This window comes from Petromyzon marinus, chromosome 59 (assembly GCF_048934315.1).
Source record: "Petromyzon marinus isolate PM22_M1 ecotype Great Lakes invasive population chromosome 59, UKy_Petmar_22M1.pri1.0, whole genome shotgun sequence".
In the NCBI taxonomy this organism is placed as follows: domain Eukaryota; kingdom Metazoa; phylum Chordata; class Hyperoartia; order Petromyzontiformes; family Petromyzontidae; genus Petromyzon; species Petromyzon marinus.
Window position 1 is genome coordinate 21,257,238 of NC_133725.1, and position 71,856 is coordinate 21,329,093.

The window sequence follows — 71,856 nt, forward strand, 5'->3', positions numbered from 1 at the left end:
GATCCACGATGAGGCACTTCTTGGGGATGTTTGAGTTCGCCCAATTGTTTATCCACTCATTCGTACCGGTTGTGTGGACAGAATCCGGAGGGATTTAAGAAAAATCCACATTGATTAAAATGGCCACGATAAATCGAACCGGCGACTTATATATTGTGTACCAACCATTACATCATGGCAACATCCTGTGATGTCACGTTTATAAGGGTGGGGGGAAATAACAACCAGGGTACTAGGTGTTAGTGTGTTTGAGGACGCAAGTTTCAAATACAATTATTTGTTATCTTGTCCTCTTCCCCCCAACTGGGGTTAAAACAATCAACAATTGAGGAAACGGTTGGTGGGGATGTGTGCAGAGATCGCCAGTAATCCCAGGTGGACTCCCGCTCGCTGCACAAACGCCTCCTGTGGAATCCATCCAGCAGTTTGTCGACGGAAACGATGATGGTAGGCGACCATGGTTTTTGGAGATCGTAGCCGGGGCCGGAGCGGCAACAGTGATGAAGGAAGGGGGGGGAGCGAGTGGCGGGGGCAGAATGGAAGGGGAGATGAGCGGTATCATTGGTGACGCGCGAACGCGCCCCAAACCGTTTGCGATCAGTCATGTCCATGGGAGGGACAGTGCTCGCGTCCACTTCCATGAAGGTGTCCTGCAGACACCTGAGAGTGGGCGCACACATGCACAAGAGAGAAGCCAATGTAACAATCCAGTTTGTCAACCAGGTATCTAGGCCCAGCCTGGATGCCCACGGCAGTCTCAGTGGGCGACGCCTGCCCCAAGTGGGCCACGCAGGCCCCTTAAACTGTGCCACTTGGCCCACTTTCCTATGGGAGCTGCTCGCTTTGATGTTGGCCGACCTTGGAAACGGTCGTGATGTCACGGAGTCAATGCAAAAGAGAGGCAATCGTCAAGTTAGTGCTGATTAAGGTCAAGTTTATAGCAATAAATGTAAAAAACAGATTCCAGCTGGGTATATGTGTAAGTCATCTCAACCACGTTAATAATAATTGAAAAAGAAATATTGTCGCTTTCATCTGGCTGTGGGCAAAAGGGAGGGTGGGAAGTTGTCAGAGTAATGAAAGGATTTGTGGCCATAGAGCCACAAGGCCCTCAATGTTTGAAGAATATTTGTTGCTCGTTATTGCAACGAAGCATAAAAGCGTATTGCGGAAAGTGTCGCGCATGTGTCTGTAGCGCGGTGCCCCCACATGTTCTCATTCACCTCAGCGACCATATCACAGTTCATGGTATTTGAGTGGTTCGTTTTTTTCTATTGCATAATCTTGCTGGTATCCATGAATGAACAAGACGAATCTATGAACGCATATTTGTGCCTTTAGGGATAATAATGGTTTGAGTGTCTTTCCATATGAACAGCGTTGCATAATAATCAATCGTCCTACTGTTAACGTGACAAGAATCTGCATTAAGGGTCGCATATGATCAATGACCGAATGCCGTGTTGTGTAACAATTTAAATACGAATTACATATTATAAGGTTAAGGTTTTGATAGAATAGTTTGCATGTTTTAATCTCTCTCTCAACAACAACAACATTGCGTAACGCGTCGGGAATTAACCACAGGTGCCGTTATCGAAGTGAAACAACGCAATCGTGATGTGTACCATGTTAATGCTGTGTTGAAATTCTGAAGTTGAGAGTTCTCATATTATCCAAAAATTTAAGTTTATCTAGAAAATAAAATTGATTAAAGCAGAAGAGTTGTGTGTGATTCTTTCTGTGATTCTGCATAGAATTGTTCTGTGAATGAGATCTGAATCTCGGTTACCTATCATAAGCACACTAATCACTAATCCAGCACATAATCAATAAGCGTTAAATCGAAGATAATTGTATCCTTATTGAAAATACGGAATTAAATAACAAGTCGAGTCTACTCTCTCTCATTCACGCTCACAATACCTGCACAACTGCATACGATTAATTGCGTTGTTCCAATTAATAACCAACCTTTCTCACCGAAGCTGGATCTAATTATCATAACGACCTGCATCATAACCACGCCCACTCGCATAAATTAATTTCGATTATCTCTCGAATTAGCATAGTTTATGCACATAATTACACCAATTAATTCAGATAAATTATTTAAATTTCAAATTTAATCAAATTTTCATTATTTTCATCAAATTTTCATAACCTACATATACAACAACCTTCGAGCACCCATATCTCACAGAGCGGGCCCTAACCTATAACAGCTGGCAGTTCACCAGCATTGCTTCAAGTGAGCTGGAGCGTGCTGATGAATATAAAAAACGGACCAGAGCTTGGTTTATGTACAACCAATACTGCTGAAATGGTGCACTCCCAGAAGGAAAGCCGTGTGGCTAATGGGATGTGTACAAATACTTGTATTTTTTAAGTGGAAAGACAGATATGTGAAGGAGGGGAATCATCGTTTGCGTGTTAATTTTGTTACTCATATCCACGATGTAAGCCAGTTATTATATTGAAACTTCGCAGAGCTTTCATGAGTAAGAAAGTTGTACCAACAATAATTATTATCGGTTCTATTGCGATCGAGGGCTGCACGTTTCAACGGGCACACATGTGTCATGCTGCGATGGAGACGGTGCTCCCGGTTTTTTAAGACCGGGAGGAAGTCAGGGCTTCACCTTTCTGGCAAATTGCCCGATGATGCTGGATGTAATTACCAGCGAAACGTCGTACTCAAAAATTGTAAATGTTGTGGATTCACTCTTCAACACACCGGTGGGCTGAAGGAGTGATCTATTTCTCTTTTGTCAATGTGACACATTTTTTACTGATTGGCCGTGTCGGGTAGTGGAGGGTTACGACACATTTATGAGTAATGCGATCTAACCCAAAAACGTTTATTATGAATAATATTGGTCGTGAAAGCCTACGGCCTTTCTGGCCGTGATTTTTATTTCAGCAGCATTGGTTCAACACGAGCAAACGTCAGAATGGTTTTCAGCTCTGCAAAGCTCATGATGACTTTTTGTGAAGTATTCCACAGTTTTGCATAGAACTAGGACCTGTAACTAACAGAGAGCATCCTTGCCTGCAAATATCTGGCAGTTCACCAGCGTCGGTTTGAGACACTGAATGCTCAAACGAACGCAAATGTGGTAATGATTATTTTGTGTTATCTCCATATATAAAAGTTGTAAATATGTGTCTGTTCAAAATGTTTAGCGTACTTCCCGACATGCAACACACTTGAAATTTACCATGTGGGTACTTTCCAGACTCTACACCATGCAAAAGTTATGAAAATACACTTTTTGTGTGTGGGGGGGGGGAGCTCAATAATGCATTTATTTTTTGTACGGCAAGTGAGCTGTGACGTCAAATCTGTCACGTGACCCGCACATGTGGAAGCGTAACGCATTGTCGTGTAGTGGTTAGCGCGCTGCGCTACGAATCCGGCAACCCGAGTTCGATTCCCGCTCACGGCCACTACCAGTGACGATTATTTTAACCGGTCCTGGGCCTCCCCTACGTCGACTCAGCCTCAAAACGAGTAACTCCTGTGGTGTGTAAACATCGCCACTGGGGAGACAAAGGCGGCCGGGCGTGGTGGATCCAAGTCCCAGGAGAAGCTGGGTAGTACAGCTAGTGTATTATATGCGCGAGTACTAAAGCTGGAACGATTCGATTACCAAGTTGATTATAACCGATTCCTTGTGTATGGTCAATTACTCAGACCCCTTTAAAAATGACAGCCATCCCCACATCTTACTTCCTGTGACGCGGCTGATGTGATCAAGTCCCTCCCATCAGGTGGGACAACCACAGCAAGAAAAAACTGCTGAAGTAGGCGAGAGATCTGCCGTGGCACGAGGTTATATAGGCCTCGGCAGTAGAGGGGAGAGAGAAGGGGGGGGGGAAGGAGGCGGGGCAGAAAGTGGACCCCGCAGCAGCACCCGGGTCACTGGAGTAAAGTGGGCCACCACTCATTGATCCGTACATTTAACTCGAGGAGTCGATTCGATTCCGTGCCCCGTTGGGTCCTCCCCCCTTTTGTGCTTTTGGGTGTGCTGGGTTTCAACATAATTCCCGATCCATTGTGAATCTTCGCTTCCCCCCTTTCAGCACTCCGATCTACATCCGACAGGAGATGATAAACCGCAGGGAGGGGGAGTAAAACCTAATCGCCAGGTAATTGGAAAAGTCGCCCATTGTCTCGCGGATTTGCATGATTGTACGATGGATGGGGCAGAGGAACGTGCTACAGGGACACGCCCTGAGGAATGCAGGCATCGGCCTTTGGATGAAAAACTATTTTTCAGTAATTCAGTGGGCAGTGCTCTCACTGGCAGCTCATTCTCAATTAATGTGGGTGATTCACCACGTGTTTGTGCCACATTTTGTATCTGAGTTCAGTCCTTTTTGTTTCCTTTCCTGTTTCTCTACTCCCTCCTGGTATAGCCGGGTGGGGGTATCGAAGGGGGAATGGGCAGATTGTGTTTAACCTTGAATTTGTCGTGGCATGGGGTGCTGGTATGATTCCGCTCTTGGCTTCCACACCCTGAAATTCCAATAATTACCTGTCTTTGTGCGCTGTGGTTGCCTCGGATTGGTGTGCCACTCTCTCGCTGGATTGTTACCTTGCCATCTCTGCGTGTAATTATGTTGGTAGTTCGTGGGTGCTTGCTCCTCTCTGAAAAAAAATTCCGCAGACTACCTACTGGATCTCCTCTCTGTTTCAAAGAACAAATTTGACCTCAGGTCTTCGCTCATTTACCAGCTTCACATTCCCTATTGCCGTACAAAAACTGGAGGAAGGGCCTTTGCTATTGATGCCCCCAGGGTCTGGAATGCTATTGCCAATAAACTGCAACTTGAATCACTACCTATGATATCTTCACTCAAAACTGCTCTAGAGGAGTTGTACAACCCTAGCTGCCACTGCTATTCAGTGGCCTAAAATATGGCTCTAGATTTTGGTGTTATAATTTATTTATGTAGTTTATTCTTAAAAATTCGGTCACAGTCCCTATGATCACTGTTACATTGGATTTATGGCTTTTATTTTGGTGATTTCGAAAAGTTTTTTTTTGTTTTGGCCATGTTTTTGTTTATTGTAGCACGGAGTTAGACTGATGGCTTTAATCTTAGTTGTCTTGTGGTTGTTGTTGTTATTTGACTTGCATCCCACTGGGATTTTTGCACACAGCGTTGGTGTACGGTGCTATTTCAGGAATATTTTGATATTTTTTTCCTGTATTTTCTGTTTGCACAGTCACATACTCACTTTAAGATGTTTTCTTGTTCATGTTTTTTGTTTGTTGCGGTTGCACCCGATTCAAGAGCCGAATGGCTCACAGGGCTATACCAAATAAATGAACTATGAACTAACTAACTCTGTGTTGTGGGGCTTGGTGTGAGGTGCTGTAGCTGCTCACGTGATTTTTACTTCCCTCTAGATGGCGGGGTGCATTATCTCTCTCCCTGTGTTTTGTCCGAATTATGGCTCCTAATTCTATATAGCCATGCCGTGTGAACCCTATTCTGTATGTGGTGTAAGGAGGCCGTCTCTGGGTCCAAAACCATACCCACAATTTCTGTAATCTCTGGACTCAAGGATTAAAAAAACAATCTTGAACATTTTGTCACCTTCGTGGTATTGATCAACATCACCTGCGTAATACACTCCTCGTTTACGCACTGGGTCATAAATTTGGCAGCATTAAACCCCTCAGTGTTGAATATTCTCCAAACTTCGTAATCACTGTTAGGCTGAGTTGTTTGAAATAATTCCTAACCTTGTATGGTAGCGACTTTACCCATGGTATAGAATATTCATGTAACCTTCTTTTCAGCACTTGTTTTCTCGTCCAACTTCCTCAGACCTCTGATCATTGCCTCCACTTCGACTGTTGTGATATGAGTGTATGTTTCTGTTCCTATTGTGTGGATCAAAATAGGGGATTCTGACGAGAGCTTTCTCCGTCAATTTAAGAGTCTTACTACTGAATGAGTATTCGGAAAGTTGGTCGTTGTGAGAGGAGTCAGTGTCAGATGAGCTATCACTCAAACTTTGCTGCTGCTTAACATAACTTCTGTAATGTATTTTGCGCCTGTGTTGTGGGTATGAACGTAGAGCGAGACTTCTCCTGGAGGCAATGCGTTTATTACAATAAACGATAACAACACCAATAGCCGTAACACGACTGGTGTCTGTTAAAAACACTGCTGCAGTCAATCACAGTTGGTTTTGAGTGATTACATTGGGGTGGGGGGGGAGGGATGGCAAGTGATGGGTGATGGGAGGAGACAAGGGACGCAACGTGACCGTCCATGTACGAGGATAAGAGTTGCCATCTGTGACGTACACAACCTGGGGACACATCATGGGAAGAAGGATCTCTCAAAACCCGAAGAGGGGAGAACTACATGGAAACGCATTGTCTTGAGCAATGAATTAGCACAAGGGGACGAACAGGGGTTGGAGTCATGTTCTTCGTATGGTCGACGTTTATGTAGAGCAACAACTATATTGGATTGAGGTGGTTGAGCCAGATCATTGTGTAAGAAGTAGAGTTGGTGCATCGCTGTGATGATGCCTCCGAATTTGTGAATTGGACATTGAGTTTTCATATATTCCATAGTCTATTCAGGCTTGGAGTTAGGGATAGGGCTACAGATTTGCTGCAGAAATATTTTTCAGAGCGTCAGTGTTTGGCACTACATGTAGGGCAGTTTCACATATTAGGCAAACATCACAATTTCAGCATCATCTTAATTTTATATATTTATATGGGATATAATATAGAAGGTAATTATTGCTTTAGAAATTACATTATTCACACAGATGATTTCTATCTGAATCTCTTGGTTGAAATACTTTGCCCAAGGTAAGATAACTGTGCGATTATGGTAATGAGTATCCACGTCCGTCTGAGACTGTGGAACTGCCCTCCAGCACTGCCGCTCACATCAGGGGACGTAGGAACGACTATGGTTGCTGGCTTCACCGTGGCCAACTAGTTTATTGATGGGCATCTCCTCCTTGCCATCCTCCTAAATTTCCACCACCATCACCACCTCCACAACCTTGTGCTTGTCGCCCCCAACTCAAACTCAGTGCAAACCCCTTGGAGGGCTGGCATTACCCAAGGGACACAGAACTCTGCCTCACATTTGGTTTCTAGAAGCTCCGCAACAGCCACACTGTGGATGTAGACAGCCCTTAGCATTATAAATGTGAGCCACTCGCGTGTCCCAAACACTCAAAAGAATTGAGACGAGGCGATAGTATTAGATACAAATATTTATTATTAAAACGCGATGCCTTGTAAAGAAGGGGAGGTGCTGGTGGGGGTGGGTGGTGCTGGAAGTGTGGGGGGCTGTGAGATGCTCAGAGGGTGTTCGAGGCCTGGGGGGGCAGGTCTTGGGAGGCTTCTTGAATGCCGGGCTCCAGTGAGCAGCCAGAGATGTCCTCTTCCTCCTCAACCGTGACAAGCTGTGGACATACTGACCCATTAGACACTACACACAACTCAGTACTTCTACCAGCTCAACTGGGATTACACACAACAATCAGCACCCCCTACTGGCAGACAAATGCCAATTGCACACCAGGTGCTGAGTCACCTTGTGCCCACAGGACATCTGTCATTGGGGGTGCCCTTTCACACGTGTTGAGATGAGATGTGATGTAAAGCGCTCTGAGATGCCCCGGTGTACAGAAAGGTGCTAAATCATTCTCATCGTTATCACTGTGTCCAGCAATAATGAAATTGTCTATAGATAGATAATCTGTATTTGTAAACGGGGACCATGACGGCTTAACGTGATGGTTAGACCAGCTCATCATTATCATAATACACTGAATCGTGTGTGCATGAATCTATTATTTACGTTAAACGCAAATTATATACGTGTGTGTGTGTGTGCGATGCGCGAGTGCTGTGCACTCACCTCCACCTCGCTCTGCAGATGCTGCTGCTCCGAGTGTGCACTCTGCTCGTTGTCGCGGTAGGGCGCCAGCTCAGCGTGCAGCTCCGCCACTACACGTTGATACCAGTGAATCTCTGCCTGCAGAGATTCCAATTGCCAATTCCTGTCAATGAGCTGCGTGGGCCACGGGCAAATGGCGGCAGAGGGACACAGGAAAGCATTTTAACGACTGCGTGAGGTTATTGCAGAACATACAGGTATAATAACACACACAACCAGGATCTTTATTTATAATTGAGTAATGTAATGACCTACGAAGCTCTTTTACACAGATGTCCATAGACCACCTTTGACCAAATAAACCGAAATGCATCCAATCATCTCAGATCTTGGAAGAAAAGCATGGTTGAACTTCAAATGCTTGGATGGGCAACCACCATCAATACAAACCAAGATAACACCTATAAAAGCATGATGAAGACCGCTTGTGTTGCAATCGAAACGTCGTGGGTTTTTTTATATTATTAAAAAAAGTACGTGACTTTACCGAAAGAATCAAGAATATGAATTCCTGCAGTCACGAAAGTTTTATGTTAAACATTTTTTAGGAATTAATTAACTCAAAATCTGGATTAAAATAATAGATTAAGATCGCTTCCCAACCAAAAAGAGGGAGGGGATGGAGATGCATGTAGCAGAGGGGAGCAGATGGTCTAGTAGTCGTAGGTACTTCTACTAGAGGTGGGATGGTGGATTGTAACGTGGTACAGTCCTTAAACAGAGAATGCTCAGTAACCTAGTGCGCATCCATTCTGTACAACCATCAGTGTGAAAAATAAGTGTATACATACAGTCCTCGACTTAGGAACACCATACTTACGGAGACCCGACTTACGGATACCCGACTTCCGAATCTGTTTCTATGAAATGTATTAATTTTTGGTTACCATTGACTTTAAAACGCGAACTTGCACTTCCAAACTGAACCACAGAACTATTTTGTTCAGTGCTGCGATCCTCCACAAGATGTCATGAGTCAGCCTCGTGCACGCGCACATGTGCGTATATGTGAAAGTGATTGTGTGGGGAGCGGTAGTGTTGCAGTTCACGCGCTGCGCTACAAACCCACCGACCCAAGTTCAATTCCAACTCACGGCCAACACCAGTGACGATTATCTGAACCATTCCTGGGCCTCCCGTAGGTCAACTCGGCCTCAAATGAGCACCTAGCGCGCTGTATAAACATCACCACTCGGGACACAAATGCAGCTGGGTGTGGTGCTGGCACACAACCCCTCGCATGCCGTGCTGGCTTTCATAGGCTATCGCTAACAGCACGTGCCCCAACAGCCTATTAAAGCTACACGGTGGATCTTTGTGCGGATCGGAAGTGTAGCGGTGAGCACGCTTGTGATTTGAAAGCGGTGAGTGAAAATAAAAAAATATTTTTACTACATTTTATGTTTTACTTACGATACACTATAATTTTAGTGTTAATGCAAATGTACATGATTTCTTATTTACGAGTTTAACAATGCTTGACTCTTTTGTTGAACCTTAACACATTTTATAACACTGACAATATGGGAATTTAAATATCGCACATTATTGTATTCCGACTCACGAACCGTTCCGAATTATGAATGGGCCTCAGGAACTAAATGCGTTCGTAAGTCGAGGACTGCCATATTATTGATATATTTGTCTATTATACTATGTATATTATTAGTTGTTTATCATGTAAAATTAGTTTACACTTGAAAAATATTCACCATAAATCCGGTATGTGGGGAAAAAATATTGATAGAGTATGTGTAGTGGCATAGCGCTGGCTGCTGGTAAAAAAGGGTAACTGCGGTGTATGGTAGTACCCACGTCAGCAGGCCACGATAGACACGAGAGGGGGACATCTAGGGGAAAGGTCACAGAGGGGGGGCCATCGGGAACCCGCTAGTAGGTTCCAGAGAGGGGGCGTGGCCGTGGCGGAGCGAGGCCACGCTGAGAGTATAAGAAGGGCCCCTGTGAGGGACCTTGTGGCTGTTGCTGGAAGTGGGATCCTCGTCGTGCTGTTCGTATATATAAGATAGTCGTCGTCACCATCTCGTCATCGTCGTTGTCATCTCGTCGCTGTCGTCTCGTCGCCATCGTCGCTGCCGTCTTCAGTCGATATTACGCTGCTAGATAGGTGTTCGCTGTCTCCGTTCAGTGCTGTCAGTGTTAGATGGTTAGTGTTTTGTATAGGCAAGCAACGGTAATAGTGTGTACCCACGTAGGGTGTCTGTATTATCCCAATGGTGCTCGTTAAATAAAAGAAGCGCCTAAAAGTCTTACTGTCTCTGAGTTAGTCACTACACATGTACACATGAAAGTGACTACTGTAGTCAGAGATGCAAACGCTTGGGCGTCATCTGGTGCCTTACTGTCGCCATCCAGCGTAAACTATTTGGGTCTTTATAGTAAAGTTCGTAAATCTCAAGTACGCTATGGCAAGGTACCACAGTACATAACATGCGATTGGCTATCAATGACTTGAGTACGTTAATAGTGAAAGTACGTACAACGGGACGGCGTAAATAATGGTATTACTGTATATATCTGCGTTTGTGCCATGCCGGACTTCATAGGTGCTCGCTAACAGCACTTGCTCACCTTCGCCTCACTCTGCTGGTGCAGCACTTGCAGATCCTGGAGCTGAAAGTGAATGCTCTGCAGGTTTTCTTGGCATGGCGCCAGCTCAGCGTGCAGCTCTGCCACCACACGCTGGTAACCCAAAATCCCCGCCTGCAGGGATCCCAGGTGCTCATTCTTTTCGATGAGCTGCATGGGCCACGGACAAACGGCAGCAGAAGGACATGGCTAAGCATTTTAACGACTGCGTGCAGTTGTTAAAGAACATACAAATCCAACAAACACATACAGAACCAGTATCTTTATTTTAAATGAAGGAATCTGATAAGCTATGAAACTCTTTTTCACAGATGTCCATACACCACACCACCTATGACCAAATGACCCGGAATGCACCCAATATTATAAGATCTTGGAAGAAAAGCAGGGTTGAACTTTTATGGTACTTGGATGGGTGACCACCATCCATACAACCCAAGATAACACCTATAAAAGCCCAGATATATGGATTAATTAACCCAAAAGCTACTTTAAAATGTCCGATTATAATTGCCTCCCAACCAAAAATAGGGAGGGGATGGAGATGCACGTAGCAGAGGGGAGCAGATGTTCTAGTAGTAGTAGGTACTTTTACTAGAGGTGGGATGGTGGATTGTAATGTGGTACAGTCCCTAAACAGAGGATGCTCAGTAACCCAGTGCGCATATACACATCTGTGTGAAAAATAAGTGTATATATAGGCAGTCCTCAACTTACAAACACCTGCACTTACGAACCTGCTTCCATCAAATATATATTTTATAACATTGACTTTAAACGCGAACTCGCACTTGAAAATTGAACCGCGTCACCATTTTGTTCAGTGGAGCAATCCTCCGCGACATGTAATAATTCAGGATGGCGCTTGGAGCAAGTGTTTGCCTATAAGTGTGTGTGTGTGCACGCGCACGTGTCTATGTGTATGAAAGTGAATGTGTGGGGAGCGGTAGTGTAGCGATTAGCCTTCGAAAGCGGCGACCCGAGTTCGATTCCCGTTCATGGCCAACACCAGTGACGATTATGTGAACCGGTCCTGGGCGTCCCCTAGATCGACCCAGCCTCAAATGAGTACCTGGTGCGATGTGTAAACACCACCACTGGAGAGACAAAGGCAGCGAGGCATGGTGCTGGCCAATCACCCCCTTGTGTGCCATGCCGGCCTTCATAGGTGCTGCTCACTAACAGTACTTTCCCCAACAGTCTATTAAGGCTATACGGGGAGTCTTTGTCTGCGACGTGCGAATGCAGTGTACTCACCTCCGCCTCGCTCTGCTGGCGCAGCATGTCCAAATGCTGCAGCTGTGAGCGTCCGATCTGTGCGTTTTCGCGGTACTGCTCCAGCTCTGTGTGCAGCTCGGCCAGCATACGCTGATACCAAAGAATCCCCGCATGCAGGGATCCCAGCTCCTGGCTCCTCTCGAACAGCTGCTTGGGCCACAGGCAGAGGGACAGAGAAAAGCATTTTAACGACTGTGTGCGGTTATTGTAGAACATACAGATGCAACAACAGACACATTTAGAACCAGAATCTTTATTCATATTGGAGGAGTCTGATGAGCTGTGAAAATATTTTTCACAGATGTCCATACACCATGTTTGACCAAATCACCCAGGATGCACCCAATCTTGTCAGACCATCATGCACACAACCCATGATTACGCCTATAAAAGCCCACATATATGGATTAAGTAACCCAAAATCTGCATTAAAAGGTCAGATTAAAATCGCTTCCCAAACCAGGACAGGGAGGGCATGGACATGCACGTAGCAGAGGGGAGCAGATGGTCAGACCCTACACAGCCTGACGACTCAAGTGCTGTGTCACGGTCAGACCTGGGCCGTTCCGGGGCCAGGAGAGCCTGGGTTCTCAGCGGCCGTGGGAACGAGGCTGGGAGCATTACCTGACGCAGAGTGTCCTCATTCTCAGCTTGGGACGTGGTCAGCTGATCCTGCAGCGCCGACAGTCCCTGTTGGGGGGTGGAGAGCTCCGGCTGGGCACTGGCGCGCTCCGCCTCACTCGCTGCGAGCTCCTCCTTGCTCGCCTTGAGCTCCTCCCTCAGCCGAGTGATTGTGTCCTCGTCCTCCTGAGCCTTAATACAGGCAACGTTCGTTTTACCATCGTAATCATCACCATCATCATCATGAACAGCCATGATCCGTCCACCGCTGAATGTGTTTTTGTGATACTGCTGGATGAAAGTTTCCCTGAGCCATACCGGTCATGGGAATTAATTGATCATACTTCATCACACTGGTCAGCACGAAGTGGTACACCCAAGACTGGGTCAGATTTCACTGGCCACCAATGCTAGCCATGGTTGGTAATCAAACTCGGACAGCTTGGTTCAGAGTGCAGAAGGCTCATCACAGTAAATTAATACGTTGTATATCATCATAAATATTTCGCCGCACAAGGGTCTCCTCCTCTTGTGAACGCTGCCACAAATGTCTTAAAACTCAAACTTTAATTATCTTTATTTTACCAGCTAAGGCCTACTGAACTATATAGCTCTTTTTCAGAAGCGACCTGCCCACAAATGAAAGTTCAACGAAGTGGCTTATCATGTGGAAATGTATTGCAGCTATAGAATCTAAACGCACGTTTCTAAATGTGGAGGAAGAACCGGAGGACCCGGAAAAAATCCACGTGACCACAGGGAGAACATGCAAACTCCAAATATACAGGTGTCGGGGTTGGGATCAAACCCATAACCTCCTGCATACAGGCGAGGTAGTTAACATCTCGCCACCGTGGCGCCCCTCTTCAGTGCCAATCGCGGCTTCACCACGCGTGCCCTTGCGAGCCGATACCTTCTTGGAGTTGCGCTCGAACTGCTTAAAAGCATCGGTGAGGGTGAGCCGGACCTCCTCCAGCCCTGTCGCCAGCTCGCAGGCCTCTTTCCGATGCGCGTCCTGCTGCTGCGCCTTCTCCATCCCAAGTGCCTGGACGTGCCCCTCCGACTCCTTCAGCTACAGGCACGCACACGTTCCACAATGTTGGATTCATGTCTGGGGAAGTATACTGAATATGGTGTGCAGAATGTGGAAATCTTTTCTGGGTTGGAAAAGACCCAGCTGTAATTAAGCCCGGCTTGCAAACAGATAAATAATTACCACTTAAGTCATTTAAACTCTGTGGTGTGCATATAGCTGTTGTCTGCAAGCCTATATTGTTTCTCTAACAAATGCAAGCCAATCACATTTTAGAAAAAGTCCTGTAAACTGCAGCTGACTTTATAATTAAATTGTATTCATTCTAACTGAAAGTATTAAAATGTGAGAAAATACATTCGCAACTCTGAATCATGACAAATTATGAGAGGGAGTGAATTAGTTAAAGGCCTAGTCAGGGATTGCCTTGTCTAGTGTAATTACCTCATCCAACATTCACCTATCTGCAGACAAAATTAAGAGCCATGAGGGGAGGACCGATCCTGTGGTCACAATTATACCTTTTGCCATATAGAAATGCATTATCATACTACATTCGAAAAAAAAACCATTCTGGCTGTCTGCCTTCCTGGCTGCATCCATATTACTTATATAACCACTTCAGGTTTCAGCCACCTGTGATTAAGCCAGGTTCACATGTGCAGTGAGTTAATGATCTCAGCCTGATCATCAATGACTTCACAGAAAAGCCCATGAAAACAATGTCGGCTTTACACTAAATCGAGCTAAGTTCCAGCTCTGAAAACCAAAGATCAGACTGTTTTGTGATGAACATTACTCATTACTCTCCATAGCAGGGCAGATATCAAAGTATTTCCTCCTATTGTGTGGGTACCAGAGGGCACTTAAATATTTCTCAGAAGTAGTTATGTGATTTATGCTTCTGCAAACCATTCTCTAACATGAAACTTGAACCATCTTCTTTGGTTCTTTCGGTAAAGTCACGTAGAATGAGAATAAAATAATAAATTGATAAAATAAAATAACGCAATAATATTCTCACGACGTTTCGGCCACAACACAAGCGGCCTTCATCAGGTTGTTGTGGCCGAAATGTCGTGAGAATATTATTGTGTTATTTTATTTTATCAATTTATTATTTTATTCTCATTCTACGTGACTTTACCGAAAGAACCAAAGAAGATGAATCATTGCAGTCACGAAAGCTTTAAATCGAAATGAAACTTGAATTTGGAGCTTTCGTGACTGCAGGAATTATTCTTTGGTGTTTTATTATTAATTTTATTATTTCTTATTTCTACGTGACTTTACCTAAAAAAACATTCTCTAACATGCGATGGTGCACTGCTCAGGCGATGAGGACAGGCCTCATGCACACACATGGAGGTGGGGGGGCTGCCGCATAAGGCTCTGGTTACCTGGTGCTGCAGCCCGGCGATCTGGCCGTGCATGCACTCCATCTCAGCATCCGTGTGCTGAAGTGTGTGCTGCAGCTGCACCACCTCCTGTGCCCTCGCGGCCTCCTCTGCCCTGGAGACTCCCAGCTCGGCCTTGAGAAAGTCCGTCTGTTGCTCCAGAGAATTGCCTGTCGGAAGGGACACAAAACCATGGCGATGAAGACAGTACAGCCACCAGTGGCAGCAGACAGAGAAGGAGCAGTAGCTCAGGAGGAAGAGTACCAGCAGCAGGAGTAGTAGCAGACAGAATAGGTCTGAGGTCCCTCAGACCTATTTACCAGCTTGCATGCAAACACAGGGTCCAGAATAATAATATATGCACAGGAAGGGCCTAGTGAGAGAGCAGTTAGTAAACCCAGTGCAGTCCTATGTTAGACAGCGGAAGTGGTCCACGTGGGAAATGAAGTAAAAACGAGGAATTACTCGTTTTAACTCGTAAAAAGAAGTTATTGGTGCACAGTGCTCGACAAAAATTAGTGTTCAATGGGTCCGGGATTCAGAAAAATTTTGGAGCACAGGCCCCTACCCACCGGTCTCCTCGCAGCAAGCGTTAGCCTCCTGCAGTCGTTGCTGCAGTTCCAGTACTTCATGCCGCAGGTTGTCCACCTCGGTCTGCTGCACCTCTTGGTTGGTAAAGAGGTCGCGCATGTTCGCTCTCAGCTCCGCGGCCTCGGTGCCCAGCCGCTCGGTTTCAGTCCCGCGCTCTCGCGCCTCTTCCCGCGCCACCACCAGGTCTGCCTCTGAGCGCCGCAGCAGCTCGTCACGCTCCTTCAGCGCCTGCGGGTGGAGACGGGCAGCATCTAAATTACACGTAATTACAACATGTAATTTGAATATATTAATAAATTGTTTAGCATTCATCCAAAATATTGAGAAAATAAGTGGGCTTGGGCAGGACACATTGCTGTTGCAAGAAGGGGGGTGGCTGTTGCAAGAGTGGAGGCCTCACCTTCTGGAGGACCGTGATGTGCACAACGTGAGCGTCGTACTCTGAATCGTCATGCATGTGTGAGGCACGATATTCGGCCAGCTCCATGCATGCCAGATGCAGAGTCGCATCGTGCTCACGCCTCAACTGCTCCTCGCGCTCGCCCCACCGCACTGCCTCCAACTCCACCTGCAGGCTGTTGATGGCCTGCGAGTGTGCCCTTAGCTGCTTACGGGCAGAAGGGCACAGTGTCACAGGCACGTGTATGCATAGGTGGGCAGCCCTTCATCACAGACACATGCAGCGTGCAGATGAGGACAGGTACAGACATACAGACACACGGAGCATGTAGTTGTACAGAGAGATAAGAGACTTGAGACATGGGCAGGAGGCACAAGAAAATAAATTACAGATGCAGAGACATACACACAAAGACACAAGCAAGTCATACAAATTTGGACACATTATGGAAAGACAGTGCATGTGGAGAGAGATGTACATAGCCAAAGGCAGAACATGCAGAGGGAGACAAGATAAGAATGCAGAGACACGGGCATTGACTACAGAGACGCACATACAGGCGCCTCGCATGCAGACGGGCGCACACGTGCAGTGGATGCTTTTCAAGATGAAAATAAGAAATTGAGATTCTATTGTAAACAAATCAAGAACTACAAAAATATGCAAGGTAAACACCCGTGGTCTTATTGAACATACCGCAATCACGTTTAAAATATTTAGAATGATAATAGAAAGTCAAAACATAGAACCATGATACATTGTATACATCAATCAACGATTGGTAAGCGTGCATACAACATGGCAACGTTCTTCATCATAAGATAATGAAGAAACTCGTTGCACCCAAATGTTCATCTTCAAATTGAGTCAATATTCAAAACAAATAACTCACAACGCCTCCTCACACCATGTCGGTCATGGGAATGTGTTTGACTATACTTCCCCATGCTGGTCAGCACCGTACAGATGTATTAATCAATCAAACATAATACATGCACATTATGTGGGGAGATGCTATGATACAAAAATTTAGTTTGATCTGCTTTTATCTTTCATTTTCAACATTATTGGGAATAAAACCATGGACCACTCGCTACAGTGAATTTAGCAAAATTTATTACGGAACCAAAATATAATTCGATGGGTTTTTTGTGCACTCATTTGCAACTAGGCTGAGACAACTATGCTTGAGAATCCGGTTTAATCACTGTGGTTGGGCAGCTGTAATCCACATTCAATCCTGGCATCTCAGCCATGCTGGCACAGCATGTCTGACCCCTGGGGCACCTAGCTACCTCCCAGAATGCACTCATTTAATGTGCCATTTCCTTGACGTTCAGATCGTAACTCTGAATAAAAACTCAACGCATGAATCAATAATGATGCACTTAATAGGGCAGAGCTTCTAAAAGGTGATGTTTCAGGCAATGGGCCTTCATCACATCAGAGAAGTCAAAGCAATATCCATTGCAGCGTTATTGACGAATATGTTGAGGTTTTGTTATCTCTGCTTGTGTGCCACGCAGCTTCACAACGTGAACACATTATTTGGGTCTTTCGGTAAGGCCATGTAGATACAAAAATAATAAAATAATAACAATATCACGACGTTTCGATCGCAACACAAGCAATCGTCATCAAGTGAAGGATATGGCAGGAGAGCTGCTGAGGCAGGAAAAAAATATATGGCTGGAGCGCTGCTAAGGTAGGGAGTTAAAAAGGTTTGAGATGGGTGTAGCTCAAGGGTCAGTGGGCAGGGCTTGATGAAATTTGCATGTAAATGTAAGATCGGTGAAATCTTGACAAACGAAGTTTCACTTTAGCCGTGCTCCGTGTAACAAGGGGACAGGGGGGTTGGTGGTGGCCACAGTACCTCCTCAGCATGGTTTTTCTTGAGTTGGTGCAGCATCTCGAGGAGACTCTTCTCTGTCTGGCGCAGTGCGCCACGCAGGGTGGCGAACTGCGCTCTTGCCCTGCTCAGATTGTCCCGCAGGGTCGACACCTCCCGGGACAGGTGGTGCATTTCCTTTTCCGGCATTTCCAACTGCGACGGGAGCAAGGGCACATGGCACGGGCACGTTAGCTCCTCCCAGCGTAAATCCTGCCTTCAATCGCATCGTGACATGCCATTCGCCATCGGATGGTGGAGACAACACCATGGCACATGGCAAGTGAGGTGCCTAATACACAGGTAGACACACATAGGACAGATGGGCTGACACCCACACACCCAAGCAAAGGCAACACCACGATTCCCCGCACAGCCTAAACAGAGTGGTAGAATGCGCAGCAGCGCTGGCCTAGGAAACGCACCCACACCATCTTCATTTACATTCGCTCAGCCAATGAGAGTGACAAACGCTCCAAGACAACCAGCATTCATGGCCATGAGTACTTAAAAAAAATCAATAATTTCGTCAATGTTAATACAATATTTGAACCTTATGGGGTCCCATAAGCCCCCGGCTCTCGCATAAACTGCGTTGCGACGTCATTTTGTCTGTTGAAGGCGAATGAAACGGCAATCTATTCCTCTCGACGAGCTCTACACGATGCGCTAATCAAAGTTTCAAAGTTTGGTTTCTTCTGCGCATTCGTCCTCGCTGCGCTTGGACGGCATGACAACAGAATGATCCGCGCCAGGTAGGTCGCGCCGTTTATGTGCGCGGTGTAACGGAGTCACCAAAAATTTATTCATTACGATTTTGACTTACGTTTATTCGGGACCTCGGGGTCCCGCCATAAGGTTAATTTGATATTCAGTTTTATCACAGTACGCTCTGAGCCACACAGCGCTCGCCAATTTTTAAAAGACAAACTCGTCCGCCGACGTGTTTGCTCCTCCTTGGTCTCTCTGCCTTAGCCCCAAAATGTCTGGGAATGTCAACATGCCAGTGATAAGGCCGGTCGAGGTGAGTGAGCATATGGCGGTTACACTGGTGAGTACAGTACATAATACTTCCTGATGCTATTATTAAAAAAAAATTCGTTTTGATGGAATGTTTACCATCTGTTTTATTACTCTTATAAAATAGCGCTGATACTCCAATGAAGCCCTAATTTATTGTTCATAAGAGATAACGCTGTCGAGAAGTCATCCCCATATATAATGGTATAACCCTTTTCGCGCTGATTTCCTGAATGCTCACTTCTCCACCTAGGCATCTTGAGCGCTAAGCGAGACTGCCTGTATTCATTTCAGCCTAAGTCGACATAGGGGAGTCCCAACACTGGCTCAGATATCCCTCGCCACTGGTGTTAGCAGGTATTTGTGGTTCATGCGGACTTGCTGCCTTGTAAAATGTGTCAATCTGGTGTTGGGGCAAAGCTTTTTTTTATCATTCCATACACGTTTGCATTTTAGCTGGTAAGTGGCAGAGTGGTGGCCTCCACTCCAGCCTAGATTTGTGTCTGTCCCCTACCTCTTGCCGAGTACAACTCCTCTGACATCAAAACACAAGGGGCCGTCCAAAAATGACGTCACGCGATTTTGGACCCCTCCCCCTTTGTCACACGGTGTCACAAAAAGTCAGACACCCCCCCAAAAAAAACATGCTTCAAATCGCTTTAGTTCATAGTTCCATTTATTTGGTATAGCCCTGCGAGCCATTCAGCCCTTGAATCGGGTGCACCCGCAACAAACAAAAACATGAACAAGAAAACATCTTAAACTATTGTCATTGTAGTGCGTATTAATGTGGTGCTGCACTCTGATGTTGTAGAACATTTATTAAAAAGTATTTAATTAAGTAGAACGTGTTGTCTATTTTTATTTAAAATTGCGCATTTTGATGTGACATCACATTTCTCAAACCCCCCCCCCCCCGTCACACATCGTCACAAATGTCTGCCCCCCCCCCAAGTGCGTGACGTCATTTATGGACGGCCCCCAAGAGGTGGAACTACGCACCTACACTGTTGACACATTCATTGTCTCATGTGTTGCTTTCTCAACTGTGGTCTGTTGAAGAATATCATGTATATTCTTGCCGACGCAGATAAAGAAACACAGGTGCTCAGATCGCTGGCTTTGCCCGAATTACAGGCCACCACGCAGCGATAAGGAGCCCGCAGCGCTGACGTAATCAAATGCAGCGATGACGTCAGATGCAGCGATTACGCCTTCGACTACAGCGATGACGACATCGATTAGTGATGACGTCATCAATTACAGTGACGACGTCAATTTCAGTGAAGGCATCGAATACAGTGATGATGTCATCAATGGCAGTGATTACGTTCCTGGCTTTACCCAAAAAGGGCGGAGCCAATGGCTCGGGCCTTATTGCGTCACCAAACGTCACGTGACCCCCAGGCACACCAGCTGGGAAATGGCAGTTGACACGAGATGCTATCACCTTGGCAACGCAAACAAGGACCAACTGCCCAGAGAAAGCTTTCTCCGACTAAAATCCTTGATGAAACTCTCAATCTGTGATCTTAAACTATGAACCTCGTTACCCACGCATCAAGCGCTCAATTTAAAGTAAAATTTAAATATTTTAAAAAATAATATTTTTTCTCGATGTGATCACAGTACTATATTTGCTACTTCGTATAACTCCAACGCAAGAGGTGGCGCCACTCACCTCCACTGTTGACGAATTTGGAGTCTCCAGCGTCGCTTGCATCTGCTGCCGTCTCTTGAAGAACTTCATGGCTCCTGTTGGGGGCGCAAGAGACAAACGCAGCCGCTCAGCTCGCTCGCCCTGCCGGAGTGACGTAACGCCATTGGGGTCGGAGGTGAGAGCGCAGGAAGTGACGCACTTGGCCCCGCCTACCATGGGCGGAGCCAGATCACGTGCCCCCAGGCACCCTATGGCGGCAGAGGAAGCTGCCTCCGTATCAGCCAGGGCTCAAAGTTCTCGACGCGGCTTTTGCGTCTGCGATTTGAAACTCGGAACCTCTTCACTCACGTGTCGAGAGTTCAATGTTTGAATGCAATTTAATCGAGGCCACTGTCTTGGTATGGTCCTTTGACTGTTGGTGTTTTGCCATCTTGCCCAAGCTTGGATTTGATGTTGACAAATCTACAAGAAGGTATGAGCTTGCACAGTTTGATTTTACATGACATTTATTCGTGACTTGACTACATTTTCTCAATCCTTACTCGAGTATCTTTAATTGCATTTTGTCGTTGATGCAACTGGCTAACCCGACCCTTCTGGACGTGTGTGAAAGAGAACGTCAAAACTCATGTAAAATACAGATTCTGATTTATCTACACGCACACGCGGAAGGCAAACGCGGGTACCTGGCCTCTATGCAGCAGACACGAGTAATGTATTATCTTTCAGGATGTTATTTAGAACTTTATTGAATGTTATGTCACCAACCAAACATCGAGCATAGCAACAAATATCATGCAACACTCCGGAGACGGACACCTCCCTTACCGACCTCACCTCATCCTCCTCACCCCTAGCCTCGTCCTCACCCCTAGCCTCGGCCTCCTCACCCCTAACCCCTCACCTCGCCCTCCTCACCCCTCGTTCTCCTCACCCCTCATCTTCTCACCTCGTTCTCACCCCTCGCCTCGTCCTCACCCCTAGCCTCGGCCTCCTCACCCCTAACCCTTCACCTCGTCCTCCTCACCCCTAGTCTCGTCCTCACCCCTAGCCTCGGCCTCCTCACCCCTAACCCCTCACCTCGCTCTCCTCACCCCTCATCTTCTCACCTCGTTCTCCTCACCCCTCGCCTCGTCCTCACCCCCGTTCTACTCACCTCGTCCTCACCGCTCGCCTCATCCTCACCCCTCGCCTCATCCTCACCCCTCGCCTCATCCTAACCCCTCACCTCGTCCACCTCACCCGTCGTCCTCAACCCTCACCTCGTTCTCACCCCTCGCCTCTCGTTCTACTCACCTCGTCCTTACCCCTCACCTCGTTCTCACTTCATCCTCACACGGCTACCTGCACTCTATGTAGTAGACGTGAATAATTGACTATAATTCAGATTGTTATTAATAACTTTATTACATGTTTTGTCACGAATCAAACATCACCTCCTCCTCACCCTTCACCTCGTCCTCACCCCGTCCTCGCATCTCGCCTCGTCCTCCTCACCCCGTCCTCCTTCACCCCTCGTTCTCACCCCTCGCCTCGTCCTCCTCACCCTTCACCTCGTCCTTCTCATCCCTCAGCTCGTATTCCTCACCCCTTACCTCGCCCTCACTTCGTCCTCCTCACCCCTCACCTCGTCCTCACCCCTTGCCTCGTCATCTTTACCCCTTAGCTCATCCTCCTCACCCTCACCTCGTCCTTCTCTAACCCCTCGCTCTCCTCACCTCGTCCTCACCCATCACCTCGTCCTCCTCACCCATCGCCTCGTCCTCCTCAACCCTCGTTCTCACCCCTCGTTCTCCTCACCCCTCACTTCGTCCTCCTCACCCCTCACCTCGTCCTCGCCTCGTCCTCCTCACCCCTTGCCTCGTCATCTTTACCCCTCAGCTCATCCTTCTCACCCTCACCTCGTCCTCCTCACCCCTCACCTCGTCCTCCTCAGCTCGTCCTCTTAACCCCTCGTCCTCCTCACCTCGTCCTCAACCCTCACGTCGTCCGCTTGACCTTTCACCTCGTCCACACCCCTCACCTCATCCTCACCCATCACTTCGTCTTCCTCACCCCTCACCTGGTCCTCCTCACCCCTCGACTCGTCCTTCTCACCCCTCATCCTCCTCACCCCTCGTCCTCCTCACCCCTCGCCTCATCTTCCTCACCCCTCGCCTCATCTTCCTCACCCCTCGCCTCATCTTCCTCACCCATCGTCCTCCTCACCCCTCGTCCTCCTCACCCCTCGACTCGTCCTCTCACCTCAGCTCGTCCTCCTCACCCGTCGTCGTCCTCACCGCTCACCTCGTCCTTCTCACCCCTCACCTCTCCCTCGCCTCGTCCTCCTCACCCTTAGCTCGTCCTCACTCCTCGTCCTCCCCTCCCCTCGCTGTCCTCACCATTAGCCTCGTCCTCCTCACCCCACACCTCGTTCTTCTTACCCCTCATCTTGTCCTCCTCACCACTCGACTCGTCCTACTCACCCCTCACCTCGTCCTCCTCACCCCTCGTCCTCCTCACCCCTCGTCCTCCTCACCCCTCGTCCTCACCTCTCCTCCTCCTCACCCATCGTCCTCCTCACACATCGTCCTCCTCACCGCTCGTTCTCCTCACCCCTCGTTCTCCTCACCCCTCAGCTCGTCTTCCTCACCCCTCACCTCACCTCGTCCACCGCACCCAGCGCCTCGTCATCCTCACGCCTCGCCCACCTCACCCCTCACCTCGTCCTTCTCACCCACACCGCGTTCTTCTTACCCCTCACCTCTTCCTCCTCACCCCTCGACTCGTCCTTCGCACCCCTCACCTCCTTACCTCTCGTCCTCCTCACCCCTCGCTCTCCTCACCCCTCGTCTTCCTCACCCCTCGCTCTCCTCACCCCTCGCTCTCTTCACCCCTCGCTTTCCTCAACCCTCGTCCTCACCTCGTTTTTCTTCTCACCCCCCGTCCTCACCCCTCGCTCTCCTCAGCCCTCGCCTCGTCCTCCTCACCCACACACCTCGTTCTTCTTACGTCTCACCCCCCCTCCTCCTGACTTCTCATCCTCCTCACCCCTCGCTCGTCCACCGCACCCTGCTCCTCATCCTCCTCACCCCTCACCTCGTCCTCCTTACCCCTCACGTCGTCCGCTTGACCCCTCACCTCGTACTCTTGACCCCTCACCTCGTCCTCTTGACCCCTCACCTCGTTCTCACCCCTCACCTCGTCCACCTCACTTGTCCTCAATCCTCACCTCGTTCTCACCCCTCACCTCGTCCTCCTCACCCCCACAGCTCGTTCTTCTTACTCCTCACCCCTCACTCTCCTCACCCCTCGTCCTCCTCACTCTCGTCATCGTCACCCCTCGTCCTCCTCACCCCTCACCCATCGTCCTCCTCACCCCTCGACTCGTCCTCACCTCTCACCTCAGCTCGTCCTCCTCACCCGTCGTCGTCCTCACCCCTCACCTCTCCCTCGCCTCGTCCTCCTCACCCTTAGCTCGTCCTCACTCCTCGTCCTTTCCTCCCCTCGCTGTCCTCAACATTTGCCTCGTCCTCCTCACCCCACACCTCGTTCTTCTTACCACTCATCTTGTCCTCCTCACCACTCGACTCGTCCTACTCACCCCTCACCTCATCCTACTCACCCCTCGTCCTCTTCACCCATTGTCCTCCTCACCCATTGTCCTCCTCACCGCTCGTTCTCCTCACCCCTCGTTCTCCTCACCCCTCACCTCACCTCGTCCACCCCACCCCGCGCCTCGTCATCCTCACGCCTCACCCCTCACCTCGTCCTTCTCACCCACACCGCGTTCTTCTTACCCCTCACCTCTTCCTCCTCACCGCTCGACTCGTCCTCCGCACCCCTCACCTCCTCACCCCTCGTCCTCCTCACCCCTCATTCTCCTCACCCCTCGCTCTCCTCACCCCTCGTCCTCCTCACCCCTCGCTCTCCTCACCGCTCGCTCTCCTCAAACCTCGTCCTCACCCCCACACCTCGTTTTTCTTCTCACCCCCCGTCCTCATCCCTCGCTCGTCCTCCGCGCCCTGCTCCTCACCTCCTCACCCCTCGTCCTCCTCACCCCTCGCTGTCCTCACCCCTCGCTCTCCTCACCCCTCGCTCTCCTCACGCCTCGCTATCCTCAGCCCTCGCCTCGTCCTCCTCACCCCTCGTCCTCCTCACCCCCACACCTCGTTCTTCTTACTTCTCACCCCCCGTCCTCCTCACTTCTCGTTCTCCTCACCCCTCGCTCGTCCACCGCACCCTGCTCCTCATCCTCCTCACCCCTCACCTCGTCCTCCTTACCCCTCACGTCGTCCGCTTGACCCCTCACCTCGTCCTCTTGACCCCTCACCTCGTTCTCACCCCTCACCTCGTCCACCTCACTTATCCTCAACCCTCACCTCGTTCTCACCCCTCACCTCGTCCTCACCCCCACAGCTCGTTCTTCTTACTCCTCACCACTCACTCTCCTCACCCCTCACTCTCCTCACCCCTCGTCCTCCTCACTCTCGTCATCGTCACCCCTCGTCCTCCTCACCCCTCGTCCTCCTCACCCCTCGTCCTCCTCACCCCTCGTCCTCCTCACCCCTCGCCTCATCTTCCTCACCCCTCGCCTCATCTTCCTCACCCCTCGCCTCATCTTCCTCACCCCTCGCCTCATCTTCCTCACCTATCGTCCTCACCCCTCGTCCGCCTCACCTTTCACCTCGTCCTCACCCCTCGACTCGTCCTCACCTCAGCTCGTCCTCCTCACCCGTCGTCGTCCTCACCGCTCACCTCGTCCTCCTCACCCCTCGCTCTCCTCACCCCTCGCTCTCTTCACCCCTCGCTCTCCTCAACCCTCGTCCTCACCTCGTTTTTCTTCTCACCCCCCGTCCTCACCCCTCGCTCGTCCACCGCACCTTGCTCCTCACCTCCTCATCCCTCGCTCTCCTCACCCCTCGCCTCGTCCTCCTCACCCCTCGTCCTCCTCACCCCTCGTCCTCCTCACCCGTCGTTCTCCTCACCCCTCGTCCTCCTCACCCCTCGTCTGCCTCACCTTTTACCTCATCCTCCTCACCCCTAGACTCGTCCTCCCCTCTCACCTCAGCTCGTCCTCCTCACCCGTCGTCGTCCTCACCGCTCACCTCGTCCTCCTCACCTCTCACCTCTCCCTCGTCCTCCTCACCTTTAGCTCGTCCTCCCCTCCCCTCGCTGTCCTCACCATTTGCCTCGTCTTCCTCACCCCACACCTCGTTCTTCTTACTTCTCATCTTGTCCTCCTCACCACTCGACTCATCCTACTCACCCCTCACCTCACCCTCCTCACCCCTCACCCTCCTCACCCCTCGCCTCGTACTCACCCCTCACTTCGTCCTCCTCACCCCTCACCTCGTCCTCCTCACCCCTCACCTCGTCCTCGCCTCGTCCTCCTCACGCCTTGCCTCGTCATCTTTACCCCTCAGCTCATCCTCCTCATCCTCACCTCGTCCTCCTCACCCCTCACCTCGTCCTCCTCACCTCGTCCTCCGCACCCCTCAGCTCGTCTTCCTTACCTCGTCCTCACCCCTCACGTCGTCCGCTTGACCTTTCACCTCGTCCACACCCCTCACCTCATCCTCACCCATTACCTCGTCTTCCTCACCCCTCACCTCATCCGCTTTACCCCTCAGCTCATCCTCCTCACTCCTCAGCTCGTCCTCCTCACCCCTCGTCCTCCTCACCCCTCGACTCGTCCTTCTCACCCCTCATCCTCCTCACCCCTCGTCCTCACCTCTCATCCTCCTCACCCCTCGTCCTCTTCACCCCTCGTCCTCCTCACCCCTCGCCTCATCTTCCTCACCCATCGTCCTCACCCCTCCGCCTCACCTTTCACCTCGTCCTTCTCACCCCTCACCTCTCCCTCGCCTCGTCCTCCTCACCCTTAGCTCGTCCTCACTCCTCGTCCTCCCCTCGCTGTCCTCACCATTTGCCTCGTCCTCCTCACCCCACACCTCGTTATTCTTACCCCTCATCTTGTCCTCCTCACCACTCGACTCGTCCTACTCACCCCTCACCTCACCCTCCTCACCCATTGTCCTCCTCACCCATTGTCCTCCTCACCCATTGTCCTCCTCACCGCTCGTTCTCCTCACCCCTCGTTCTCCTCACCCCTCAGCTCGTCATCCTCACCCCTCACCTCACCTCGTCCACCGCACCCCCGCGCCTCGTCATCCTCACGCCTCGCCCGCCTCACCCCTCACCTCGTCTTTCTCACCCACACCGCGTTCTTCTTACCCCTCACCTCTTCCTCCTCACCCCTCGACTCATCCTCCGCACTCCTCACCCCTCGTCCTCCTCACCCCTCGCTCTCCTCACCCCTCGCTCTCCTCAGCCCTCGCCTCGTCCTCCTCACCCCCACACCTCGTTCTTCTTACTTCTCACCCCCCGTCCTCCTCACTTCTCGTCCTCCTCACCCCTCGTCCTCCTCACCCCCACACCTCGTTCTTCTTACTTCTCACCCCCCGTCCTCCTCACCCCTCGTCCTCCTCACCCATCGTCCTCCTCACCCCTCGACTCGTCCTCACCTCTCACCTCAGCTCGTCCTCCTCACCCGTCGTCGTCCTCACCGCTCACCTCGTCCTCCTCACCCCTCACCTCGTTCTTCTTACCCCTCATCTTCTCCTCACCCCTCAGCTCGTCTTCCTCACCCCTCACCTCGTCCACCGCACCCCGCGCCTCGTCATCCTCACGCCTCGCCCGCCTCACCCCTCACCTCGTCCTCACCCACACCGCGTTCTTCTTACCCCTCACCTCTTCCTCCTCACCCCTCGACTCGTCCTCCTCACCCCTCGTCCTCCTCACCCCTCGCTCTCCTCACCCCTCGCTCTCCTCACCCCTCGCTCTCCTCACCCCTCGTCCTCACCCCCACACCTCGTTCTTCTCACCCCCCCGTCCTCACCCCTCGCTCGTCCACCGCACCCTGCTCCTCACCTCCTAATTCCTCGTCCTTCTCGCCCCTCGTCCTCCTCACCCCTCGCTCGTCCACCGCACCCTGCTCCTCATCCTCCTCACCCCTCACCTCGTCCTCCTTACCCCTCACGTCGTCCGCTTGACCCCTCACCTCGTCCTCTTGACCCCTCACCTCATTCTCACCCCTCACCTCGTCCACCTCACTTGTCCTCAACCCTCACCTCGTTCTCACCCCTCACCTCGTCCTCACCCCCACAGCTCGTTCTTCTTACTCCTCACCCCTCACTCTCCTCACCCCTCGTCCTCCTCACCCCTCGTCCTCCTCACCCCTCGTCCTCCTCACCCCTCGTGCTCCTCACCCCTCGTCCTCCTCACCCCTCGTCCTCCTCACCCTCGTCCTCCTCACCCCTCGTTCTCTTCACTCCTCGTTCTCCTCACCCCTCTCCTCGTCCTCCTCACACCTCATCTCGTCCTCCTCACACCTCATCTCGTCCTCACCCCTCACCTCCTGACCTCGTTCTTCTTACCCTTCACCTCGTCCTCCTCACCCCTTGCCTCGTCCTCCTCACCTGCTCCTGACACGGCCAACACACACGCCCATGGCAACCTCACTTAGGGCACGGCACACCGACTTAGCATCACCCTCATTTATACCTCCACGTTTATCGGCCTCGTTCTATCGTGACGGCCAAGACGCTGGACGTTTGTGATAAAGAACTTCGTAGCTCATCGGATTCCTCCTCCAGTGTACAAATAAATAAATATCACGGCTCTGATCTCTTTGCGGCGCCGCAGTGGCGTTCATCACTCGCCGCCTCCCCATGGCACGACTACGACGCCCTCTGTTGGACGCTGTGTGTCATCAACATTGTTGCCTGTGATTACACTCAACACATCGTTGTTGTGAGTGATTACACTCAACACAACGTTGTTGTTGTGATTACACTCAACACAACGTCGTTGTTAGTGATTACACTAAACACAACGTCGTTGTTAGTGATTACACTAAACACAACGTCGTTGTTAGTGATTACACTAAACACAATGTCGTTGTTAGTGATTACACTCAACACAACGTTGTTGTTTGTGATTACACTCAACACAACGTCGTTGCGTCTCATCAATATTTTTGTGTGTGATTACACACACAACAACGTTGTGTTTAATAACGCAACAATGTTGCGTGTAATCACTCACATATTGAGTGATTACACACTCGGCGTGTGTCTGTAGCAGTTGTACGTGTACCGCTTGTCGTAGATGTTCGCGATTTGAATCCAGCGGCCGCCCTGTTTAATGCTACAGGCGTGTTCACCGCAAAGACACCATGTGCCGTCTGCTTCAGTGGACGTTGAAGATCCCAGCGTCATGGACCAGATTAACCGAATTAAATACAATTGCCCGCAAATTACCCAGTTGGAATATACTGTGCCTAGTAATCATTGCTGGGAAATGTGGTAGAACCCTCCTGAAAAGAGCCAGTAGGGCTATCCTGGGTAAAACTGACCACCCACCCCCTCGTGTGGCATGCTAGCCTTAATAGGTGCTCGCTAACAGCACTTATTTATCGAACAGACTGTTAAATGAAGGGACTGTGTCTTCATTTGAGTCCGTGACTGTGTAACCTGGTACATAAGGGTGCCGCGGTGGTGGGATGTTAACTCCTTCACCAGGTATGCAAGAGGTCGTGTGGTCGATCTGGACCCTGACGCCTGTATATTTGGAGTTTGCATGTCTCTCTCTCTCCCGTGGTCGCGTGGATTGTTCTCCAGGTCTTCCAGTTTTTCCCTCCATATTTAGAAACATGCGTTCAGAGCAGGAGTCTCAAACTCAACTTACCTGGGGGCCGCTGGAGGTAGAGTCTGGGTGAGGCTGGGCCGCATCAAGTATTCCAAAAAAAAGTGCAACTGATCCAATCTTCTCAATCTTTATTAATAACAGTTCAGAACATGAACGGTTCTTCAGAACATAGGCTTCTCTTACCTACTCCATGCTTCCAGAGACCTGGCAGCGCTTCCTCTTCTTACACAGCTGAGCCACATTTGGCTTGAGGGAGGAAGCAATTGAGACCCTCAGTATGGCTTGAAATGCTCATCAGTAAGTTTGGACCTGTACTTTGACTTATTAAAGTTCATGGTGAAAAAGAGCTTTTCACACAGATATGTGCTCCCAAAAAGGCACATGGTCTGCTTGAACATCCTGGAAAGCTCAGGGAAGGTGGGGGTGATATATTTACATGTTTTTATCCCAATACCTGAGTATTTGGGATCTTATTTAGTATGCCCTTTCTATATATTCTGAGAGGTATTTGAAAGCTTTATCATTGTTCATGCTTTTTTTGAGCACTTCGTTTTTTTTATCATTATTAAATTCATCAATCGTGTTCTCTCTCAGGTGTTTATACCTTTCACATTCATAAATAAAGTGATCTAGATTTTCTTCTTTTTGTTCACATCCTACATATCCTTCTGCTCTAATGAATCTCTCTGGATGCCATTGAGCTAACTCTGGTGTCCATGTTACTCCACCTGTCTTAATTCTTAACATCAAGTGCATTGTCTCATGTTTTATATCTTTTAATTTCTTGCTCTTTTTCATTAAATTGTTCTTGGTAAATTATTTTCTTTTGCGATTGCACATATCTGTCCTTTTTCCTTTTCTTTGTTTCTCTTGTAATAATAATCTATAACTTCTTTATAATATTCAGGTTCTAACCACCATTTGGCTTTTGTTCTTGCCACCCATCTCATGCTATTTGCTATCCATGTAATTATTTTCCCTTTCCTATTGCAACACTCTGTTGTCTTTATTAGGTCACTGATTACACTTGTTGAGTCCGCCCACTTCCTAAGTCCTCTGTACCTTGCACTGAGTGACAGGATATATTTTCCTTCCACTTGGTGTCACTCCGGAATCACGTTTCAACCAAGTGACTAACGTTGCTAATTCGCGTTGGCTAACTTGTCAACAAACACCGGAAGCTGTCACGAGCCTGAGCTATGGTAAAAAAATATAATAATTAAAAAATAAAAAATTGATGTCAAATAGTGGGCCACAAAATATCGTTCCGCGGGCCACAATTGGCCTGCGGGCCGCAAGTTTGAGACCCCTGGTTTAGAGTATTTTACTGCTATAAATTTCCACAAGATGAGCCACTCCGTTAAAACTAACATTTGTGACCAGATCGCTTCTTAAAAAGAGCTATATGGCTCACTTACCTGGTAAAATAAAAAGTTACATTTCAAATAATCACCACGGTAATGTTACCCACACGACCTTGAACTTGAGGCATCGCGCAGAACGCGGCATGCAGTGTGGGGTTAGCTGGGTGGTGCAGGGAGCTGCTACTACTTGCAGAGGGGGGTGGGGCAAGGGGGGACTGAGTCCTCTTGCATAATTGACTTGCGGATTGACCGATGCATAGACGAAAAGATAGCACGTGAATGAATGAGTGTACGGCTGGACTGCAAATGAATGGACAATATTCTTCATCGCCATTTAAAAAAAAACTTTACATTGTAATCCATCACCCTGTACATCTGCTGAACCAACGTATCCTACAGCAGCATATGAGTGTGTTTTCATACATTGCCTGAGTGTGTGTTTCTTGCGTATGATCGGTATGTGTTTTACGCATGATCCATATTTGATATCACACAAGATATTTGCCTGTTTTTCTAATGATCTGCACGTGTTTCACGCATAATCTCTGGGTTTCACACATGTTCTGTGTGGGTGGCCGGGACCACCCTCAGCTGCCTTTTTCTCCCGAGTTGCGATGTGTACACAACGTACCAGATACTAATTTAAGGCTGAACCGACCTCTCGAGATCCAGGACGCAGTGGTGATGGTGGCTGTAAGCGGGACTCGAGCTCGGGTCGCCTCGTCCTCCTCACCCCTCACCTCGTCCTTCTCATCCCTCAGCTCGTATTCCTCACCCCTCACCTCGCCCTCACTTCGTCCTCCTCACCTCGTCCTCGCCTCATCCTCGCCTCGTCCTCACCCCTTGCCTCGTCATCTTTACCCCTTGCCTCGTCATCTTTACCCCTTAGCTCATCCTCCTCACCCTCACCTCGTCCTTCTCTAACCCCTCGCTCTCCTCACCTCGTCCTCACCCATCACCTCGTCCTCCTCATCCATCGCCTCGTCCTCCTCATCCCTCGTTCTCACCCCTCGCCTCCTCCTCACCCCTCGCCTCGTCCTCCTCACCCCTCGTCCTCCTCACCCCTCGTCCTCCTCACCCCTCGTCCTCCTCATCCCTCGTCCTCCTCACCCCTCGTCTTCGGCACCCCTCGTCCTCCTCACCCCTCGTCCTCCTCACCCCTCGTGCTCCTCACCCCTCGTCCTCCTCACCCCTCGTCCTCCTCACCCTCGTCCTCCTCACCCTCGTCCTCCTCACCCCTCGTTCTCTTCACTCCTCGTTCTCCTCACCCCTCTCCTCGTCCTCTTCACACCTCATCTCGTCCTCCTCACCCCTCACCTCCTGACCTCGTTTTTCTTACCCTTCACCTCGTCCTCCTCACCCCTTGCCTCGTCCTCCTCACCCGCTCCTGACACGGCCAACACACACGCCCATGGCAACCTCACTTAGGGCACGGCACACCGACTTAGCATCACCCTCATTTATACCTCCACGTTTATCGGCCTCGTTCTATCGTGACGGCCAAGACGCTGGACGTTTGTGATAAAGAACTTCGTAGCTCATCGGATTCCTCCTCCAGTGTACAAATAAATAAATATCACGGCTCTGATCTCTTTGCGGCGCCGCAGTGGCGTTCATCACTCGCCGCCTCCCCATGGCACGACTACGACGCCCTCTGTTGGACGCTGTGTCATCAACATTGTTGCCTGTGATTACACTCAACACAACGTTGTTGTGAGTGATTACACTCAACACAACGTTGTTGTTGTGATTACACTCAACACAACGTCGTTGTGAGTGATTACACTCAACACAATGTCGTTTTGAGTGATGACACTCAACACAACGTCGTTGCGTCTCATCAATATTTTTGTGTGTGATTACACACACAACAACGTTGTGTTTAATCACGCAACAATGTTGCGTGTAATCACTCACATATTGAGTGATTACACACTCGGCGTGTGTCTGTAGCAGTTGTACGTGTACCGCTTGTCGTAGATGTTCGCGGTTTGAATCCAGCGGCCGCCCTGTTTAATGCTACAGGCGTGTTCACCGCAAAGACACCATGTGCCGTCTGCTTCAGTGGACGTTGAAGATCCCAGCGTCATGGACCAGATTTACCGAATTAAATACAATTGCCCGCAAATTACCCAGTTGGAATATACTGTGCCTAGTAATCATTGCTGGGAAATGTGGTAGAACCCTCCTGAAAAGAGCCAGTAGGGCTATCCTGGGTAAAACTGACCACCCACCCCCTCGTGTGGCATGCTAGCCTTAATAGGTGCTCGCTAACAGCACGTATTTATCGAACAGACTGTTAAATGAAGGGACTGTGTCTTCATTTGAGTCCGTGACTGTGTAGCCTGGTACATAAGGGTGCCGCGGTGGTGGGATGTTAACTCCTTCACCTGGTATGCAAGAGGTCGTGTGGTCGATCCGGACCCTGACGCCTGTATATTTGGAGTTTGCATGTCTCTCTCTCTCCCGTGGTCGCGTGGATTGTTCTCCTGGTCTTCCAGTTTTCCCCTCCATATTTAGAAACATGCGTTCAGAGCAGGAGTCTCAAACTCAACTTACCTGGGGGCCGCTGGAGGTAGAGTCTGGGTGAGGCTGGGCCGCATCAAGTATTCCAAAAAAAAGTGCAACTGATCCAATCTTCTCAATCTTTATTAATAACAGTTCAGAACATGAACGGTTCTTCAGAACATAGGCTTCTCTTACCTACTCCATGCTTCCAGAGACCTGGCAGCGCTTCCTCTTCTTACACAGCTGAGCCACATTTGGCTTGAGGGAGGAAGCAATTGAGACCCTCAGTATGGCTTGAAATGCTCATCAGTAAGTTTGGACCTGTACTTTGACTTATTAAAGTTCATGGTGCAAAAGAGCTTTTCACACAGATATGTGCTCCCAAAAAGGCACATGGTCCGCTTGAACATCCTGGAAAGCTCAGGGAAGGTGGGGGTGATATATTTACATGTTTTTATCCCAATACCTGAGTATTTGGGATCTTATTTAGTATGCCCTTTCTATATATTCTGAGAGGTATTTGAAAACTTTATCATTGTTCATGCTTTTTTTGAGCACTTCGTTTTTGTTATCATTATTAAATTCATCAATCGTGTTCTCTCTCAGGTGTTTATACCTTTCACATTCATAAATAAAGTGATCTAGATTTTCTTCTTTTTGTTCACATCCTACATATCCTTCTGCTCTAACCAATCTCTCTGGATGCCATTGAGCTGACTCTGGTGTCCATGTTACTCCACCTGTCTTAATTCTTAACATCAAGTGCATTGTCTCATGTTTTATATCTTTTAATTTCTTGCTCTTTTTCATTAAATTGTTCTTGGTAAATTATTTTCTTTTGCGATTGCACATATCTGTCCTTTTTCCTTTTCTTTGTTTCTCTTGTAATAATAATATATAACTTCTTTATAATATTCAGGTTCTAACCACCATTTGGCTTTTGTTCTTGCCACCCATCTCATGCTATTTGCTATCCATGTAATTATTTTCCCTTTCCTATTGCAACACTCTGTTGTCTTTATTAGGTCACTGATTACACTTGTTGAGTCCGCCCACTTCCTAAGTCCTCTGTACCTTGCACTGAGTGACAGGATATATTTTCCTTCCACTTGGTGTCACTCCGGAATCACGTTTCAACCAAGTGACTAACGTTGCTAATTCGCGTTGGCTAACTTGTCAACAAACACCGGAAGCTGTCACGAGCCTGAGCTATGGTAAAAATATATAATAATAAAAAAATAAATAATTGATGCCAAATAGTGGGCCACAAAATATCGTTCCGCGGGCCACAATTGGCCTGCGGGCCGCGAGTTTGAGACCCCTGGTTTAGAGTATTGTACTGCTATAAATTTCCACAAGATGAGCCGCTCCGTTAAAACTAACATTTGTGACCAGATCGCTTCTTAAAAAGAGCTACATGGCTCACTTACCTGGTAACATAAAAAGTTACATTTCAAATAATCACCACGGTAATGTATTACCCACACGACCTTGAACTTGAGGCATCGCGCAGAACGCGGCATGCAGTGTGGGGTTAGCTGGGTGGTGCAGGGAGCTGCTACTACTTGCAGAGGGGGGCGGGGCAGGGGGGGACTGAGTCCTCTTGCATAATTGACTTGCGGATTGACCGATGCATAGACGAAAAGATAGCACGTGAATGAATGAGTGTACGGCTGGACTGCAAATGAATGGACAATATTCTTCATCGCCATTTTAAAAAAACTTAACATTGTAATCCATCACCCTGTACATCTGCTGAACCAACGTATCCTACAGCAGCATATGAGTGTGTTTTCATACATTGCCTGAGTGTGTGTTTCTTGCGTATGATCGGTATGTGTTTTACGCATGATCCATTTTTGATATCACACAAGATATTTGCCTGTTTTTCTAATGATCTGCACTTGTTTCACGCAATAATCTCTGGGTTTCACACATGTTCTGTGTGGGTGGCCGGGACCACCCTCAGCTGCCTTTTTCTCCCGAGTTGCGATGTGTACACATCGTACCAGATACTAATTTAAGGCTGAACCGACCTCTTGAGATCCAGGACGCAGTGGTGATGGTGGCTTTAAGCGGGAATCGAGCTCGGGTCGCCTCGTCCTCCTCACCCCTCACCTCGTCCTTCTCATCCCTCAGCTCGTATTCTTCACCCCTCACCTCGCCCTCACTTCGTCCTCTTCACCCCTTACCTCGTCCTCGCCTCGTCATCTTTACCCCTTAGCTCATCCTCCTCACCCTCACCTCGTCCTTCTCTAACCCCTCGCTCTCCTCACCTCGTCCTCACCCATCACCTCGTCCTCCTCACCCATTGCCTCGTCCTCCTCACCCCTCACCTCGTCCTCCTCACCCCTCACCTCGTCCTCCTCAGCTCGTCCTCTTCACCTCACCCCTCGCCTCGTCCTCCTCACCCCTCGTTCTCCTCACCCCTCGCCTCGTCCTCCTCACCCCTCGTTCTCCTCACCCCTCGCCTCGTACTCACCCCTCACTTCATCCTCCTCACCCCTCACTTCGTCCTCCTCACCCCTCACCTCGTCCTCGCCTCGTCCTCCTCACCCCTTGCCTCGTCATCTTTACCCCTCAGCTCATCCTCCTCACCCTCATCTCGTCCTCCTCACCCCTCACCTCGTCCTCCTCAGCTCGTCCTCTTCACCCCTCGTCCTCCTCACCTCGTCTTCCTCACCTCGTCCTCACCCCTCAGGTCGTCCACTTGACCTTTCACCTCGTCCACACCCCTCACCTCATCCTCACCCATCACCTCGTCTTCCTCACCCCTCACCTCATCCGCTTTACCCCTCAGCTCGTCCTCCTCACCCCTCGTCCTCCTCACCCCTCAGCTCGTCTTCCTCACCCCTCAGCTCGTCGTCCTCACCGCTCACCTCGTCCTTCTCACCCCTCACCTCTCCCTCGCCTCGTCCTCCTCACCCTTAGCTCGTCCTCACTCCTCGTCCTCCCCTCCCCTCGCTGTCCTCACCATTTGCCTCGTCCTCCTCACCCCACACCTCGTTCTTCTTACCCCTCATCTTGTCCTCCTCACCACTCGACTCGTCCTACTCACCCCTCACCTCACCCTCCTCACCCCTCGTCCTCCTCACCCATTGTCCTCCTCACCGCTCGTTCTACTCACCCCTCGTTCTCCTCACCCCTCGGCTCGTCTTCCTCACCCCTCACCTCACCTCGTCCACCGCACCCCGCGCCTCGTCATCCTCACGCCTCGCCCACCTCACCCCGTCCTTCTCACCCACACCGCGTTCTTCTTACCCCTTACCTCTTCCTCCTCACCCCTCGACTCGTCCTCCTCACCCCTCGTCCTCCTCACCCCTCGTCCTCCTCACCCCTCGCTCTCCTCACCCCTCGCTCTCCTCACCCCTCGCTCTCCTCACCCCTCGCTCTCCTCATCCCTCGTCCTCACCCCCACACCTCGTTTTTCTTCTCACCCCCCGTCCTCACCCCTCGCTCGTCCACCGCACCCTGCTCCTCACCTCCTCACCCCTCGTCCTCCTCACCCCTCGCTGTCCTCACCCCTCGCTCTCCTCACCCCTCGCTCTCACGCCTCGCTCTCCTCAGCCCTCACCTCGTCCTCCTCACCCCACACCTCGTTCTTCTTACTTCTCACCCCCCGTCCTCCTCGCCCCTCGTCCTCCTCACCCCTCGCTCGTCCACCGCACCCTGCTCCTCATTCTCCTCACCCCTCACCTCGTCCTCCTTACCCCTCACGTCGTCCGCTTGACCCCTCACCTCGTCCTCTTGACCCCTCACCTCATTCTCACCCCTCACCTCGTCCACCTCACTTGTCCTCAACCCTCACCTCGTTCTCACCCCTCACCTCGTCCTCACCCCCACAGCTCGTTCTTCTTACTCCTCACCCCTCACTCTCCTCACCCCTCGTCCTCCTCACCCCTCGTCCTCCTCACCCCTCGTCTTCCTCACCCCTCGTCTTCCTCACCCCTCGCTCTCCTCACCCCTCGTCCTCCTCACCCCTCGTCTTCGGCACCCCTCGTCCTCCTCACCCCTCGTCCTCCTCATCCCTCGTCCTCCTCACCCCTCGTCCTCCTCACCCCTCGTCCTCCTCACCCCTCGTCCTCCTCACCCCTCGTCTTCCTCACCCCTCGTCTTCGGCACCCCTCGTCCTCCTCACCCCTCGTCCTCCTCACCCCTCGTTCTCTTCATTCCTCGCTCTCCTCACCCCTCTCCTCGTCCTCCTCACACCTCATCTCGTCCTCCTCACACCTCACCTCCTGACCTCGTTCTTCTTACCCTTCACCTCGTCCTCCTCACCCCTTGCCTCGTCCTCCTCACCCGCTCCTGACACGGCCAACACACACGCCCATGGCAACCTCACTTAGGGCACGGCACACCGACTTAGCATCACCCTCATTTATACCTCCACGTTTATCGGCCTCGTTCTATCGTGACGGCCAAGACGCTGGACGTTTGTGATAAAGAACTTCGTAGCTCATCGGATTCCTCCTCCAGTGTACAAATAAATAAATATCACGGCTCTGATCTCTTTGCGGCGCCGCAGTGGCGTTCATCACTCGCCGCCTCCCCATGGCACGACTACGACGCCCTCTGTTGGACGCTGTGTGTCATCAACATTGTTGCCTGTGATTACACTCAACACAACGTTGTTGTAAGTGATTACACTCAACACAACGTCGTTGTTAGTGATTACACTAAACACAACGTCGTTGTTAGTGATTACACTAAACACAACGTCGTTGTTAGTGATTACACTAAACACAACGTCGTTGTTAGTGATTACACTAAACACAACGACGTTGTGTGTAATTACACACAACGTCGTGGTGTGTAATTACACTCAACACAACGTCGTTGTGAGTGATTACACTCAACACAATGTCGTTTTGAGTGATTACACTCAACACAACGTTGTTGTTTGTGATTACACTCAACACAACGTCGTTGCGTCTCATCAATATTTTTGTGTGTGATTACACACACAACAACGTTGTGTTTAATCACGCAACGATGTTGCGTGTAATCACTCACATATTGAGTGATTACACACTCGGCGTGTGTCTGTAGCAGTTGTACGTGTGCCGCTTGTCGTAGATGTTCGCGGTTTGAATCCAGAGGCCGCCCTGTTTAATGCTACAGGCGTGTTCACAGCAAAGACACCATGTGCCGTCTGCTTCAGTGGACGTTGAAGATCCCAGCGTCATGGACCAGATTAACCGAATTAAATACAATTGCCCGCAAATTACCCAGTTGGAATATACTGTGCCTAGTAATCATTGCTGGGAAATGTGGTAGAACCCTCCTGAAAAGAGCCAGTAGGGCTCTCCTGGGTAAAACTGACCACCCACCCCCTCGTGTGGCATGCTAGCCTTAATAGGTGCTCGCTAACAGAACTTATTTATCGAACAGACTGTTAAATGAAGGGACTGTGTCTTCATTTGAGTCCGTGACTGTGTAACCTGGTACATAAGGGTGCCGCGGTGGTGGGAAGTTAACTCCTTCACCTGGTATGCAAGAGGTCGTGTGTTCGATCCGGACCCTGACGCCTGTATATTTGGAGTTTGCATGTCTCTCTCTCTCTCCCGTGGTCGCGTGGATTGTTCTCCAGGTCTTCCAGTTTTTCCCTCCATATTTAGAAACATGCGTTCAGAGCAGGAGTCTCAAACTCAACTTACCTGGGGGCCGCTGGAGGTAGAGTCTTTGTGAGGCTGGGCCGCATCAAGTATTCCAAAAAAAAGTGCAACTGATCCAATCTTCTCAATCTTTATTAATAACAGTTCAGAACATGAACGGTTCTTCAGAACATAGGCTTCTCTTACCTACTCCATGCTTCCAGAGACCTGGCAGCGCTTCCTCTTCTTACACAGCTGAGCCACATTTGGCTTGAGGGAGGAAGCAATTGAGACCCTCAGTATGGCTTGAAATGCTCATCAGTAAGTTTGGACCTGTACTTTGACTTATTAAAGTTCATGGTGCAAAAGAGCTTTTCACACAGATATGTGCTCCCAAAAAGGCACATGGTCCGCTTGAACATCCTGGAAAGCTCAGGGAAGGTGGGGGTGATATATTTACATGTTTTTATCCCAATACCTGAGTATTTGGGATCTTATTTAGTATGCCCTTTCTATATATTCTGAGAGGTATTTGAAAACTTTATCATTGTTCATGCTTTTTTTGAGCACTTCGTTTTTGTTATCATTATTAAATTCATCAATCGTGTTCTCTCTCAGGTGTTTATACCTTTCACATTCATAAATAAAGTGATCTAGATTTTTTTCTTTTTGTTTACATCCTACATATCCTTCTGCTCTACCGAATCTCTCTGGATGCCATTGAGCTAACTCTGGTGTCCATGTTACTCCACCTGTCTTAATTCTTAACATCAAGTGCATTGTCTCATGTTTTATATCTTTTAATTTCTTGCTCTTTTTGATTAAATTGTTCTTGGTAAATGATTTTCTTTTGCGATTGCAAATATCTGTCCTTTTTCCTTTTCTTTGTTTCTCTTGTAATAATAATCTATAACTTCTTTATAATATTCAGGTTCTAACCAACATTTGGCTTTTGTTCTTGCCACCCATCTCATGCTATTTGCTATCCATGTAATTATTTTCCCTTTCCTATTGCAACACTCTGTTGTCTTTATTAGGTGACTGATTACACTTGTTGAGTCCACCTACTTCCTAAGTCCTCTGTACCTTGCACTGAGTGACAGGATATATTTTCCTTCCACTTGGTGTCACTCCGGAATCACGTTTCAACCAAGTGACTAACGTTGCTAATTCGCGTTGGCTAACTTGTCAACAAACACCGGAAGCTGTCACGAGCCTGAGCTATGGTAAAAAAATATAATAAGTAAAAAATAAATAAATAAATTGATGTCAAATAGTGGGCCACAAAATATTGTTCCGCGGGCCACAATTGGCCTGCGGGCCGCGAGTTGAGACCCCTGGTTTAGAGTATTTTACTGCTATAAATTTCCACAAGATGAGCCACTCCGTTAAAACTAACATTTGTGACCAGATCGCTTCTTAAAAAGAGCTATATGGCTCACTTACCTGGTAAAATAAAAAAGTTACATTTCAAATAATCACCACGGTAATGTGTCACCCACACGACCTTGAACTTGAGGCATCGCGCAGAACGCGGCATGCAGTGTGGGGTTAGCTGGGTGGTGCAGGGAGCTGCTACTACTTGCAGAGGGGGGCGGGGCAGGGGGGGACTGAGTCCTCTTGCATAATTGACTTGCGGATTGACCGATGCATAGACGAAAAGATAGCACGTGAATGAATGAGTGTACGGCTGGACTGCAAATGAATAGACAATATTCTTCATCGCCATTTAAAAAAAAACTTAACATTGTAATCCATCACCCTGTACATCTGCTGAACCAACGTATCCTACAGCAGCATATGAGTGTGTTTTCATACATTGCCTGAGTGTGTGTTTCTTGCGTATGATCGGTATGTGTTTTACGCATGATCCATATTTTATATCACACAAGATATTTGCCTGTTTTTCTAATGATCTGCACATGTTTCACGCATAATCTCTGGGTTTCACAAATGTTCTGTGTGGGTGGCCGGGACCACCCTCAGCTGCCTTTTTCTCCCGAGTTGCGATGTGTACACATCGTACCAGATACTAATTTAAGGCTGAACCGACCTCTCGAGATCCAGGACGCAGTGGTGATGGTGGCTGTAAGCGGGACTCGAGCTCGGGTCGCCTCGTCCTCCTCACCCCTCACCTCGTCCTTCTCATCCCTCGTCCTCCTCACCCCTCACCTCGTCCTCGCCTCGTCATCTTTACCCCTTGCCTCGTCATCTTTACCCCTTAGCTCATCCTCCTCACCCTCACCTCGTCCTTCTCTAACCCCTCGCTTTCCTCACCTCGTCCTCACCCATCACCTCGTCCTCCTCACCCATCACCTCGTCCTCCTCACCCATTGCCTCGTCCTCCTCAACCCTCGTTCTCACCCCTCGCCTCCTCCTCACCCCTCGCCTCGTCCTCCTCACCCCTCGTCCTCCTCACCCCTCACCTCGTCCTCGCCCTCGTCATCTTTGCCCCTTAGCTCATCCTCCTCACCCTCACCTCGTCCTTCTCTAACCCCTCGCTCTCCTCACCTCGTCCCCTCACCCATCACCTCGTCCTCCTCACCCATCGCCTCGTCCTCCTCACCCATTGCCTCGTCCTCCTCAACCCTCGTTCTCATCCCTCGCCTCCTCCTCACCCCTCGCCTCGTCCTCCTCACCCCTCGTTCTCCTCACCCCTCGCCTCGTACTCACCCCTCACTTCGTCCTCCTCACCCCTCACCTCGTCCTCGCCTCGTCCTCCTCACCCCTTGCCTCGTCATCTTTACCCCTCAGCTCATCCTCCTCACCCTCACCTCGTCCTCCTCACCCCTCACCTCGTCCTCCTCTGCTCGTCCTCTTCACCCCTCGTCCTCCTCACCTCGTCCTCCTCACCCCTCAGCTCGTCTTCCTCACCTCGTCCACACCCCTCACCTCATCCTCACCCATCACCTCGTCTTCCTCACCCCTCAGCTCATCCGCTTTACCCCTCAGCTCGTCCTCCTCACCCCTCGTCCTCCTCACCCCTCAGCTCGTCTTCCTCACCCCTCACCTCGTCCTCCTCACCCCTCGACTCGTCCTTCTCACCCCTCATCCTCCTCACCCCTCGTCCTCCTCACCCCTCGTCCTCCTCACCCCTCGCCTCATCTTTCTCACCCCTCGTCCTCCTCACCCCTCGTCCTCCTCACCCCTCGTCCTCCTCACCCCTCGTTCTCTTCACTCGTTCTCCTCACCCCTCTCCTCGTCCTCCTCACACCTCATCTCGTCCTCCTCACACCTCATCTCGTCCTCACCCCTCACCTCCTGACCTCGTTCTTCTTACCCTTCACCTCGTCCTCCTCACCCCTTGCCTCGTCCTCCTCACCCGCTCCTGACACGGCCAACACACACGCCCATGGCAACCTCACTTAGGGCACGGCACACCGACTTAGCATCACCCTCATTTATACCTCCACGTTTATCGGCCTCGTTCTGTCGTGACGGCCAAGACGCTGGACGTTTGTGATAAAGAACTTCGTAGCTCATCGGATTCCTCCTCCAGTGTACAAATAAATATCACGGCTCTGATCTCTTTGCGGCGCCGCAGTGGCGTTCATCACTCGCCACCTCCCCATGGCACGACTACGACGCCCTCTGTTGGACGCTGTGTGTCATCAACATTGTTGCCTGTGATTACACTCAACACAACGTTGTTGTTGTAAGTGATTACACTCAACACAACGTCGTTGTTAGTGATTACACTAAACACAACGTCGTTGTTAGTGATTACACTAAACACAACGTCGTTGTTAGTGATTACACTAAACAGAACGTCGTTGTGTGTAATTACACTCAACACAACGTCGTTGTGAGTGATTACACTCAACACAATGTCGTTTTGAGTGATTACACTCAACACAACGTTGTTGTTTGTGATTACACTCAACACAACGTCGTTGCGTCTCATCAATATTTTTGTGTGTGATTACACACACAACAACGTTGTGTTTAATCACACAACAATGTTGCGTGTAATCACTCACATATTGAGTGATTACACACTCGGCGTGTGTCTGTAGCAGTTGTACGTGTGCCGCTTGTCGTAGATGTTCGCGGTTTGAATCCAGCGGCCGCCCTGTTTAATGCTACAGGCGTGTTCACCGCAAAGGCACCATGTGCCGTCTGCTTCAGTGGACGTTGAAGATCCCAGCGTCATGGACCAGATTAACCGAATTAAATACAATTGCCCGCAAATTACCCAGTTGGAATATACTGTGCCTAGTAATCATTGCTGGGAAATGTGGTAGAACCCTCCTGAAAAGAGCCAGTAGGGCTATCCTGGGTAAAACTGACCACCCACCCACTCGTGTGGCATGCTAGCCTTAATAGGTGCTCGCTAACAGCACGTATTTATCGAACAGACTGTTAAATGAAGGGACTGTGTCTTCATTTGAGTCCGTGACTGTGTAACCTGGTACATAAGGGTGCCGCGGTGGTGGGATGTTAACTCCTTCACCTGGTATGCAAGAGGTCGTGTGGTCGATCCGGACCCTGACGCCTGTATATTTGGAGTTTGCATGTCTCTCTCTCTCCCGTGGTCGCGTGGATTGTTCTCCAGGTCTTCCAGTTTTCCCCTCCATATTTAGAAACATGCGTTCAGAGCAGGAGTCTCAAACTCAACTTGGGGGCCGCTGGAGGTAGAGTCTGGGTGAGGCTGGGCCGCATCAAGTATTACAAAAAAAGTGCAAGTAATCCAATCTTCTCAATCTTTATTAATAACAGTTCAGAACATGAACGGTTCTTCAGAACATAGGCTTCTCTTACCTACTCCATGCTTCCAGAGACCTGGCAGCGCTTCCTCTTCTTACACAGCTGAGCCACATTTGGCTTGAGGGAGGAAGCAATTGAGACCCTCAGTATGGCTTGAAATGCTCATCAGTAAGTTTGGACCTGTACTTTGACTTATTAAAGTTCATGGTGCAAAAGAGCTTTTCACACAGATATATGCTCCCAAAAAGGCACATGGTCCGCTTGAACATCCTGGAAAGCTCAGGGAAGGTGGGGGTGATATATTTACATGTTTTTATCCCAATACCTGAGTATTTGGGATCTTATTTAGTATGCCCTTTCTATATATTCTGAGAGGTATTTGAAAACTTTATCATTGTTCATGCTTTTTTGAGCACTTCGTTTTTCTTATCATTATTTAATTCATCAATCGTGTTCTCTCTCAGGTGTTTATACCTTTCACATTCATAAATAAAGTGATCTAGATTTTCTTCTTTTTGTTCACATCCTACATATCCTTCTGCTCTAACGAATCTCTCTGGATGCCATTGAGCTAACTCTGGTGTCCATGTTACTCCACCTGTCTTAATTCTTAACATCAAGTGCATTGTCTCATGTTTTATATCTTTTAATTTCTTGCTCTTTTTGATTAAATTGTTCTTGGTAAATTATTTTCTTTTGCGATTGCACATATCTGTCCTTTTTCCTTTTCTTTGTTTCTCTTGTAATAATAATCTATAACTTCTTTATAATATTCAGGTTCTAACCAACATTTGGCTTTTTTTCTTGCCACCCATCTCATGCTATTTGCTATCCATGTAATTATTTTCCCTTTCCTATTGCAACACTCTGTTGTCTTTATTAGGTCACTGATTACACTTGTTGAGTCCGCCCACTTCCTAAGTCCTCTGTACCTTGCACTGAGTGACAGGATATATTTTCCTTCCACTTGGTGTCACTCCGGAATCACGTTTCAACCAAGTGACTAACGTTGCTAATTCGCGTTGGCTAACTTGTCAACAAACACCGGAAGCTGGCACGAGCCTGAGCTATGGTAAAAAATATATAATAATTAAAAAATAAATAAAAGTTGATGTCAAATAGTGGGCCAGAAAATGTCGTTCCGCGGGCCACAATTGGCCTGCGGGCCGCGAGTTTGAGACCCCTGGTTTAGAGTATTTTACTGCTATAAATTTCCACAAGATGAGCCACTCCGTTAAAACTAACATTTGTGACCAGATCGCTTCTTAAAAAGAGCTATATGGCTCACTTACCTGGTAAAATAAAAAGTTACATTTCAAATAATCACCACGGTAATGTGTTACCCACACGACCTTGAACTTGAGGCATCGCGCAGAACGCGGCATGCAGTGTGGGGTTAGCTGGGTGGTGCAGGGAGCTGCTACTACTTGCAGAGGGGGGCGGGGCAGGGGGGGACTGAGTCCTCTTGCATAATTGACTTGCGGATTGACCGATGCATAGACGAAAAGATAGCACGTGAATGAATGAGTGTACGGCTGGACTGCAAATGAATGGACAATATTCTTCATCGCCATTTTAAAAAAACTTAACATTGTAATCCATCACCCTGTACATCTGCTGAACCAACGTATCCTACAGCAGCATATGAGTGTGTTTTCATACATTGCCTGAGTGTGTGTTTCTTGCGTATGACCGGTATGTGTTTTATGCATGATCCATATTTTATATCACGCAAGATATTTGCCTGTTTTTCTAATGATCTGCACGTTTTTCACGCATAATCTCTGGGTTTCACAAATGTTCTGTGTGGGTGGCCGGGACCACCCTCAGCTGCCTTTTTCTCCCGAGTTGCGATGTGTACACATCGTACCAGATACTAATTTAAGGCTGAACCGACCTCTCGAGATCCAGGACGTACTGGTGATGGTGGCTGTAAGCGGGAATCGAGCTCGGGTCGCCGGATTCATTGTAGCGCAGCGTGCTAAACCCACACGCTCACAGACAGGACTCCAGCTCATCCACCTCGCGCACCTTTGCCAGGAACTTCCAATTGTGGAGCGACGAGAAAATGAAGCGACCCGACCTCCCCTCGGGATACGATGGCTGGCAGGTGGTTGAAGCTATCCGGCAGGAAGCGAGTGCAGGTAACGCTCACCTGAGCGTTGCGAGGCGTGCCCCGCAGGTGGTATCACGTGGGACGATGGATGTGCGACCACGCTATGGCCCTTTCACGATTCCGCTGCTGTATGGGGACCGCCACAACCTAGCGGATCGTTGCGGTGTATTTGACCATACTTCACCACGCTGGTTGGTTGCAGGTGTGGGGAGCGGCACAGTGCAAGGGTTTATGTTGCTGGACTGCCCCTTTTCTGATCATGTGACCCTTGCCAGATTAATTCTGCAAATGCGCAATCGCCGAGCCATGCGACAGCACCCCCGGTTTGCCACGTGTAGCTCTTGTAGACGATGACAACAAACACGCACCCTGCTCTACGGAGCCTGATAGCAGTCATGATGGTGGTGGTTTGCGTGGTACCTTACCATCAGACAAAAAGACTAAACAATTTTGTATTTTACCCGGTAAAGCTCACTGAGCTACATAGATGTTTCTCTGAAGCGACCTGGCTATCACAAATGATAACTCAACTAAGTGGCTTATCACGTGGAAATGTATTCTAGCCTCGATATTACAGCTGAATACAAATCCTCTGGGGGTACCCACGAGCCCGGGCAGCAAGGGGGCAGTTGGCAGATGGTAAGGGGCCAAGGAGCAAGGGGGAGGATGGAGAAGGGCAGTGGGGAGTGGAGCAGTGGTGTGGCACGTTCGAGTGATGCAAATATTAACTGATTTGTATTGAATACAACTAGAACAATTTACACCGGTGCGTTGATCGATATGATGTTGGTTATAATGTTAACGATAATTATGTTGAGATTAGCATATGCAGGAGATAGTGAATATAATGCTAATGTCTTTACGCATGGTGATGGTAGAGATCTATTAATCTGGTGATGATGTAATGATGATGGCTTGGCAAGTTGAAGATGGTGATGATAGTGCTCCTGCTGGTGGTGGTAATTCAGATGATGATTATGATGCTGCGACTTGCTGTAGCTGCTTATAATAATAATGATGCTGCATTTGCTGCTGACGATGATGATCCCCCCCACCCTCGTCCACCTCCGCAGGTTTAGAGGATCGCCGCATGGTGGTGCAAGCACTGAGCCTGCTGAAGCGCGGGAGTGCGGAGAGGCGACCCCGCGAGATGGAAACAGGAGGGACAGGGTCCTCCTGGGGGGATATCGTGAGCGGCGCAGGGGGTCCTAGCGGGGTCGAGAGGGGAGGAGACACAGCGGATGGACACCTCATTGTTCCCCCCGACGGGGACCCTAATGGGGCCCCAGTGGACGGGGACTCGGGTGGGAGATAACGGCCGAGGTTCGCGTGGCGAGAACAAACACGCGACCCCGTGTGCGCGTGAGCGTGCGTGGCCACGAGGGCACGTACACGGTACCCAACCTCGGCGGGTTCGAGGAGGAAGAGGCCCTCCTGGAGCTTGGACTGCACGAGGCTTGAGACGGAGGTAGGTGGCTAAGGGGTTGGGTGAGCGACAGGTTGGGTGAGTGAAGGAGGCATTGATTGATTGCGTGGGTAGAGGGTGAGTGGGTAATGTTGAGTGAGCGGGTGTATGTGGTTGAGTTAGTTGGTAGGTGGCCGAGTGGGTGAATGTGGGAGGTTGAGGGGGTGAATGAATGGTTGGATGAGAGAGTGGGTTGGTGAGTAGGTGGGTGAGTGTGGGAGGTCGAGTGGGTGAGTGAGGGGGGTCGAGTGGGTGAGTGAGACGGATGGTGAGTGGGTGGGGGAGTTTGAGTGGGTGAGTGGATGCGTGGGTGATTTGGTAAGTGCATTGTTAATTGTGTAAATGGCTCGGTGAGTCAGTGAGTGCGTGCATTGGTGGGTAAGTGAGAGGATGAGTGGGTTGGGGAGTGCATAAGTGGGTGGGGGAGTGAGTGGGGGAGCGAGTGGGCGGGTTAGTGATTTAATCAATCATCGTGTGATTGAATGGCTGAACAGAGGGGTAGGTGAATGAGTGTTTATGGTTTAGTGAGTGTGTGTGTGGATGAGTTAGTGGGTGGGTGAGTGGATGATTGTGGGAGGTTGAGGGGGTGAGTGGATGTGTAATTTAATGGTTGTATGGGTGGGTGAGCGTGGGAAGTTAAGTGGGTGTGTGAATGAGTGAAGGGGTGGGTGAGTTGAGTGGGTGAATTATTGGGTGGGTGAGTGGGTGTGCGGGTGAGTTAGGGGGTGGGTCAGTATGGGTGGATGGGTGATGGAGTCGGTGATTGAGTTTGTAAATTGAGTGGGTGATTGAGTAGTAGGGTGAGAGTGGGAGGTTGGGTGGGTGGAGGTGAGGGGTTGCATGAGTGAGGGGGGTGAGTTGGTGGGTGGGTGAATGAGTGGATTGATCAGTTAGTGTGTGGTTGAGTGGGTGGTTGGCTGAGTGGGTGAGAAGATGGGTCGTTGAGTGAGTGGATGGGTTATAGATTGAGTGGGTGGTTGTGTGATTGATTGGCTGAGCAAAGGGGTGAATTAGTGAATTTGTGTGGTTGAGTTACTGGTTAGGTGGGTGAGTGCATGAGTGTGGGAGGTTGAGAGTTCGTTGGTGAGTGTTTGAGTTAGATATTGAGTTGGTGGTTATGGGATTGAGTAGGTGAGCGGAGGATTGGGTGAGTTAATAGATGTTTATGTTTGAGTTAGTGGGTGGGTGATTGGATGAGTGGGTGGGTGATTGGATGAGTGGGAGGGTAATTTGATGAGTGGGAGATTTAAATGGTGAGTGAATGGGTGATTGAATGCTTGGATGGGGGGTGAGTGATTGAATTGGTGGGTGCGAGATTGAGTGGGTGGCTGGGTGAGTGGGTGAGATGATGGGTGGGTTAGTGAGATGATGATGGGTGGGTTAGTTGATGTGTGAGTGGGTAGGTTAGAGATTCAGTGGGAGGGAGGGTGGGTGAGTGGTTACGTGGCTCGTGGGTGAGTAGCTCAGTGGCTGGTTGAATTGGTGAGTTAATTTGTGCGTGATTGATTTGGTGAATGGGTGAGTGAGTGGATGGATGAGGGAATGGATGAGTGAGACGGTGAGTGCGTTGGTGAGTGATTGAGTTAGTGAGTACGAGATTGGATGACCGTGGAAGGTTGGGTTGGTGAGTGAGTGGATGGATGTGAGAGGTTGAGTGGGTGAGTTATTGCGGTTAAGTATGGAGGGGGTGGGTAAGTGAAGGGGTGGTTCAGTGAGTGGGTGAGTGAGTGGATGGTTGGTGAGTGAGTGGGGTGAGTGAATGCGTGGGTGAGCAAGTGAATGAGTTGGTGAGTGGTTGTGTGAGTAGTGGGTGAGTGGGTGGTGAGTGAGTGGATATTTGTGGGTGATTTAGTCGGTGGGTGATTTGGTCAGTATGGGAGCTTGAAGCAGTGAATGGTTAGGTGAGTGAGGGGTGGGTGATTGAGTAGATGAATGAATTAGTTAGTGGGAGCACTAGTGGGTGGGTGAGTGAGTGGGTGAGAAATTGAGTCAGTTGGTGGGTGGGTGGTTCCGTGGGTAGTGCGTCTTGGGTGAGTAGGTCAGTGGCTCGGTGAGTTCCTGAATTAATGGGTGGGTTAGTGAGTTGATGGGTGAGTGAGTGGGAAAGTGCATTGGTAAGTGTGAGGGTGAGTGGGTGGGTGGTTGCATGAGTGTGGTTTAGATATTTTAGTGGGTGGCTTTTTGAGTGGATGAGTTTGAGTGGGTCAGTGGTTGCGTTAGTGGGTGGTTGAGTTAGTGGGTGGGTGAATAATTACGTGGGTAGTGGGTGAGTGTGTGAAGAGGTGAGTGGCTGAGGGAGTAGGTGTGTGGGTGGGTTAGAAATTGAATGGGTGGCAGAGTGAGTGAGTCCTGGGTGAGTTAATGAGTTGGTGGGTCGGTCAGTGGGTGAGTGTCTGGATGGATGATTGAGTAAGTCGGTGAGTGAGGGGTTGGGTGAGTGATGGGTTGGGTATGTGTGTTTTTGGTTCGCGAGTTTGTGGGTGAGTGAGTGGGTCAGTTCGTGGTTGGGTGAGTGAGTTCGTTGGTGAGTGTTTGAGTTAGTATGTTGGTGGGTGAGTGTGTAGTTTAGTGAGTGAGTGATTTAGAGATTAAGTGGGTCATAGGGTGAGTGGGTGGGTGAGCAAGTGGTTAACTAAGTGAGTGGTTGGGTGGGTCGGTGAGTTGTTGACTGAATGGGGTCAGAAAGTAGGTGAGTGAGTGAATGGGTGAGTGACTGCTGGGTGGGTAAGTTAATGTGGGAGGTTGAGTGGGTAAGTGAGCTTGTGAGTGATTGGGTGAGTCAAAGAGTGGGGCGCTACGGTGGTGAAATGTTCACTACCTCGCCTAGTCTACATGAGGTTGTGGATTCGATTGCGATCCTGCCGCCTGTATATTTGGAGTTTGCATGTTCTCCCCCTGGTCATGTGGATTTTGCTCCGGGTCCTTTCCGCTGCATTTAGAATCAACATGCCTTTTGAGGATTTGGCTGCAATAAATGTATGTGATAAGCCACTTAGTTTATCTATCATTTGTAGCCAGGCCGATTCTGAAAAGGGTCTATATAGCTCAATGAGCCATACCTGGTGAAATAAAAAGTAGTTTAGTTTAGGGGGTGGGTGGCTGGTTGGGTCGGTAGGTCGGTTAGAGGTTGAGTGGGCGGCAGGGTGAGTGGGTGGCAGGGTGAGTGGGTGAGTAGGTAAGTAGCTGCGTGAGCGGGTGGACTGGTGAGTGTGCGAGTTAGAGATTGAGTGGGTGGATGGGTGGGTGTGTAAGTGGATGTGTCGGTAAGTGGTTGAGTTGGTGGCAACGTGCGGGTTTTTGAGTGGGTGGGTGTTTCTGAGTGGGTAGGTGGCTGAATGGGTGGGTGAGTGGGTGACTGAGTCAAGAAAGTGGAGCGCCATGGTGGTGACATATTAACTACCTCGCCTTTTGTACAGGAGGTTGTGGGTTCGATCTCGATTATGACGCCTGTATATTTGGAGTGTGCATGTTCTTGTGGTTGCATGGATTTTTCTCCGAGTCCTCCGGGTTTTCTCTCCATATTTAGAAACATGCATTTCGAGGTTTTGGCTGTTCTGGAACTCACCCACTCAACTACTAAAGCCACCCACCAACCCACTCACAAACCCGCTCACCCTACCATGCACTCAATTTTTAATCAACGCACTCATGCACACACCCACTCACTCGCTCAACCACTCATCCACGCACCCACCTACACACGCACTCACTGACTTATTTGAGCAGTCATTTGTGGCCGCGTCGCTTATGAAAAAAATCTATATAGCTCCGTGGGCCTTTCCTGGTAAAATTAAAATAGTTAAATTATAGTTTACAGTTGGGTGAGTGGGCGGTGAGTGCGTTGGTCGGTGAGTGAATGGGTGGTTAAGTAAGTAGGTGAGGGGCTGGGTGAGTTGTTGGGAGATTGAGTGAGTCACAGTGTGAGTGGGTGGGTTGGATCGTGAGTTGGTCACTGAGTGAGTGGGTGGGGTGAGTGGGTGGGTAGGTTGGGTGGGTGGGTGGGTGAGTGAGTTAGTGAGTGCATGTGTAGGTTGGTGCGTGGATGAGTGGTTGAGTGAGTGAGTGGGTGTGTGCGTGAGTGCGTTGATTAGAAATTGAGTGCATGGCAGGGTGAGTGGGTTTGTGAGTGGGTTGGTGGGTGGCTTTAGTAGTTGAGTGGGTGAGTTCGAGAATTGTACGCCACTGTGGCGAGATGTTAGCTACGTCGCCTGGTATTTTGGAGTTCGTAGGTTCCATCCCAACCCTGATGCTTGTATATTTGGGGTTTGCATGTGCTCTATGGTCACGTGGATTTCGACTCCACATTTAGAAACATTCATTTATCGGATTTGGCTGCTATACATTACTGTGTGATAGGCCACTTAGTGAAGCTCTCATTTGTGGCCAGGTTACTTTGGAAAAATATTTTATATAGCTCTGTGGGTCTTACCTGGTAACTTAAAAAATAGTTGAATTTAGTCAGTTTGGATTAGTGAGTAGGTGGAATGTTGAGTGCGTGGGTTAGAGATTGATTTTGTGGCAGGGTGAGTGGCTGGGTGAGTTTGTGATTGGTTGGGTGGGTGAGTGTGTGAGTTAGACATTGAGTTGGTGGATGGGTGGGTGTGTGAGGGAGTGAATAGGTGACCTGGTGGGTGAGTGGATTGTTGAGTGAGTGGGTTGTTGAGTTAGGGAGTGGGTGGGCTGGTAAGTGGGTTGGTGAATTAGTTTGTGGGTGTGTGGGTGAGTCAGTCAGTTAGAGATTGATTTGGTTAGTGTGTTGAGTTCCCGACGACGACTCGGAGACGGCTTGAGGGTAAGGGCTTTCGCCAAAGGTTTATTAAGTATATTACAATAACACAAAGGGTGTGACAACTTCCCAGGGGTTAGGGGTCCTACACTAAGTCCTGGTCCAGCCCGGCTAGCTCCGGTCTCTCTCCCTCGAGTCGGATGGGGGAACTTGCCAACCCCACCGACCGGGAAGAGCAGCACCTCCTACGGCTACCACCGGCTTCACTCCTGACTCTTCGTCGATCCCTCTCTACCCCTGGTTCCCTCTCCACCCTTCTCACTCTACCCGTTCCCACAGTGATCCCGCTTTCGTCACGGGGTCCCCCTTAAATACTAGAGGAGACATGACGTCATCGAGCCGCCCAGCGCGCATGATGCCACGTTCCGTGACGTCATCGCACTAGACGGCACACATGACGTCACGTCCCCATTTTACTCTACAAGTGGTTTGTGTGTGGGTGGGTGGGTGTTTGAGTGGGTGGTTGAGTTAAAGAGTGGAATGTCAAGGTGGCAAAATTTTATGAACCTCGCCTGTATATCTAGAGTTTGCACGTTCTCCCCCGTGGTTGCATGGAATTTTCTCTGGGTACTCCAGGTTGCCCCTCCACATTTAGAAACATGCATTTATAGACTTTGACTGCTATAACGTTCTATGTGAAAAGCCATTCCATTGAGCAATCATTTGTACTCTGCTTGTTTCTGAAAAAGATGTATATAGCATGGGCCTTACCTAGTAAAGTAAAAAAAAGCTACATTTTTATTTGGTGTGTAGATGGGCGGTTTTGTGGGTGGGTGCGTGGATGAGTGGGTGCGACGTTCGATGGGTAGTAGGTGAGAGGCTTGGTGAGTGAGTGTGGATTAGAGATTGAGTGCGTGGCTTGGCGAGTGCGTGGCTGGGTGAGTGAGTGTGTGCAAGGCTCGGTGGTTGAATTAATGGATGGTTGAGTTAGTGGGTCGGTGTTTGAGTGTGTGGTTTCGTGGGTGGGAGAGTCAGAGAATGGAGTGTCATGGTGGCAAGATGTTAACTACCTCGCCGGGTATACAGGATGTTGTGGGTTCGATTCCACATTTAGAAACATGCATTTAGAGGAGTTGGCTGCTATAAATGTATACGTGATAAGCCACTCTGTTGAGCTATCATTTGTGGCGAAGTTGCTTCTGAAAACAATCCATATATCTCAGTGGGCCTTGCCTGGTAAAACAAACATAATTTATATTTAGGCCGTGTTGGTGAGTGGTCGGGTTGGTGAATTAGTGGGTGAGTTAGTGGGTTAGTGGGTGGGTTAATAATTGGATGGGTGAGTTCATGAGTGGGTGGGTGAGGGTAGGTCAGTGGGTGTGTTAGTGGGTACGGGTTTGAGAGGGTGGCTGGGTGAAAAGGTGTGTGGGTGAGTGATTGGGTGGGTGGGTGGTTTGGTGCATGGGTGGTTTGGTGCGTGGGTGAGTGAGCAGGTGGGTGGGTGAGTGAATGGATGTTTGTGTTTGAGTTAGTGGGTGGGTGATTGGATGAGTGGGAGGTTGAAAAGGTGAGTGGATGGGTGATTTAATGCTTGGGTGGGTGAGTGGTTACGTGGGTAGTGGGTCGTGGCTGGCTGAGTTGGTGTGTGAGTGTTGGTGAGTGAGTTAGTGAATGGGAATGTGGGTGAGTGATTAGAGTTAATGGGTACAAGATTGAGTGAATAAGAAGATGGGTGAGTTGGTGAGTGTTTGGGTTAGAGATTGAGTTGGTGGTTATGTGATTGAGTAGGTGAGTGGAGGGATGGGTGAGTGAATGGGTGTTTGAGTTAGTGGGTGGGTGATTGGATGACTGTGCGAGGTTGAAGGGATGAGTCGATGGGTGATTCAATGGTTGGATGAGAGGGTGGGTTGGTTAGTGGGTGGGTGAATGTGGGAGGTTCAGTGAGTGAGTTTATGCGCGAGTGGTTGCTGAGTGGGTTGGCGGGTAGGTGAGTGGGTTTGCTGGTAGGTGAGTGGGTTGGCTGGTAGGTGAGTGGTTTGGCTGGTAGGTGAGTGGGTTGGCAGGTAGATGAGTGGGTTGCCGGGTAGGTGAGTGGGTTGGCGGATAGGTGAGTGGGTTGACGGATAAGTGAGTGGGTTGGCGGGTAGATGAGTGGGTTGGCGGGTAGGTGAGTGGGTTGGCGAATAGGTGAGTGGGTTGGTGGGTGGGCGAGTGAGTGAGTGGGTGTAGTGGAGTTGTAGCCTCAGTAGTGGGTGAGTGACTGGGTGAGTATGTGGGTGGATGAGTTCGTGGCAGGAGAGTTAGTGGATGCGATAGTGAGTTAGTGCATGAGTGGGTGAGGGGATGGGTGAGTTAGTGGTTGGATGATACGGTGAGTTTGTGAGTGCGTGGGTAGGTATTTGAGTGAGTGGATTGTTGAGTGAGTGGATGGGATGTTGAGTGAGTGAGTGGGTGGTTGGGTTGGTTCGTGACTTTGTGGGTGGGTGAGAAGGTGAGTTCGTGGGTGAGAGAGTGAACGAATGCCTGTTAATACGTGGGTGGATGAGTAGGTGGGTGTGGGGGTTGGTGAGTGAGTGGGTGGGTTAGAGATTGAGTGGGTGGTTGTGTGACGGAGTGGGTGGTTGTGTGATTGAGTGGGTGAGTGGACGGGTGAGTGTGTGGATATTTGTGGTTGATTAAGTCGGTGGCTAATGCGAGCAGTGTGGGAGCTTGAAGGGAGTGAGTGGTTAGGTGAGTGAGGGGTGGGTGAATGAGTTAGTAGGAGCGCTAGTGGGTGGGTGAGTCATTAAGTGAGTGAGTTGTGTGGCTGAGTGAGTGACTGGATGGGTGGATGACTGGGTGAGTGAGTGGGAGAGTGATTGAGTAAGTGAGTCAAGCGGGTGGGTGGGTGAGAAATTGAGTCAGTTGGTGGGAGAATGGGTGAGTAGTTACGTGTGTAGTGCGTCGTGGGTGAGTAGGTCAGTGCCTGGGTGAGTTTCTGAATAATGGGTGGGTTCATGAGTTGATGGGTTGGGTCAGTGATGTGGTGCGTGGGTGATTGAGTGGATGGATGAGTGAGTGAGTGGGTGAGTGCATTGGTAAGTGTGAGGGTGTTTGAGTTAGTGGGTGGGTGATTGGATGAGTGTGCAATGTTGAAGGAGTGAGTGGGGATGGGTAATTGAATAGCTGGATGAGAGGGTGGGTTGGTGAGTGGGTGGGTGAATGTGGGGGGTTGAGTGGGTGAGTGTGTGGATGAGTGAGGGTTTGGGTGAGTGAGGGGTTTGGTGAGTGAAGGGGTCGGTCAGTTCGTGGGTTAGTGAATGGATGGAATGGCTGGGTGAGTGAATGGGTGGTTGACCGAGTGAGTGAGTGGATGGGTGGATGAGTGAGTGGGTGGGCAAGCGGGTGAGTTGTTGCATGGGTAATGGGTGAGTGGGTGGTGAGTAGGTGTATGTGGTTGACTTAGTGGGAGGGTGGGTGAGTGGATGAGTGTGGGAGGTTGAGGGTGTGAGTGAATGGGTGAGTCAGTGGCTGAATGAGAGGATGGATGGATTGTTGAATGAGTGTGTGAGTGTGGTATGTTGAGTGGATGAGTTAATGTGTTGGTGTGTAACTGAATGAGTGGGTGGGTGAGTGAGTGGGTGGGTGAGTGAGTCTGTGCATAAGTGTGTGGGTGGGTGAGTGGGTGGGTGGGTGAGTGAGCTCGTGGGTACAAGATTGAGTGGGTTGCTTGATGAGTGCGTCAGGATGGGTGAGTTTGTGGGTGGGCGGGCAGGTTAGAGATTGAGTAAGTGGGTAAGCTAGTGGGTGGGTTAGAGATTGAGTGGGTGAGCGGAGGGGTGAGTGAATGAGTGAGTGATTTGTGGGTGTGGTTGGATGACAGGATGGGTTTGTGATTGGGCGGGTGCAATGGCAGAGCCAGGATTTTCAGGTAGGGGGGAAACCCCTCCAGCAATGAAAAATCATAGGAGTTGTTAGTAAGTAAGAACTTGTCCCTTGCTTTTTATTCGACGCGTGTCCAGCGATGGCGCAGCCATCGATCGAGGGTCGGATTCGAACGTGTTGTGTGATCGGCATCGCGCTCACTAAAGGTGAATGCCTTGAGGGAAGTTGTGTACTATGCGCAACTTCGCACAATTCTGTGAGTCACTTATAACTGCTTTGCCGTTACTTATTGCCAATTATGGACTCAGACTATTATCCTATCATCTCATAGAGTTCCTGGCACGTAATAATATGCTACACAGTGGCAGTAGGGGTCGCAAAATGCCGATTTATTACTAATAAACCCCAATGATCCGATCGAAATTAGGGATTTTGGTCGGATCATTGGGGGGGCCACGTGCCATCACACCCCCCCCCTCCCCCCCCACTGGCAGAATGGATGGGTGGGTGAGTGTGGGAGGTTGAGTCGGTGAGTTTATGCGTGAGTGTGGCTGAATGAGTGGGTGGGTATGTGAGTGAGTAGTTGGGTGGGTTATTGGGTGGGTGAATTGGTTGGTGGGTGTGTGAGTGGGTTTGTGGATGGGTTAGTGGGTTGGCGGGAAGGGGAGTGGGTTGGCGGGTGGGTGAGGGGGTTGGCGGGTGGGTTAGTGGGTTGGCAGGGAGTGGGTTGGGGGGTAGGTGAGTGGGTTGGGGGGTAGGTGAGCGGGTTGGCGGGTAGGTGAGTGGGTTGGCGGGTAGGTGAGTGGGTTGGGGGGTAGGTGAGTGGGTTTGTGGGTGGGTCAGGAGTGACTAGGTGGGTGGGGGAGTAGTGGAGTGGTAGCCTGGGTAATGGGTGAGTGGGTGGGTTGTTCACTGGGTGACTACGTGCGTGGGTTCGTTAGTGACAGGCGACTTAGTGGATGCGATAGTGAAGATGCAATAGTGAGACAGAGTGGATGGGTTGTTGATTGAGTGGGGTGAATGAATGAGTGAGTGGGTGAGTTAGTGAGTGGATTGGTGAGTGGGTGGGTGAGTGCACGAGTGAGTGGATGGGTTAGAGATTGAGTGAGTGGTTGAGTGGATTGGTGATTCAGTGGGTGAGTTAGTGGGTGTTTGAGTTAATTTGTCTGTTAGTCTGTGGGTGATGGAGTCGGTGACTGGGTGAGTCTGTGCTGGTGGCTCGGTGGATGGTTGAGTTCATGGGTGGGTTTTTGAGTGAGTGGATGGGTTGTTGAGTGAGTTGATGGGTGAGTGAGTGGGTGAAACGGTGCGTGGGTAGGTTAGTGAGTGAGTGGATGGGTGGGTGATTGATTGGGTGAGTGTGTTGGCAAGTGAGAGGGTGAGTGGGTGAGTGAGTGGGTGGTTAATCGGTTGGTGGGTGCGTGAAGGAGTGGTTGGGATGAGTTAGTTATTGAGTGGATACGTCAGTGAGTGAATGGGTGGGTGAGTGAGTGAGAGGTTGCGTTGGTAGTAGGTGAGTGGGTGGTGAGTGGGTTGGTTCTTGAGTGAGTAGGTGGTTTGTTAAGTGAATGAGTGGGTGGTTGGGTTGGTTAGTGAGTTTGTGGGTGAGTTGGTGGGTGGGTGAGTTAGTGGTTGAGTTAGTGAATGAATGCCTGTGTTAATAAGTGGGTGAGTGGGTGTGGGGTTGGTGGATGAGTGGGTTGGTGAGTGAGTTAGTGAGTGGATGGGTGGATGAGTGAGTGGGTGATTGAGTGGATGGGTGGATGACTGGGTAAATGATTGGGTAAGTTATGAGGGTGAGTAAGTGAGTTACAGGGTGAGTGGGTCGGTGGGTGATTGGGTGGGTGGGTGAGTGGGTGTGATCATCGCCATGCTCTCCATGGAGCTCTCTGTAGTGAGGGGCAGCTCACAGGGACGGCTGTTGCAGGGATTCACAACAGCTGCTTCTCCTCCTCCAGTTCTGAACCAGCTGACCAGGGTTGCCAGACGAGGCCAAGCAGCTCCTCGAGTTGTTCCACAGCTTCCTTCATGCCTGCCGTGCCACGTGCAGCTTCTGCATGAGGCTACTCTTCCTCCTCAACCGTGACAAGCTGTGGACATACTGACCCATTAGACACTACACACAACTCAGTACTTGGCAGACAAATGCCAATTGCACACCAGGTGCTGAGTCACCTTGTGCCCACAGGGACATCTGTCTTTGGGGGTGCCCTTTCACACGTGTTGAGATGAGATGTGATGTAAAGCGCTCTGAGATGCCCCGGTGTACAGAAAGGTGCTAAATCATTCTCATCGTTATCACTGTGTCCAGCAATAATGAAATTGTCTATAGATAGATAATCTGTATTTGTAAACGGGGACCATGACGGCTTAACGTGATGGTTAGACCAGCTCATCATTATCATAATACACTGAATCGTGTGTGCATGAATCTATTATTTACGTTAAACGCAAATTATATACGTGTGTGTGTGTGCGATGCGCGAGTGCTGTGCACTCACCTCCACCTCGCTCTGCAGACGCTGCTGCTCCGAGTGTTCACTCTGCTCGTTATCGCGGTAGGGCGCCAGCTCAGCGTGCAGCTCTGCCACTACACGTTGATACCACTGAATCTCTGCCTGCAGAGATTCCAGTTGCCAATTCCTGTCAATGAACTGCGTGGGCCACGGGCAAATGGCGGCAGAGGGACACAGGAAAGCATTTTAACGACTGCGTGAGGTTATTGCAGAACATACAGGTATAATGACACACACAACCAGGATCTTCATTTATAATTGAGTAATGTAATGAGCTACGAAGCTCTTTTACACAGATGTCCATACACCACCTTTGACCAAATAAACCGAAATGCATCCAATCATCTCAGATCTTGGAAGAAAAGCATGGTTGAACCTCAAGTGCTTGGATGGGCAACCACCATCAATACAAACCAAGATAACACCTATAAAAGCATGATGAAGACCGCTTGTGTTGCAATCGAAACGTCGTGGGTTTTTTTTATATTATTAAAAAAAGTACGTGACTTTACCGAAAGAATCAAGAATATGAATTCCTGCAGTCACGAAAGTTTTATGTTAAACATTTTTTAGGAATTAATTAACCCAAAATCTGGATTAAAATAATAGATTAAGATCGCTTCCCAACCAAAAAGAGGGAGGGGATGGAGATGCATGTAGCAGAGGGGAGCAGATGGTCTAGAAGTCGTAGGTACTTCTACTAGAGGTGGGATGGTGGATCGTAACGTGGTACAGTCCTTAAACAGAGAATGCTCAGTAACCTAGTGCGCATCCATTCTGTACAACCTTCAGTGTGAAAAATAAGTGTATACATACAGTCCTCGACTTAGGAACACCATACTTACGGAGACCCGACTTACGGATACCCGACTTCCGAATCTGTTTCTATGAACTGTATTAATTTTTGGTTACCATTGACTTTAAAACGCGAACTTGCACTTCCAAACTGAACCACAGAACTATTTTGTTCAGTGCTGCGATCCTCCACGAGATGTCATGAGTCAGCCTCGTGCACGCGCACATGTGCGTATATGTGAAAGTGATTGTGTGGGGAGCGGTAGTGTTGCAGTTCACGCGCTGCGCTACAAACCCACCGACCCAAGTTCAATTCCAAGTCACGGCCAACACCAGTGACGATTATCTGAACCATTCCTGGGCCTCCCGTAGGTCAACTCGGCCTCAAATGAGCACCTAGCGCGCTGTATAAACATCACCACTCGGGACACAAATGCAGCTGGGTGTGGTGCTGGCACACAACCCCTCGCATGCCGTGCTGGCTTTCATAGGCTATCGCTAACAGCACGTGCCCCAACAGCCTATTAAGCTACAAGTGTAGCGGTGAGCACGCTTGTGATTTGAAAGCGGTGAGTGAAAATGAAAAAAATATTTTTACTACATTTTATGTATTACTTACGATACACTATAATTTTAGTGTTAATGCAAATGTACATGATTTCTTATTTACGAGTTTAACAATGCTTGACTCTTTTGTTGAACCTTAACACATTTGATAACACTGACAATATGGGAATTTAAATATCGCACAATATTGTATTCCGAATTACGAACCGTTCCGACTTATGCATGGGCCTCAGGAACTAAATGCGTTCGTAAGTCGAGGACTGCCATATTATTGATATATTTGTCTATTATACTGTGTGTATTATTAGTTGTTTATCATGTAAAATTAGTTTACACTTGAAAAATATTCACCATAAATCCGGTATGTGGGGAAAAAATATTGATAGAGTATGTGTAGTGGCATAGCGCTGGCTGCTGGTAAAAAAGGGTAACTGCGGTGTATGGTAGTACCCACGTCAGCAGGCCACGATAGACACGAGAGGGGGACATCTAGGGGAAAGGTCACAGAGGGGGGGCCATCGGGAACCCGCTAGTAGGTTCCAGAGAAGGGGCGTGGCCGTGGCGGAGCGAGGCTACGCTGAGAGTATAAGAAGGGCCCCTGTGAGGGACCTTGTGGCTGTTGCTGGAAGTGGGATCCTCGTCGTGCTGTTCGTATATATAAGATAGTCGTCGTCACCATCTCGTCATCGTCGTTGTCGTCTCGTCGCTGTCGTCTCGTCGCCATCGTCGCTGCCGTCTTCACTCGATATTACGCTGCTAGATAGGTGTTCGCCGTCTCCGTTCAGTGCTGTCAGTGTTAGATGGTTAGTGTTTTGTATAGGCAAGCAACGGTAATAGTGTGTACCCACGTAGGGTGTCTGTATTATCCCAATGGTGCTCGTTAAATAAAAGAAGCGCCTAAAAGTCTTACTGTCTCTGAGTTAGTCACTACACATGTACACATGAAAGTGACTACTGTAGTCAGAGATGCAAACGCTTGGGCGTCATCTGGTGCCTTACTGTCGCCATCCAGCGTAAACTATTTGGGTCTTTATAGTAAAGTTCGTAAATCTCAAGTACGCCATGGCAAGGTACCACAGTACATAACATGCGATTGGCTATCAATGACTTGAGTACGTTAATAGTGAAAGTACGTACAACGGGAGGGCGTAAATAATGGTATTGCTGTATATATGTGCGTTTGTGCCATGCCGGACTTCATAGGTGCTCGCTAACAGCACTTGCTCACCTTCGCCTCACTCTGCTGGTGCAGCACTTGCAGATCCTGGAGCTGAGAGTGAATGCTTTGCAGGTTTTCTTGGCATGGCGCCAGCTCAGCGTGCAGCTCTGCCACCACACGCTGGTAACCCAAAATCCCCACCTGCAGGGATCCCAGGTGCTCATTCTTTTCGATGAGCTGCATGGGCCACGGACAAACGGCAGCAGAAGGACATGGCTAAGCATTTTAACGACTGCGTGCAGTTGTTAAAGAACATACAAATCCAACAAACACATACAGAACCAGTATCTTTATTTTAAATGAAGGAATCTGATAAGCTATGAAACTCTTTTTCACAGATGTCCATACACCACACCACCTATGACCAAATGACCCGGAATGCACCCAATATTATAAGATCTTGGAAGAAAAGCAGGGTTGAACTTTGATGGTACTTGGATGGGTGACCACCATCCATACAACCCAAGATAACACCTATAAAAGCCCAGATATATGGATTAATTAACCCAAAAGCTACTTTAAAATGTTCGATTATAATTGCTTCCCAACCAAAAATAGGGAGGGGATGGAGATGCACGTAGCAGAGGGGAGCAGATGTTCTAGTAGTAGTAGGTACTTTTACTAGAGGTGGGATGGTGGATTGTAATGTGGTACAGTCCCTAAACAGAGGATGCTCAGTAACCCAGTGCGCATATACACATCTGTGTGAAAAATAAGTGTATATATAGGCAGTCCTCAACTTACAAACACCTGCACTTACGAACCTGCTTCCATCAAATATATATTTTATAACATTGACTTTAAACGCGAAGTCGCACTTGAAAATTGAACCGCGTCACTATTTTGTTCAAATAATCACCACGGTAATGTGTTACCCACACGACCTTGAACTTGAGGCATCGCGCAGAACGCGGCATGCAGTGTGGGGTTAGCTGGGTGGTGCAGGGAGCTGCTACTACTTGCAGAGGGGGGCGGGGCAGGGGGGGACTGAGTCCTCTTGCATAATTGACTTGCGGATTGACCGATGCATAGACGAAAAGATAGCACGTGAATGAATGAGTGTACGGCTGGACTGCAAATGAATGGACAATATTCTTCATCGCCATTTAAAAAAAAAAACTTAACATTGTAATCCATCACCCTGTACATCTGCTGAACCAACGTATCCTACAGCAGCATATGAGTGTGTTTTCCTGAGTGTGTTTTTTGCGTATGATCGGTATGTGTTTTACGCATGATCCATATTTGATATCACACAAGATATTTGCCTGTTTTTCTAATGATCTGCACGTGTTTCACGCATAATCTCTGGGTTTCACACATGTTCTGTGTGGGTGGCCGGGACCACCCTCAGCTGCCTTTTTCTCCCGAGTTGCGATGTGTACACATCGTACCAGATACTAATTTAAGGCTGAACCGACCTCTCGAGATCCAGGACGCAGTGGTGATGGTGGCTGTAAGCGGGAATCGAGCTCGGGTCGCCTCGTCCTCCTCACCCCTCACCTCGTCCTTCTCATCCCTCAGCTCGTATTCCTCACCCCTCACCTCGCCCTCACTTCGTCCTCCTCACCCCTCACCTCGTCCTCGCCTCGTCATCTTTACCCCTTGCCTCGTCATCTTTACCCCTTAGCTCATCCTCCTCACCCTCACCTCGTCCTTCTCTAACCCCTCGCTTTCCTCACCTCGTCCTCACCCATCACCTCGTCCTCCTCACCCATCACCTCGTCCTCCTCACCCATTGCCTCGTCCTCCTCAACCCTCGTTCTCACCCCTCGCCTCCTCCTCACCCCTCGCCTCGTCCTCCTCACCCCTCGTCCTCCTCACCCCTCACCTCGTCCTTCTCATCCCTCAGCTCGTATTCCTCACCCCTCACCTCGCCCTCACTTTGTCCTCCTCACCCCTCACCTCGTCCTCGCCTCGTCCTCACCCCTTGCCTCGTCATCTTTACCCCTCAGCTCATCCTCCTCACCCTCACCTCGTCCTTCTCTAACCCCTCGCTCTCCTCACCTCGTCCTCACCCATCACCTCGTCCTCCTCACCCATCGCCTCGTCCTCCTCAACCCTCGTTCTCACCCCTCGCCTCGTCCTCCTCACCCCTCGTTCTCCTCACCCCTCGCCTCGTCCTCGCCTCGTCCTCCTCACCCCTTCCCTCGTCATCTTTACCCCTCAGCTCATCCTCCTCACCCTCACTTCGTCCTCCTCACCCCTCACCTCGTCCTCGCCTCGTCCTCCTCACCCCTTGCCTCGTCATCTTTACCCCTCAGCTCATCCTCCTCACCCTCACCTCGTCCTCCTCACCCCTCACCTCGTCCTCCTCAGCTCGTCCTCTTCACCCCTCGTCCTCTTCACCCCTCGTCCTCCTCACCTCGTCCTCCTCACCCCTCAGCTCGTCTTCCTCACCTCGTCCTCACCCCTCACGTCGTCCGCTTGACCTTTCACCTCGTCCACACCCCTCACCTCATCCTCACCCATCACCTCGTCTTCCTCACCCCTCACCTCATCCGCTTTACCCCTCAGCTCGTCCTCCTCACCCCGCGTACTCCTCACCCCTCAGCTCGTCTTCCTCACCCCTCACCTCATCCTCCTCACCCCTCAACTCGTCCTTCTCACCCCTCATCCTCCTCACCCCTCGTCCTCCTCACCCCTCGCCTCATCTTTCTCACCCATCGTCCTCCTCACCCCTCGTCTGCCTCACCTTTTACCTCGTCCTCCTCACCCCTCGACTCGTCCTCTCACCTCAGCTCGTCCTCCTCACCCGTCGTCGTCCTCACCGCTCACCTCGTCCTCCTCACCCCTCGACTCGTCCTTCTCACCCCTCATCCTCCTCACCCCTCGTCCTCCTCACCCCTCGTCCTCCTCACCCCTCGCCTCATCTTTCTCACCCATCGTCCTCCTCACCCCTCGTCTGCCTCACGTTTTACCTCGTCCTCCTCACCCCTCGACTCATCCTCACCCCTCACCTCGTCCACCTCACCCGTCGTCCTCAACCCTCACCTCGTTCTCTCCCCTCGCCTCTCGTTCTATTCACCTCGTCGTTACCCCTCACCTCGTTCTCACCTCATCCTCACACGGCTACCTGCATTCTATGTAGTAGACGTGAATAATTGACTATAATTCAGATTGTTATTAATAACTTTATTACATGTTTTGTCACGAATCAAACATCACCTCCACCTCACCCTTCACCTCGTCCTCACCCCGTCCTCGCATCTCGCCTCGTCCTCCTCACCCCGTTCTCCTTCACCCCTCGTTCTCACCCCTCACCTCGTCCTCCTCGCCCCTCACCTCGTTCTTCTCATCCCTCAGCTCGTATTCCTCACCCCTCACCTCGCCCTCACTTCGTCCTCACCCCTCACCTCGTCCTCGGCTCGTCCTCACCCCTTGCCTCGTCATCTTTACCCCTTAGCTCATCCTCCTCACCCTCACCTCGTCCTTCTCTAACCCCTCGCTCTCCTCACCTCGTCCTCACCCATCACCTCGTCCTCCTCACCCATCGCCTCGTCCTCCTCAACCCTCGTTCTCACCCCTCGCCTCCTCCTCACCGCTCGCCTCGTCCTCCTCACCCCTCGTTCTCCTCACCCCTCGTTCTCCTCACCCCTCACTTCGTCCTCCTCACCCCTCACCTCGTCCTCCTCACCCCTCACCTCGTCCTCCTCAGCTCGTCCTCTTCACCTCACCCCTCGCCTCGTCCTCCTCACCCCTCGTTCTCCTCACCCCTCGCCTCGTACTCACCCCTCACTTCGTCCTCCTCACCCCTCACCTCGTCCTCGCCTCGTCCTCCTCACCCCTTGCCTCGTCATCTTTACCCCTCAGCTCATCCTCCTCACCCTCACCTCGTCCTCCTCACTCCTCACCTCGTCCTCCTCAGCTCGTCCTCTTCACCCCTCGTCCTCCTCACCTCGTCCTCCTCACCCCTCGTCTTCCTCACCTCGTCCTCACCCCTCAGGTCGTCCGCTTGACCTTTCACCTCGTCCACACCCCTCACATCATCCTCACCCATCACCTCGTCTTCCTCACCCCTCACCTCATCCGCTTTACCCCTCAGCTCGTCCTCCTCACCCCTCGTCCTCCTCACCCCTCAGCTCGTCTTCCTCACCCCTCACCTCATTCTCCTCACCCCTCGTCCTCCTCACCCCTCACCCCTCGCCTCATCTTCCTCACCCATCGCTCTCCTCACCCCTCGTCCGCCTCACCTTTTACCTCGTCCTCCTCACCCCTCGACTCGTCCTCTCACCTCAGCTCGTCCTCCTCACCCGTCGTCCTCCTCACCCCTCACCTCTCCCTCGCCTCGTCCTCCTCACCCTTAGCTCGTCCTCACTCCTCGTCCTCCCCTCCCCTTGCTGTTCTCACCATTTGCCTCGTCCTCCTCACCCCACACCTCGTTCTTCTTACCCCTCATCTTGTCCTCCTCACCACTCGACTCGTCCTTCGCACCCCTCACCTCCTTACCTCTCGTCCTCCTCACCCCTCGCTCTCCTCACCCCTCGCTCTCTTCACCCCTCGCTCTCCTCAACCCTCGTCCTCACCTCGTTTTTCTTCTCACCCCCCGTCCTCACCCCTCGCTCGTCCACCGCACCTTGCTCCTCACCTCCTCATCCCTCGCTCTCCTCACCCCTCGCCTCGTCCTCCTCACCCCTCGTCCTCCTCACCCCTCGTCCTCCTCACCCCTCGTCCTCCTCACCCCTCGTTCTCCTCACCCCTCGTCCTCCTCACCCCTCGTCTGCCTCACCTTTTACCTCATCCTCCTCACCCCTAGACTCGTCCTCCCCTCTCACCTCAGCTCGTCCTCCTCACCCGTCGTCGTCCTCACCGCTCACCTCGTCCTCCTCACCTCTCACCTCTCCCTCGTCCTCCTCACCTTTAGCGCGTCCTCCCCTCCCCTCGCTGTCCTCACCATTTGCCTCGTCCTCCTCACCCCACACCTCGTTCTTCTTACCCCTCATCTTGTCCTCCTCACCACTCGACTCGTCCTACTCACCCCTGACCTCACCCTCCTCACCCCTCGTCCTCCTCACCCATTGTCCTCCTCACCCATTGTCCTCCTCACCCCTCGTTCTCCTCACCCCTCAGCTCGTCTTCCTCACCCCTCACCTCACCTCGTCCACCCCGCGCCTCGTCATCCTCACGCCTCGCCCGCTTCACCCCAGGGTGAGCGGGTTTATGAGTGGGTTGGTGGGTGGCTTTAGTAGTTGAGTGGGTGAGTTCGAGAATTGTACGCCACTTTAACATAGATATTTCTGTGACCAGTTACAAGCTAATCACTCAGATATTTCAATGCTAACTTCTATGCTAATTCCTTTGTCAAGGGGTACCTCTGCGGATGTGTATACTTTAACTTAGCTATTTCAATTAGCCATTTCAATGCTAAATTATATGCTAATTCCATTGTCAAGGCGCTTGGTGTTTTTCTTCTCACACAGCTTAAAGGTCGTGATCTAAGCGTGGCTTCTTCCACTCCAGCGCTGTCCTCCAGACAGTAGCGTCCCTTCACCTGATGAAGGCCGCTTGTGTTGTGGCCGAAACGTCGTGATTTTTTGTTATTTTATTTTCACCTACGTGACTTTACCCAATAGAACCAAAGAGTATGGATCCTAGCAGTCACGAAAGCTTTAAATCTAGAATAGCTAGTGTATTATATGCGCGAATACTAAAGCTGGAACGATTCGATTACCAAGTCGATTATAACCGATTCCTTGTGTATGGTCAATTACTCAGACCCCTTTAAAAATGACAGCCATCCCCACATCTTACTTCCTGTGACGCGGCTGATGTGATCAAGTCCCTCCCATCAGGTGGGACAACCACAGCAAGAAAAAACTGCTGAAGTAGGCGAGAGATCTGCCGTGGCACGAGGTTATATAGGAATCGACAGTAGGGGGGAGAGAGGGGGGGGGGAAAGGAGGCGGGGCAGAAAGTGGACCCCGTAGCAGCACCCAGGTCACTGGAGTAAAGTGGGCCACCACTCATTGATCCGTACATTTAACTCGATGAGTCGATTCGATTCCGTGCCCCGTTGGGTCCTCCCCCCTTTTGTGCTTTTGGGTGTGCTGGGTTTCAACATAATTCCCGATCCATTGTGAATCTTCCCCCATTTCAGCACTCCGATCTACATCCGACAGGAGATGATAAACCGCAGGGATGGGGAGTAAAACCTAATCGCCAGGTAATTGGAAAAGTCGCCCATTGTCTCGCGGATTTGCATGATTGTACGATGGATGGGGCAGAGGAACGTGCTACAGGGACACGCCCTGAGGAATGCAGGCATCGGCCTTTGGATGAAAAACTTTTATTTTTCAGTAATTCAGTGGGCAGTGCTCTCACTGGCAGCTCATTCTCAATTAATGTGGGTGATTCACCACGTGTTTGTGCCACATTTTGTATCTGAGTTGAGTCCATTTTTGTTTCCTTTCCTGTTTCTCTACTCCCTCCTGGTATAGCCGGGTGGGGGTATCGAAGGGGGAATGGGCAGATTGTGTTTAACCTTGAGTTTGTCGTGGCATGGGGTGCTGGTATGATTCCGCTCTTGGCTTCCACACCTTGAGATTCCAATAATTACCTGTCTTTGTGTGCTGTGGTTGCCTCGGATTGGTGTGCCCCTCTCTCGCTGGATTGCTACCTTGCCATCTCTGCGTGTAATTATGTTGGTAGTTCGTGGGTGCTTGCTCCTCTCTGTATTGTGGGGCTTGATGTGAGGTGCTGTAGCTGCTCACGTGATTTTTACTTCCCTCTAGATGGCGGGGTGCATTATCTCTCTCCCTGTGTTTTGTCCGAATTATATATATAGCCATGCCGTGTGAACCCTATTCTGTATGTGGTGTAAGGAGGCCGTCTCTGGGTCCAAAACCATTCCCACAATTTCTGTAATCTCTGAACTCAAGGATTAAAAAAAACAATCTTGAACATTTTGTCACCTTCGTGGTATTGATCAACATCACCTGCGTAATACACTCCTCGTTTACGCACTGGGACATAAATTTGGCAGCATTAAACCCCTCAGTGTTGAATATTCTCCAAACTTCGTAATCACTGTTAGGCTGAGTTGTTTGAAATAATTCCTAACCTTGTATGGTAGCGACTTTACCCATGGTATAGAATATTCATATAACCTTCTTTTCAGCACTTGTTTTCTCGTCCAACTTCCTCAGACCTCTGATCATTGCCTCCACTTCGACTGTTGTGATATGAGTGTATGTTTCTGTTCCTATTGTGTGGATCAAAATAGGGGATTCTGACGAGAGCTTTCTCCGTCAATTTAAGAGTCTTATTACTGAATGAGTATTCGGAAAGTTGGTCGTTGTGAGAGGAGTCAGTGTCAGATGAGCTATCACTCAAACTTTGCTGCTGCTTAACATAACTTCTGTAATGTATTTTGCGCCTGTGTTGTGGGTATGAACGTAGAGCGAGACTTCTCCTGGAGGCAATGCGTTTATTACAATAAACGATAACAACACCAATAGCCGTAACACGACTGGTGTCTGTTAAAAACACTGCTGCAGTCAATCACAGTTGGTTTTGAGTGATTACATTGGGGTGGGGGGGGAGGGATGGCATGTGATGGGTGATGGGAGGAGACAAGGGACGCAACGTGACCGTCCATGTACGAGGATAAGAGTTGCCATCTGTGACGTACACAACCTGGGGACACATCATGGGAAGAAGGATCTCTCAAAACCCGAAGAGGGGAGAACTACATGGAAACGCATTGTCTTGAGCAATGAATTAGCACAAGGGGACGAACAGGGGTTGGAGTCATGTTCTTCGTATGGTCGACGTTTATGTAGAGCAACAACTATATTGGATTGAGGTGGTTGAGCCAGATCATTGTGTAAGAAGTAGAGTTGGTGCATCGCTGTGATGATGCCTCCGAATTTGTGAATTGGACATTGAGTTTTCATATATTCCATAGTCTATTCAGGCTTGGAGTTAGGGATAGGGCTACAGATTTGCTGCAGAAATATTTTTCAGAGCGTCAGTGTTTGGCACTACATGTAGGGCAGTTTCACATATTAGGCAAACATCACAATTTCAGCATCATCTTAATTTTATATATTTATATGGGATATAATATAGAAGGTAATTATTGCTTTAGAAATTACATTATTCACACAGATGATTTCTATCTGAATCTCTTGGTTGAAATACTTTGCCCAAGGTAAGATAACTGTGCGATTATGGTAATGAGTTTCCACGTCCGTCTGAGACTGTGGAACTGCCCTCCAGCACTGCCGCTCACATCAGGGGACGTAGGAACGACTATGGTTGCTGGCTTCACCGTGGCCAACTAGTTTATTGATGGGCATCTCCTCCTTGCCATCCTCCTAAATTTCCACCACCATCACCACCTCCACAATCTTGTGCTTGTCGCCCCCAACTCAAACTCAGTGCAAACCCCTTGGAGGGCTGGCATTACCCAAGGGACACAGAACTCTGCCTCACATTTGGTTTCTAGAAGCTCCGCAACAGCCACACTGTGGATGTAGACAGCCCTTAGCATTATAAATGTGAGCCACTCGCGTGTCCCAAACACTCAAAAGAATTGAGACGAGGCGATAGTATTAGATACAAATATTTATTATTAAAACGCGACGCCTTGTAAGGAAGGGGAGGTGCTGGTGGGGGTGGGTGGTGCTGGAAGTGTGGGGGGCTGTGAGATGCTCAGAGGGTGTTCGAGGCCTGGGGGGGCAGGTCTTGGGAGGCTTCTTGAATGCCGGGCTCCAGTGAGCAGCCAGAGATGTCCTCTTCCTCCTCAACCGTGACAAGCTGTGGACATACTGACCCATTAGACACTACACACAACTCAGTACTTCTACCAGCTCAACTGGGATTACACACAACAATCAGCACCCCCTACTGGCAGACAAATGCCAATTGCACACCAGGTGCTGAGTCACCTTGTGCCCACAGGACATCTGTCATTGGGGGTGCCCTTTCACACGTGTTGAGATGAGATGTGATGTAAAGCGCTCTGAGATGCCCCGGTGTACAGAAAGGTGCTAAATCATTCTCATCGTTATCACTGTGTCCAGCAATAATGAAATTGTCTGTATTTGTAAACGGGGACCATGACGGCTTAACGTGATGGTTAGACCAGCTCATCATTATCATAATACACTGAATCGTGTGTGCATGAATCTATTATTTACGTTAAACGCAAATTATATACGTGTGTGTGTGTGTGCGATGCGCGAGTGCTGTGCACTCACATCCACCTCGCTCTGCAGATGCTGCTGCTCCGAGTGTGCACTCTGCTCGTTGTCGCGGTAGGGCGCCAGCTCAGCGTGCAGCTCCGCCACTACACGTTGATACCACTGAATCTCTGCCTGCAGAGATTCCAGTTTCCAATTCCTGTCAATGAGCTGCGTGGGCCACGGGCAAATGGCGGCAGAGGGACACAGGAAAGCATTTTAACGACTGCGTGAAGTTATTGCAGAACATACAGGTATAATAACACACACAACCAGGATCTTTATTTATAATTGAGTAATGTAATGACCTACGAAGCTCTTTTACACAGATGTCCATAGACCACCTTTGACCAAATAAACCGAAATGCATCCAATCATCTCAGATCTTGGAAGAAAAGCATGGTTGAACTTCAAATGCTTGGATGGGCAACCACCATCAATACAAACCAAGATAACACCTATAAAAGCATGATGAAGACCGCTTGTGTTGCAATCGAAACGTCGTGGGTTTTTTATATTATTAAAAAAAAGTACGTGATTTTACCGAAAGAATCAAGAATATGAATTCCTGCAGTCACGAAAGTTTTATGTTAAACATTTTTTAGGAATTAATTAACTCCAAATCTGGATTAAAATAATAGATTAAGATCACTTCCCAACCAAAAAGAGGGAGGGGATGGAGATGCATGTAGCAGAGGGGAGCAGATGGTCTAGTAGTCGTAGGTACTTCTACTAGAGGTGGGATGGTGGATCGTAACGTGGTACAGTCCTTAAACAGAGAATGCTCAGTAACCTAGTGCGCATCCATTCTGTACAACCATCAGTGTGAAAAATAAGTGTATACATACAGTCCTCGACTTAGGAACACCATACTTACGGAGACCCGACTTACGGATACCCGAGTTCCGAATCTGTTTCTATGAAATGTATTAATTTTTGGATACCATTGACTTTAAAACGCGAACTTGCACTTCCAAACTGAACCACAGAACTATTTTGTTCAGTGCTGCGATCCTCCACAAGATGTCATGAGTCAGCCTCGTGCACGCGCACATGTGCGTATATGTGAAAGTGATTGTGTGGGGAGCGGTAGTGTTGCAGTTCACGCGCTACGCTACAAACCCACCGACCCAAGTTCAATTCCAACTCACGGCCAACACCAGTGACGATTATCTGAACCATTCCTGGGCCTCCCGTAGGTCAACTCGGCCTCAAATGAGCACCTAGCGCGCTTTATAAACATCACCACTCGGGACACAAATGCAGCTGGGTGTGGTGCTGGCACACAACCCCTCGCATGCCGTGCTGGCTTTCATAGGCTATCGCTAACAGCACGTGCCCCAACAGCCTATTACAGCTACACGGTGGATCTTTGTGCGGATCGGAAGTGTAGCGGTGAGCACGCTTGTGATTTAAAAGCGGTGAGTGAAAAAAAAATATTTTTACTACATTTTATGTATTACTTACGATACACTATATTTTTAGTGTTAATGCAAATGTACATGATTTCTTATTTACGAGTTTAACTCTTTTGTTGAACCTTAACACATTTTATAACACTGACAATATGGGAATTTAAATATCGCACATTATTGTATTCCGACTTACGAACCGTTCCGACTTATGAATGGGCCTCAGGAACTAAATGCGTTCGTAAGTCGAGGACTGCCATATTGATATATTTGTCTATTATACTACGTGTATTATTAGTTGTTTATCATGTAAAATTAGTTTACACTTGAAAAATATTCACCATAAATCCGGTATGTGGGGAAAAAATATTGATAGAGTATGTGTAGTGGCATAGCGCTGGCTGCTGGTAAAAAAGGGTAACTGCGGTGTATGGTAGTACCCACGTCAGCAGGCCACGATAGACACGAGAGGGGGACATCTAGGGGAAAGGTCACAGAGGGGGGGCCATCGGGAACCCGCTAGTAGGTTCCAGAGAGGGGGCGTGGCCGTGGCGGAGCGAGGCCACGCTGAGAGTATAAGAAGGGCCCCTGTGAGGGACCTTGTGGCTGTTGCTGGAAGTGGGATCCTCGTCGTGCTGTTCGTATATTTAAGATAGTCGTCGTCACCATCTCGTCA

General features: G+C 49.7%; 1 protein-coding gene and 2 long non-coding RNA genes across 4 annotated transcripts; 1 reads left to right on the forward strand and 2 right to left on the reverse strand.

Annotated features, from left to right (window-relative positions):
- Positions 1–7,254: 7,254 nt before the first annotated feature.
- On the reverse strand, positions 7,255–8,397 carry LOC142905804 (uncharacterized). Its single transcript, XR_012929813.1, has 2 exons — positions 7,918–8,397; positions 7,255–7,459 (listed from the first exon to the last, which is right to left on the reverse strand). It is a non-coding gene; the product is annotated as an uncharacterized LOC142905804 (long non-coding RNA).
- A 6,885-nt stretch (positions 8,398–15,282) lies between these two features.
- LOC142905948 (uncharacterized) lies at positions 15,283–18,428 on the reverse strand. Its single transcript, XM_076053175.1, has 3 exons — positions 17,757–18,428; positions 15,884–16,087; positions 15,283–15,711 (listed from the first exon to the last, which is right to left on the reverse strand). Exons 1-3 carry the CDS (start codon positions 17,919–17,921, stop codon positions 15,457–15,459), a joined length of 624 nt encoding a protein of 207 aa, XP_075909290.1. The 5' UTR covers positions 17,922–18,428; the 3' UTR covers positions 15,283–15,456.
- Positions 18,429–45,228: 26,800 nt separating this feature from the next.
- LOC142905949 (uncharacterized) lies at positions 45,229–60,270 on the forward strand. Of its 2 annotated transcripts, XR_012929975.1 has the most exons (3): positions 45,229–45,459; positions 46,505–46,899; positions 57,445–60,270. It is a non-coding gene; the product is annotated as an uncharacterized LOC142905949 (long non-coding RNA). The 2 variants fall into 2 exon arrangements; XR_012929974.1 differs by having other exon boundaries at positions 45,229–46,899.
- Positions 60,271–71,856: the final 11,586 nt, after the last annotated feature.

Bases quoted from the DNA above. Each gene is read 5' to 3' on its own strand.
- LOC142905948 (XM_076053175.1), bottom strand. From the start codon at position 17,921: ATGCCGGAAAAGGAAATGCACCACCTGTCCCGGGAGGTGTCGACCCTG. The intron at 16,088-17,756 runs GTACTGTGGCCA...GCCCGTAAGCAG, and splicing joins AGAAAAACCATGCTGAGGAG to CTAAGGGCACACTCGCAGGC. The intron at 15,712-15,883 runs GTGAGGCCTCCA...CTCCACCCGCAG, and splicing joins ACATCACGGTCCTCCAGAAG to GCGCTGAAGGAGCGTGACGA.